Source organism: Euphorbia lathyris, chromosome 4, assembly GCF_963576675.1.
Source record: "Euphorbia lathyris chromosome 4, ddEupLath1.1, whole genome shotgun sequence".
In the NCBI taxonomy this organism is placed as follows: Eukaryota; Viridiplantae; Streptophyta; class Magnoliopsida; order Malpighiales; family Euphorbiaceae; genus Euphorbia; species Euphorbia lathyris.
This window is the reverse complement of record NC_088913.1, coordinates 16982909-17036060: the sequence shown is the minus strand read 5'-3', so window position 1 is coordinate 17036060 and position 53152 is coordinate 16982909. Positions and strand designations below refer to the sequence as shown.

Here is a 53152-nt window from a genome sequence, read left to right as displayed (position 1 = left end):
TTTTTCTAATATCCTTAATTTCTGTATAACTCTCTAAAAAGTCATGTAATATGAAATGGAGGGAACATAATTTTAAAGGTTATATTGTAATAATTCAATTTATTTGAAGAATAATCAAATAACTCCTAAATAAACAATAAAGGAAAAAAAATATGACTTAAAAATTGATCCAACCCCCCAAAAAAATCAATTTAAAATACACCTAAAGTTAAAGAATCTATTAGTGATTTCATTGATGAAATTCAGAAAAGATGAGTAGTTCTTTATTATGAAATTTAGTTAGTTATTTCAGTTAATTAGTTTGATGACTTTATTATGAAATTTAATTAGTTTGATGACTTTTATCAGTTAATTAGTTTAATAAAGTATCACTAATTTTTATTAAATAAAGTACTTCTTATTCGTTGTCAAAAAAGTACTTCTTATTCTGATATTAATGTTCTCATTGATGAAATTCAAGAATTAGTAGCTTTTAATTCTGAAATTTAGTTAGTTATTTCAGTTAGTTTAATGGAATTATATTTAGTTTTTATTAAATAAAGTAGTTCTTGTTTTTTTTATCAAGCAGTAGCACTTCTTTTTTTTTTTTTTTTTTCAGGAAAATGAAAAATAAAAACAAACAAATAAAACCTTAACCCGGGATCAGCCTCGGGAAGCTTACCCCCACCACATCCTCCAAAAGGAGCGAAGAAAGAAACTCGGGAGGAGAAGAGTAAGTTGTAATCTCCAACAAACCTTCATGGCCTGCCGCCGCCAGACGATCCGCCACCCGGTTCTGCTCTCTAAAAACATGGCAGGAATTAATGGAAACAAAGGAAGGACAGAGCCTTTTGATACCTTTGATTAAATTTTGGCTATTTAAGTCGTACCACTTTTTATTATTAATATAAATGCAATATAATTTTATGATATTTAGGTATAAATTCTTGCACAAAAGTAGCCTAATATGAACTTGGGGTTTAACCAACTGATTATTTTATAACGATTTGTTTTTAAATTATACATGTCTATCTATAAAAAAAATTCATATAGAGGAATTTTCACATGCACTTTAATGAACAAGTGAATTTGCTCATTCACCGTTAGATATAGGAAGACTTTAACAAAAAAAATAAAATTTTAATTTTATTGTTAAAGTTAAGACTACATTAGAAATAATTCAATTTATATAATGAAAGATCATATAACTCGTAAATAGAAAAAAGAAAGGAAACAAAATATATGTGAATATTTAAGATTATACTAGTAATAATTGAATTTATAAATCCTCTTTTTATGTACCTATAGAGCATTCATTAAAGTAAAATTTATAAGGTCTTGCTTATATTGTTGTAAATGCTAAATTTTAATGGTTATCTAACTTTTTATTATTATCTAGAGTAAATTTCATCAATGTGTACAACCTTTATCCGTTTCACACTTTGATGTACAACTTTTGTTTTGTCACACTAAAATGTACCACCTTATAGGTGACCTCCCACTATGGTGTATAACAGGTAAAAATGATCGGTCAACCCAAAGTCAACGCGCCACAATGATTTGTTTTTAAATTATACACGTCTGTCTATAAAAAAAATTCATATATATTTGTAATGCTCTCAATGGCAGAAAAACTTTAACAAAAAAATAAAATTTTAATTTTATTATTAAAGTTAAGATTATATTAGTAATAATTCAATTTATATAATGAAAGATCATATAACTCGTAAACAGAAAAAAAAAAAAAAAAAGGAAACAAAATATATGTGAATATTTAAGATTATACTAGTAATAATTGAATTTATAAATCCTCTTTTTATGTACATATAGAGCATTCATAAAAGTAAAATTTATATAAGGTCTTGCTTATAATTTCAAAACAAAAATTACTTTTTTTTTTTTTCATCTCTTATCATTGTCAATGCTAAATTTTAATGGTCATCTAACTTTTTATTATTATCTAGTGATGTTTTCCTTATAGAAATTTACTTCCTAACCTTTCTTTTTATTCCACATTAAGTGGAAGCTGGAAGCATGCCTTTAGAATCCTGAGACAGTTATTGGCATACGTATGTTTATTTAGACAGTTCCCAAATAAACTTCCTTCGCTGCTATGTCATGTCACCTTTATTCTTTGTGGGTTTGATCAACTTAGGCCCAAATGCTAGATTCGGACCTCAGGTTGCCAGATAAACGTTTCTGGCCCATACACATATCACCGTATCTGTATCATCCAGTACATTTATAATTTAATTATTCCATCTGTTCCATAATATTTATTTTTTAAAGTTAAGGCACAAGAATTAAGAATGTAATTAATTTTAACTAAAAGGACTTTGTTATATTTTTATTAATTGCACCCACTAATTAATTTCTATCTATTCTCAAAATAAAAAGACAACTTAAATAAGGGTATATTTGGTAAAAATCAATTAATGTGTGTGGATTGAATCAAAACCACATGTATTATGAAAAAAAAATCTCTAAAAAGACAAATATTATGAAACAGATAGAGTATTTATTACCATTATAAAAAGTTCAGTTAATTGTAAATTTATTATTTTTTTTTAAAAAAATGTACACGGAAAAATACTTTACAACCTTTTCTCTTTTATATGTAAATAACAATGTTTTGAAAACCGGACCGGACGTTGAACCGGTGAGACAACTAGTTCAAGGTTCAATAGGTTCAACCGGATAAAAAAATAAATAATATATATATATATATATATATATAATAAAATGATGTTTCATTGAACATAAAATTAAAAATTTCATACATATAATAAACAATTCTTAAGTTAACATATTAATTAAAAATTAAAAATTCAGACAGATAATATAAAAATTCACAAATCGGTAACCAATCCTTAATTTAACAGATTAATTAAAAATTCACACATCTAAAATCAAACTCATAGTTTAACATAATATTAAGATTAAAATTAAATTAATTAAGACCAATTATTAAAAATGTTGTTCTCTACCTAATTTTTAAATTTTTTCCTTAATTCAATATGTTTTTCAAAAAATGGTAAAAAACCAGGGTCAATCCGGTTCACTGGTTCAATACCAGTTCACGGTTCAACCCCGGTTTGATACGGTTTAACATAGTTGAACCTGTATAGCTAAAACCGGACCGGACACTTGACTGGTTCACGGTTCGACCGGCCGGTCCGGTCCGGTTTTCAAAACACTGGTAAATAACACTCAAACAGTTATATTTTCAGAAAATTACCGAATGTTAATGTTACATTCTAATTTTAAATTTAGACTTGGACATAATTATTAATTCAAAATGAGTCATGTTTAAACTATTTATTTATTATTTTTATTATTTTATATATTGGGTTTGATCTAAAAGCTCGATCGTTGAACTACTCTTTAAAAGTTAACCTGAACTAGGATGGATTTATATGTTGTTTGTAACTTTGTACTAGTAATAGTAATATAGTAAATATTTTAGATAGAAATGGTCTTTGAAAGTCCAATATATAACACTTAAATCGCAAGCAAACCAACTTGTTTAAATTTTCTATTACATACGGATAAGTTTGATATTATTTGAAAAAATTAAAAGTAAATTTGTAATATTTAGTACGTTAAAGATAAACTTGCACTTTCTAGAAAATGATAAAACAAGTTTGGACCTTATCCATATTATATTAATAACAGATATAGTATAAGCATTTAATTTGTTTTTCTGTTGCTCACATAGTATGCGTTGAAAATATGGCTTAGTCAAATAGTCTTCCCATTACGAATATGAGTCGGATCAGGGTTACGTAGGTAATTAGGGTTAAGATCCAATTTCTATAGATTATGCGCTAGAAGAGATAACTCGAAAACCCGTAATTATATATGTATTCATATATATTTGTATGAATCCACTAACATTGGTACCAGAGCCATTTGGTTGTGCTTTCTATTATTCTCTGATCCACGGATATGAAGAAAAACTTAGCTTTTTCATGTTATAAGTAATATGTGTATTAAATTTATGCATATTTGCATGATTATATATTTTCACGACTATTTCAGATATGTTTTTTTTTATGAAAATGACACTAGAATGCATAACAACCTGTAATTTGCATATTATGATTCAAAATTCATTAAATTCTAATATCAAAAGAGGGGTGTGACTCTCAAACTTTAGTTTATCTTCATCGATTGATAAACGAAATTAGCCAACAAAAGTGAGTAGAGACAAAAAGAAAAAACTTTATATTTAAAAACATTTTAGTGCCAATTGAGGTCGAGAAGGTGGCGGGTGAAATACACATATGTCACCTAGGATAGTGACACACGATGACAACATAAAGCCACCTGTCACGTAATGAATCATCATTGTGTGACATGTGGCTCATTAGTGGATGAATCACTTAACGCTGTGGCGTGCATGCTTTACACGCGATAGTGGCTAGGGAGAACCAACATCGTCCTCCATTTCTTGTGCATCATGTAGCATGTGTGGGATCAACACACTAAGTGCGTGGAAAGTGCATGTTGGCACGTGAAAGGTCTATCTAGCGTCATTTTGATCCTTTTTTTGTAGTTCCCGTTTTTGCAATTTTTGTGATTATTTAAGCACCGAAGTTGATAGTCAAGAGCATTTTCACCCCTGATGTTGATATTTAAAAGCCATTTTATCTTTAATATTAGCAAGTTGGATAATCTTCAGTTATCATTAAGAAATTTTTCTTCTCGGTCATGAATTTTATTATCTTCACTGCAGATGTGCGTTATATAATTACTCATGAATAAACATGTTCATGAACTCAATGACTCGCTTACCCCACCCAAGCCAGCTTCTTATAGGTTGAGTATGGACATATATATTCAAGAATTGGCCAAGTTCGAACCCGCTCAAATCCACACATAGAATGAGTTGGGTTTGGAATTTATGTCAAAAAGCTGAGCTCAACCCGGCCCTATCCAATTTTATATTATATACATTTTATATTTATTCATTACCTTTATTTGATTTTTATTATTTTATTATATAAAACTATTTATTGAGCCTTATTGAATCATTAACTAAAAAAAATTAAATGCAGAATATGTATTGCACGCGTCTTGAAAAAAGTAAAACGATTAAAGTCGACATATTTGACAAGTTTTATAATTATGCAAGTAAAATCTAGGAAAAAAAATCTGATGTCTCAAATTGCATATCCCCTTACCTATCTCCCTTTTAATTTTTGATATGTGTCAGTGGTATTCCTTATCAGTTTAATAATTTGTAACCTTGGTTAACCACAAGTTAACTCTAATTTAGTTAGTCTTTCACGTTTTTCTCTCTAATGGATCTTTACGGCGTCATTCTCTCTCATTCCATGAACATCACCATCGAATTGATTTTTTACATTGGGTTCGTCAGAAAATCTCTTTTCCTTTACATCAGGTTCATCAGAAAATCTCTCTTCCATTAATTGCTCTCTCTCTTCTAATTTTATTTCTCTTCCTATTATAAAACATTGGAATTTAATTCTGTATTTATTCTAATTTCATTCTCTGGTTTTTCTAATTTTCTTGCTCATGGAAGTGAAAGTTATGTGTCATTGCTCTGGATTGGTGACCCGAATTGTAGGTTGCAAAATCTGATGACAGGAACATTTTTGGTGGAATAGAATGAACTTGTGTTTGATTACCAAGAGGAACCCTTGCGATCCGTTTGGCAGAATTGGGTACAGTTTTTTTTTTCCTCTTTGTGGACTTGATAGCCTAGGTCCTTAATTGTTTGCATGCGTTTGTGTTTTGGTAATTAATTGTATTTGTGTTTGTGTTTTTGGTTATTCATCAAACAAAAAAAATTGTAGCACTTGAAATCTACTGTAATTTTATAAGCACAAGCTAAGAAGTTGGAAGAAACACCAACATTAACAATAATAAAATTAGAAGAGAAAGAAATTGTAATTGGAAGAAAAATAAATTCAAAGAGGAAGAAGTCTCTTAATACAAAGACAGAAGTTGAAAAACCAAGACGTGAAGAGAGAAGATGAAGCTTAAGCATCGGTTAGTGTTAACTCATGGTTAAAAATTGTTAAGCTAACTAGGAGTACCATGACACATGTCAACAATTAAAAGGGAGATAGGTAAGGCGATAGACAATCTGGGATAGCAGATTTTTTCTTAAAAATCTATTCTCTGAATTATGTACTAATATTTTATGGCGCATGAAACATATCTTCCGCATGCAGCTGATTTTAAGGAACCAATTAAAGTTTTTGAACAAGTTTAGAAGTCAAATGATATATTAAGCCTTGTTTTAATAAAGTTAGTTTCTTTAAAATAAATGCCTAATATATAAATAATCCCCTGAACTTGTTCAAATATTGCAACTGTCCCGAACTTTTAATTGTAACAACTTATCCCTCAAACTTGTCCAATTGTAAAACATAACCCCTCAAACTTATCCAATTGTAAAACATAACCCCTCAAACTTATCCAATTGTAAAACATACCCTCAAATTGCTGATATGGACTGCAATTGAAGAAACATGTGAAATACAAAAGGTACAACGCTCGTCGAGTGTGATAATTAGATCTTTGGAGTGATACAAATCCGGGGAAACATTTTTACGGTTGCTAAAAAAATTACCAATTTGGGATTATGTTTTACAATTAGATAAATTTAAGGGGTAAGTTGTTACAATTGAAAGTTTGAGGGAGCATTTGGAACATTTGGACAAATTCAGGGGTTATGTATATTAGGCGTAAAAAAAAAAAATCTAATTTTGTATTGGGGATTGACGCAAGTTGGACTTCATGTTTAAAGATCCTTAAATACTAGTAGTAGTAAATATTTAAAATAAGTAAATGTTCTTCAAAAAGTAATTAAATGTAAATTTTTTTTTTTTTTTTTGCTAAAATTAAATGTAAAATTTGTTACACAAGACTACAAAAGTTTATGAGCGTCACATTTAATTCGTACTCAGGATAACGTCATATGTACGGATCAAGTTCATGCGTGGAGACAAATTCGTAATTTTACACTGGCAGCTAGAATTTGTTCTAATTATTATGATAGAAAACGACAAAAGCGAAAAAAAATGCAAGCATTTAATTTTTTATTATGATAAATTTGATATAAATATATACATAGTAATGATAACTATATTTTATCATTTTTTTTTATTATTTATAAAATTTGCGCATAATGCGCTTACATTCAAAAAAAAATCCATTCGGATGTGATTCGAATTCATTACCTCCTTAGTTATAGATAAGCTTTCAAAATAATATATATTGTATATAGGTGGATTAGGCTAAATTTAAGCTTTCTAATCCAATTTATATTTGGATTTAGATTGGATCGAGCCAAAAATCAAATATGTATGTCCAAACTCTATCTATAAAATACGAGATTGGATGGGTAGGGTGGCACAACGAGTTCATAAACAAGTCTAGTTTCGTTATTCCCATGATAGACTTCAAGTGATATTATCCACTTGATTTTTTTTATATTGACTATTGGCTTTTTAAAGTAATATACATTTGTGTCTAAATTCACTTTTGTACTGTCATATGAATTTTAGAGGACTAACAATATACTTTAGGCAAGTTTAAAGAGATAACGAGACATTCTATAAATTTAGAAGGCCGACCAATTTTTTTTAAGTTGAGAAACTTGTAATATATTCCTTCTAAAATATACATTATTTGTAAATGTGCTTATTTCTGTTTTTGTTTTTCCTACTAATTACTCTTTTAATAGAAGATTGAGGGGGTGTTTGTTTAACCTTTAAAAAGCTGCTATTTGTTGTTCGGCTTCAAAAAAGTAATAAAATTGTGTTTGGTAAAAAATTACAAACAACAATGAGTTGCTGTTTCGGAACCCAACAGCTCCTGTTTCCACCAGCAGCAATTCCAAGCTTTTCAACCAATTTGTTTTTTTTTACAAATATATCATAGTGGGCTGCTATATACCGCAATATTTTTTCCACCTACCGCACTTTTTTGACAATTTTACCCTCCTCATAATTTAAACTCAAAAAATCAAAAATCTCAAATCCTCTCAAATCCTCTCTAACTTTCAATAAGTAATTGACTCATCATTAGCTATAATTTATTTATTTTGTTGATTGAATAATGCGTGGTTTTCAATTTATGGTTTTTCTTTTTATATATAAAAATTGCATTGGTTCTCAATTAACCTTAATACATAAATAACCAACAAATATATAAATATTTTCACAAACATATATAATGTCACCATCTCTCACTGACAAATTCTAATTAATTAATCATATGATTCTGTCTGAATTTGTGTGTTTTACTTATATATTCTATTATTAATCTATACATTTAATTGCAACCATTTCGTAGATTATTTTTACTAATTTTAGAATTATATTTATATATTTATTTGTTAATTAATTTAAATTTATCCATATTCATCATTTTATATATTAATCATAACAGCTCACCACAAATTTACCAAACACTAAATTTATCCATATTCATCATTTTACATATTTATCATTTTACATATTCATCGTAACAGCTCATCATAAATTTATCCATATTCATCATTTTACATATTAATCTAACAGCAATCGGTAACAGCAAACATCAAACATCAAATAGCAACAGCAAAAAGCAATCAGCAACAGCTGAACCAAACAGACCTTGAATATTAAGAAATAAATGTATATAATTGATATTAATTAATTGATTGATTATGTTAGTGTAAGGGGTAGTTTGGTAACCTTTAGCCTATCTTGAAGTTTTAATCTCTTTATGCCGACAAAAAAACATAGGCTTCATGTATATTTACATTCTTAAATCTAACATGTTTTGCCTATTGTACCTTTAAACTTTTAAAATAACATATCGTACACTTATAGTTGGTTCTAAAAACCCATCACGCACCTATATAATTGGTTTTAAAAACCTATCACATACCTATATAGTTGGTTTATTCGGACCTCCTGTACACAAAATCATTGATCTGTCATCTTTGACAGATGAAGCGGCATACAGAACGAACTCACACATTTTTCTTTTTTCCTATAGCACACTTGCCATCTCAACTATCAAATATGACATATCAACGATTTTGTGTGCAGGAGATTCGAATGAGCCAACTACAGGTGTGTGTGATAGGCTTTTAAACCCAACTATAGGTGTATGATAGTAGGGATGACAACGGGTAGAGTACCCGCGAGTAGTGTCAATCCCGAACCCTTACCCGTTTATTTTTTAATTACCCGTACTCTTCCCATTACCCTAACGGATATATGTTTTGTATCCCATACCCGTCCCATTTAATTCACGGGTACCCGCGGATAGCCTTACCCGTTAAAAATCAATAAATAAAACAAAAAATATTATAAATTTAACAATAAGTTTAATAAATCATCCATCTAAAAATTAAACAAATTGAAACTTAATCCATAAAAATAAAGTAGTTTAGTGGTATGACTTAATGGTGGAAAAATAAAAAGTTAGTGTTCAAATCTCACATCTTACATCTAAAATACATTAATATTTTTTAATATATACAAAAGTTATGACGGGTAACGGGTATCGGGTACCCTGGGGATCTTCCCATACCCGTCCCATTATCCTAACGGGTAATGGTTTTGATCCCATACCCGTTTCATACCCTTTTATACAGGATACGGGTAGTCCTATTAGGGTCGGGTAGTGCTGGGTACCCACGGGTATAGTACCCGTTGCCATCCCTATTTGATAGGTTTTTAAGGTTGTAAATATACGTTAAGCCTATTTGGTTTTAAAAACCTATCACAATCATAAAGTTGGCTCATTTAAATCTCATGCACATAATATCGTTGATCTATTATTTTTAACATATGAGGTGACATATAGAACGAACAAATACGCTTTTCTTTTTTCTATAGCATGCTTGTGGGTCAAAAACGGAAGAGATACTTATTAACATGTCTATCATAAAAAAAAAAATTCTTTTTTCTCTGGAAATCGTGGAATATTCTTTAAATACTGGATTAAAATATTACAAAATTAATAATAATAGAAATAATTACTAAATTTAAAAAATAAATAAATAAAGTACTCCATTCTCAGTGGGATATATTGCTGTGAGTCACAATTTCAACAGTTCAAACAATCCGTACTCGGATAACGTCCAATGTGTACGGATCAAGTGGATACGTGGAGAGAAAGTTGTAATTTTACATTCTCAGTCATAGAAACTTTGTCTTTCTTCTTATTCTTGTTGAAATATCCTTTATAAATCTGCAGTTGCTCCAGCTTTCTTTTTATTCGGATGGTAGTTGCTCTTTGATCTCCTATTTACCTTTTCATTTTGAAAAACAAAGTTTAAAGTATTTAGTTAGACACCTACAGTTTGCCTTTTATAATCGAAAAGTAGCATTTTATAAAAGTAGGAATCCTGCTTTTTAGAACAGAAGTCTTTTCAAACAGCAAACAACAAAAAGTAACAGTATACAGCAAACAACAAATAAAACAAACCTACCATTCATCTTTCTTTCCATCCAGATTTCAGATTTCAGATTCAATAATGGCTCCTAAGCTCCATGTTCTGTTGTTCCCATACATGGCTCATGGGCACATGATTCCTATGATAGACATTGCTAACGTTTTTGCCTCAAGAAACCTCAAAACCACCATAGTTACCACTCCTCACAACGAGCCTTTTGTTTCCCGGAAAATCCAGAAATCCCAATTTCAAACTGAAATTGATATTCAATTGCTTCAATTTCCGACTGCCGAGGCCGGATTACCAGAAGGCTGCGAGCATCTCGATGTCATCCTTGAGAGAAAGTTAGTGTTGCAGGTACGTATTATCTTTTCTTTTCTTTTCCTTTGTTTCTTTTTCATCTTTCGATCAATCTGACATTTACTTAACTTTTTCTACAATATTGCTTCATTTTCAACAGTTAGGCTGGGGCGTTTTCGACAAATTTAACTTCGGTACAACCTTGCTTCAACATCCTCTGGAGAAGCTTCTGGAACAACTCCGTCCAGATCTTGTCGTCGCGGATCAGTTTTTTCCTTGGCTACTGATTCCGCTTCCAAATTCGGGATTCCAAGGGTTGTTTTCCATGGAAATGGTCTCTTGGCTATGTGTGCTCGGTTTTCCGTTGAGCAGAACATTTACTCGAAGCGTCCCAATGTTACCTCCGATCCGACGCCGTTTATTATCCCTGATCTCCCAGGTGAAATAACGATAACGGGGAAGCAATTGCCGGCTTATCTTTTCCAAGCGAGACAGTGAAACTGTTTCAGGGAGGCAGAAAAGCAGAGACGACGAGTTTCGGAGAAATAGTCAATAGTTTCTACGAGCTCGAACCTGCTTATGCTGATCATTACAGAAAGATTTTAGGAACGAGAGCTTGGATTATCGGTCCGGTTTCACTCGGCAACAGAGATGTTGAAGAGAAATCCATCGACGAACATGAATGCTTGATGAAATGGCTGAACTCTAAGAAACCGAATCTGTTGTTTATTTATCCTTTGGTACATTATCTTATATGAGTGCAGATCAGATGAAGGAGATTGCAATCGGACTTGAATCCTCCCGGAAGGACTTTATCTGGTCGGTGATAAGAGAATCGGATCAGGAAAAAGATTGGTTGCCTGAGGGATTTGAAGAGAGAATAGAAGGAAAAGGACTGATAATTCGACACTAGAAGCAATTTCTGCTGGATTACCAATGGTGACTTGGCCTTTTGGTGCTGAGCAATTTTACAATGAAAAGTTGTTAACTGAAATTCTGAAGATTGGTGTATCTGTTGGTGTTGAACAATGGAGTAAGATTGGAGGAGATAGCATCAAGAGTGAGACAGTGAAAATGGCGGTGAATAAGATAATGGAAGGTGAAGAAGCTGATGAAATGAGGAAGAAAGTGAAGCAACATGGGGATATGGCTAAGAAGGCTGTTGAAGAGGGTGGATCATCTTATTCCTCTTAGTGATCTCATTGATGAACTTCAGAAAAACAAGAATTAGTAGTTTTTTATTATGAAATTTGGTTAGTTATTTCATCTAATTAGTATGATGACTTTTATCAGTTAATTAGTTTAATGAAGTATCAGTAGTGTTTGTTTATGAAATTTAGTTAGTTATATCAGTTTAGAACTAGGTCTTGATGAACTTTTATGAGTTAGTTTAATGAAGTATCAGTAGCACTTTTTATTTTATTATAAATTTTTATTTTATTATAAATGCAATTTAAGTTAACGATATTTAGGAATAAATCCTTGCACAAAAATATAACGATAGTTCAACCAACTGGTAAATTACACCCATGGCCACTGAACTTTACCTATTTTCACATTATGGCGATTGAACTTCATTTCTTTCCGGTATGATCACTGAATTTTATAATTTTTATCACCGGTGGTCACTCAACGCCTCAAAATGACCGTTGGTGGCTAAAAACAAAAAATCCAAAGCGTTAATAATATTTTAAGGAACTTCAATTCTTGAAATTTTTTGTTTTAAGGTCATTTAGGTGTTGTTTGGTTATGAGAGAGAAAATAAATTTTTAGAGAGAGAAAGCTCCAAAAAATGTGATTTTTGAAAATAAAAAATGTAGGTTCATGGTAAGTGTCGTTCTGAATAACTTTAATTCTTGAATATTTTTATTTTGATGTCGTTAACAATCGTTAACATCCATTTTGAGAAGTTAGTTAAAATTGAGTGTCACCGGTGTTAAAAATTGTAAAGTTCAGTGGTCATACTGGGAAGAAATAAAGTTCAGTGGCCATAATGTGAAAATGGATAAAGTTCAGTGGTCATGGGTGTAATTTACCTAATAAATAATATATAACTATAAGGATCAAAAGTGAAATTAATTCAAAGATTAAAAAGATGAAACTAAATAAATATATGGAACAAAAAAAATCAAAAACAAATGAAATTTTATAAGGAGATGATGTTCAAATTAGTGAAAACGAGACGAAAAAGAATGATTGAATTGATAAAACAAACACTAAGAAAATGAATCAGACCTCTTCATTTTCTTACCCTTTTCTGAAATCTCCAAAACTAACGTGTTTTCGGAATCTTAAAGATGCTATCTTCACTTTAGTACATATTCAAGTTCAGGGTTCCTTCAATGCATATAAGTGTGGAGTTATTTTCTCTTCCTTCTCTTAAATCCAACCTTTTCCGAACGTAGCTTTGATAATTTTCGGTTTCGTTTTAAATTATAAAAACTAAGGTTTTTTTTTTTGTCTGATAAATGAAACTTTGTAGGAATTATTCATTAGTCCATCGATTCTTGTTAGTGGGAATATTGTCAATGTCTCTACTTCTTTCAGTAACATAATTTAATTGCAATTTAGTCGTTCTTTCAAAACATCGTTTAAAGAAGTTCAAGGATTTCTAGAGACTAACTAGAGATGGCAAAAGTACGTACAACTCCATTACACGACATGAAATCAACATGCAATTTTAGCGTTTGGTTTAGTTTAACAGGTAATGTGTCATTTTTGGGTTGACACGAAACTGCCATGTAAATTTTTGAGTTGGATTAGGGTTGACGTTTGAATCCGAAAACGACACGAAATGACACGAATATTGAAAATTATTGTTATATTTTCTCGTGTTTTTTATGTCATTTTATTAATAAAGATAATAAAATTATAACTATTACTTACAAATATTAATTCGAACCTCCTAAATTGTTATAAACACATTACATGACCCTCTGACATGATATTAACCAACTTTTCAATGGTTATTGTTAACATACTAATTTAAAAACGACACAAAATATTTAAAAATAGTATCATATCTTCTTATATTTTTACTAGTTATCATTAATATATATGTATAACAAAATTACATGTAACCCGAAAACATGAAACAGAATCGACACTAATCCAAACAGGTTAAAACAATTGTGACACGAAAGTTTTTGGGTTGGGTTTGGGTTTTCTCTTTTTGACACGAACCTGAAAAGACACGACATGAACACGACTCGAACCCGATAATTGTCAGGTCTACGGCTAAACTGACTTCCTATGTTGCACGAAAACTTTTCGTCACTAGTCTTTTCGCATTTCGTACCCCTTTATGCATTTCGTACACGTATCAGTTTATGTGCAACATAGAGTTCAAAAAATCCATATTTTTTAGAGAACGCGTTTAGGCAAATATTGTCCAAAAATTGAAGCTTAATAACTTTGGCAATTCCAAACTATTGTCCAGAAATCAAGGTAGAGGTTCTTCAAATCCGACTACGCTTAGTATGGAATTACCAAAGTTATTAAGCTTCGGTTTTTTTGGACAATATTTGCCTAAATTAAGCGTTTATTTATGGTTTCTTATACCACGGGTACCTATTTGCAAAAATATCCAAACCCCAAAAATATCCAAATCACATGTACCTATTTGTAAAAATATCCAAACCACAGGTACCTATTTGTAAAAACACGCAAACCACAACAATTTATTTGAAATTAACTCTTATTCACTAAGTTACCCCCGACCATGTCAACATATAAATGGTGTCTTCTCTGTTTCCGCGTTTTTGAAAAACGGAGCATACCACATGTATTTATTTGCTCGAAATCAAACGATAGGTATTTATTTACCAAAACTTGAAACCACAGGGGTTATATCTGAAATTAACCCTTAATTTAAAACATGTCCATATTAGGCATTTTAAATCCGAATAGCAACAGTTCAATATAATTTTACCAATCACTAATAATTAAACAGCTAATAGTAACATCTTACTGTAACTGCAAACAACTAACAGTAACCGGAACAATTATTAGCTAACAGCTGAACCAAACAGACCCTAAGTTAATAAATGCTTGAGAGAGAAAACGTTAAGTATTGAAACAATGATGGAGTTTTCTAATGTTCAATCTTGTAGATATTTTTTTAAAAGTGAATTTATATGTAAATTTTCCCATAATAAAATCCTCATTAACTAGGGAAAATTTTAGGGTTTTTCTAAAGTAATATCATATTCTTTGTTACTTAATTTCAGTATGAATAAGTTCAGTTCAATTAAGTAGCATTCAGTTTAATTCAGTTCAACTCATATCAGTTTAGTTCAGTAATTTATCATTATTTATTATAATTATAATTATTAATTATTACTATTATTGTTACAACCATTATTATTTTTATAAGCTTTTTATTTTAATTATTGCTATTTTAAAGGATTATATTATTATATCAGTTTCAGTATAATTCAGTTCACTTCAATTCAGTTTAGTAGCATTAAGTTCACTTCAGTTCGGGTTTTTTTCAGTAAAAAAGAACAGAGCCTAATACTCCCGACAAATGAATCACGATACATGTATATATAGAGGGTGTTTGTTTCAGCTTTTCGGAGCGTTTCACTCCAAACCGCAGGAAATATAGCGTTTGGTTAGGTTTATATAACCACAGTGTTTATCATTTTCTCTGGAAACTGCAGCGTTTTGGAGCGTTTCATGAAAAGCTCCTATTTGGAGCTTTTCATAAATAGTTTGCAGTTAGTTGTTATTGACAGAATTATTCTTCCTATTTACACAAAATATATTTATTCTTTAACATTATTTATATTTCTCATAATTACTGAGAAACAAGATTTTGTTGCGCTAAATAAATTTTTTATTTTTCATATAGATTATTTTTTATTAATTTGTGTAACACATGTTTTATTTTATAATAGGATAAGGTGTAAAACCCCAATATTGTCTTTTGTACAAGTTGGACAAAAAAATTCTCATATTTCATCGAATTTATAAATATTAATTTTCAATTTTATTATTAAATCACAAAAAAAAATATGAAATATCTTTTTTAGAATTACTCGTATGTGCAATTGGTGTATAATAAGAAATAAAATATCTATGTTTTCTAATAATATCTGAAATAGACTCAACTTACCAATGTTAGATGTAAAATTGCTCTTAACTGCCAGCGTTATGGGTAAAATCGCACCATTTTAGACATTAAGAGTAAAATTATTTCTAGTTTGTAAACGTTATGTGCATTTTTTCACATTTTTCCTTTCATAATTTCATCCTTTCATAATTTCATCATTGATTAATTTAAAACATGTACATTTTAGACATTTTAAATCCGAACAGCAACAGTTCAATATAATTTTACCAAACACTAGTAATTAAACAGCTAATAACAAACAGCTAACAGCTAACAGCAACCGCAACAGCTAACAGCTAACAGCTGAACCAAACAGGCTCATAGTTTTTTCCACCAATCATGTCCATGTAGTAGGATTCAAAATAATTGTCATTGTTCGAAAATATTACTCATAGAGTACTGTAAAATTTCTCCATCAACTAGTGTGTTTCATATACCTAATGAATTGTGATTCGACAAATTGTGTGTATACAGCTTAATTTTTGTGGAATATGGACCAACATCTTAAGTTGTATACTTCATGATAAATCAACACTGAAAGTATAATATATTTTTTATACTCAGAACTTTATCACGTTTACATTTGATATCTAAAATCTATTTTTACACTGAAAATTTATATTCTGCGCAGCCACATAACGATTTGGCAAAAATAAATTTTGGATATGTTTTATTTATATATATACTATTTTAGATAAAAAATAATGAAATTTAGAATTTTAATTTTACTAAATGTTTTTAAATTTTTTTTTACTTAACACACATTATTAAATGTTTCAAATATATTCCAATAAAAAATAAACAAAATATTTTATTAAAAAATTGAACCTATTATTATTATGATATTGTCTATCATCAAAAAATATTTCTTTTCCTCTGAAAATCCTGGAATATCAAAATTAAAATATTATAAAAATAATAATAAAAGAAATTGCTAAATTTTAAAAATAATTAAATCTAATGTAAATCCTAAAATATGAGTGGGATATATTGCTGTGCGTGGAGAGGAAGTTGTAACTAAATCACAATATCATCCGTACTCGGATAACGTCAAATATGTACGGATCAAGTGTGCTGCTTGGAGACAAAGTTGTAATTTTACATTCCCATAGAAACTTTCTCTTCTTCACTTTATAAATCTGCAGTTGTTCCAGCTTTCTTTCTATTCAGATTTCAGATTCAACCATGGATAATCAATCAGCTCCTAAACTCCATGTTCTCTTGTTCCCATACATGGCTCATGGCCACATGATTCCTATGATAGACATTGCTTTGCTTTTTGCTTCAAGAAACCTCAAAACCACCATTGTTACCACTCCTCTCAATCAGCCTCTTGTTTCCCGGCAAATCAAGAATTCCAAATTTCAAACTCAAATTGATATTCAATTGCTTCAATTTCCGACGGCCGAGTCCGGATTACCGGAAGGCTGCGAGCATCTCGATTTCATCCTTGAGAAAAAGTTAGCCAGCTGGGAGATTTTCGACAGATTCAACTTCGCTACGACCTTTTTTAAACATCCTTTGGAGAAGCTTCTGGAAAAACTCCGTCCAGATCTTGTAGTCGCCGATCATTTCTTTCATTGGGCTACTGATTCCGCTTCCAAATTCGGTATTCCAAGGGTTGTTTTCCATGGTAATGGTTTTTTTGCTATGTGTGCTGCTATTTCTGTTGAGCAGAACATTTACGCGAAGCATCTGAATGTTGACTCAGATCCGACGCCGTTTGTCATCCCTGATCTTCCCGATGAAATAACGATCACCGGGAAGCAATTGCCAGCTAATCGTGGTGAAAGCGAGACTGTGAAACTATTTATAGCATGCAGAGAAGTAGAACGGAGGAGTTTCGGAGTAATCGTGAATAGCTTTTACGAGCTTGAACCGGCTTATGCTGATCATTACAGAAACTTTTTAGAAAGGAGAGCTTGGAGTATCGGTCCGGTTTCACTTTGCAACAGAGATGTTGAAGAGAAATCAGAGGATGAACATGAATCCTTGAAATGGCTGAATTCAAAGAAACCGAATTCTGTTGTTTATTTATCATTTGGTACATTATCTTATTTGAGTGCAGATCAGATGAAGGAGATTGCAATCGGACTCGAATCCTCCGGGAAGGACTTTATCTGGTCGGTGATAAGAGAATCAGATCATGAAAAAGATTGGTTGCCTGCGGGATTTGAAGAGAGAATGGAAGGAAAAGGACTGATAATTCGAGGATGGGTACCGCAAGTTGCGATACTTGAACATGAAGCAGTTGGAGGATTTGTGAGTCATTGCGGGTGGAATTCGACATTGGAAGCAATAGCTGCTGGATTGCCAATTGTGACTTGGCCCTTTGGTGCTGAACAATTTTACAATGAGAAATTGTTGACTGAAATTCTGAAAATTGGTGTATCCGTTGGTGTTGAAGAATGGACAAAGATGGGAGGAGATAGCATCAAGAGTGAGACTGTGAAAATGGCGGTGAATAAGATAATGGAAGGTGAAGAAGCTGAAAAAATGAGGAAGAAAGTGAAGGAACTTGGAGAAATGGCTAAGAAGGCTGTTAAAGAAGGTGGATCATCTTATTCTGCTCTGAATGCTCTCATTGATGAAGTTCAGAAAAGCAAGAATTAGTAGGTTTTAATTATGAAATTTGGTTAGTTATTTCAGTTTAGAGTTCTTGATGACTTTTATCAGTAGTTTTTATTATTAAATAAAGCAGTTCTTGTTTTATATCAAGTGGTACTTTTTATTATAATTATAATGCAATTGAAGTTTAAGTTTATGATATTTATTTAGTTCAGGTTAGAGGTTATGGCTTTTATCAGTTTAGTTTAATGAATTATCAGCAGTTTTTATCAGTAAAATAGTTATATAAATGCAATTTAAGTTTAGGATTAGGCTAATTTAAGTTTAGGATTAGGCTATAGTTATTTTGTTTTTACGAAGTAAGTCTTACTTTGTTTTTACTATCATTGGATGAATTTACTTTGTTAAAGTCCACCATCATCTAATGGTGAAAAAACAAAATACGTTTTGCTTTGTCAAAAACAAAGTAACCATAGAAGGCATCGTTTATTGTTAGAGAGATAAGGAGATTTAAGAGAGTAAAATATCATAAAACTGAATTACTTTATTAATGGAAGAAAGATGGGTATTTATACAATCAGAAAAACTAAAAGTGTTAAAATTAACCGCCGTTTTCTGTGGGGGAATTCTGGGGATAGTAAGAAGATTCATCTGGTCCCGTGGAAGGAGGTTTGTAAGCCTATAGATAGAGGGGGTCTAGGGATTAGACAGGCTAAAGATAATAATAAGGTTCTTTTGATGAAGCTTCTTTGGAGAATGTGGTAAAATCCTTCGGCGCTTTGGGTTCGCTTACTCGGTGGAAAATATAGAAAAGATAAGATTTTTGGAGGGCCCAAAGATAGAGTGGTTAGTTGTTCCTTCCTCTGAAAAGGCCTGAGTTCTATTTTCTCAGAATTTTGTACTGGGATCGGTTGGGATGTGGGAAATGGTAAGACGATCAGCTTTTGGCATGATAAGTGGATTGGTGACAAGCCTCTGTTAGAGGTTTGTAACTCTCTTCCGCCTGTTAGTTTTTACAACTGGAAGATTGCGGATGTGGTTGATTCAGAAGGTGATTGGATTTGGCCTAAATTTGAGGCTTTCTTTAGCTTGGAGACTCTCCTTAGAATTAGAGGAGTTAAAATTAGTAACATGGATGAGGATATGGATAATTTTTGTTGGTCTTCTACAAACAGCGGTGCTTATACTTGTAAGTCAGCCTTTGAAGCTTTTAGCAACGGTGATGAGGAGCCTCATTCTGCTATTTGGAAGTTGATTTGGTCTTTAAAAGTTCCGTACAGAGTTAGAAGTTTCTTATGGCTTGGGATCAAGAACAGGCTTCTTACTAATTCAGATAGGAAAAGACGCCATTTGGTGGAGTCAGGAGATTGTAGCAGATGTAGAGGGCATGAAGAAACTATTTGTCATGCTCTGAGGGACTGTGAGAGAAGTAAAGGTATTTGGAGTAAAATTCTCCCCAGTAATATGATTGATATGTTCTTCTCTTATTCTAATCTGGATTGGTTTGAGGATGGGGTCAGTGGGAAATTGCTTTCTAATCTTGACCATGGAGAAATCTTCTTTTCAATTGTCTGTCACCAAATCTGGGATTGGAGGAATAAGGAGATTTTTGAATCAGTTTCTATTAATATCCCTGACTTGGTGGACTTTTTTGCTAAAAAGGTCTACCAGGTTGTTAATAGTTTTTTGGAAGATTCTTTTGATCGTTATATTCAGAGGAAGTCTCTTCACTTTCTTTGCTGGAGAAGACCTCAAGAAGAGGTGATAAAGCTCAACACGGATGGATCTTGTCTTACTAATGGTAAGATTGCTGCTAGTGGAGTCTTGAGAGATGATGGGGGTGCTTGGATTTCTGGGTTCTCGCATAATCTTAGCATAGGGTCCTCCTTCTTAGCCGAGTTGTGGGGTATTTATTCTGGTCTTGCACTGGCCAGCAATATGGGGATTGTTAATCTGAGTGTTGAATCTGATAATCATGAAGCTATCAGGTTAATTTCCAGCAATTTAGCTATTGGGATGAAAGGCAAAAATATTATTAAAGGGATCAAGAGGCTCTGCCATTCCTTTGCTTCTATCACTTTCTGTCATATCTTTAGAGAGCAGAACAGGGTGGCGGATCGTCTGGCGGCTGCAGGTCATGAAGGAAGTTGGGGAGTCACTAATTATCCTGTTCCTCCGGCCTTTCTCTCCTCAATCCTTCTGGAGGATGTGGTGGGAGTTAGCTTTTCCAGACTAATTCCGAGTTAGGTTTTGCTTTGTTTGTTTTTTATTTTTCTTATTCCTACCAAAAAAAAAGAAAAACTAAAAGTGTTACCCCCCTTCAAGCTGAAGTACTCATCGATAAGAAATCAATCTTAGTCATGATACAATGGTGCAATTATACTCCTAATGTTGGCAGCCAAAAGGAATTTTATCTCTTACATTGACAAGTTGAGTCAATTTGAGAAATAATTTATTAAATTGTCTTTTTGATCATGAATATTGTCATCTACATTTCACATGTGCACCATTTTACCATTTTATCATCGTTAGTAAGAGATCACAAACATATAATTAGACGTGAATTTTTTTTTAAGAAAAAAAAATATATTGTCTTTTGTACGAGTTGACCAAAAAAATTCAACTATTTCGTCGAATTTATAAATATCAATTTTATTATTAAATCACAAAAAAATATGACATCTCTTTTTTAGAACTACTAGTATGTGCAATTGGTGTAGAATATAAAATCAAATATCTATATATTCTAATAATATATAAAATCGACCCAACTTGCAAATGTTATGGGGTAAAATTGCTCTTAGCTGTCAGCGTTATGAAATTGTATAATTTTAGACGTTAAAGAGTAAAATTATTCCTAGTTGTTAAAGTTATGGACATTTTTTCACATTTTTCCTTTTATAATTTCATCGTTGATTAATTTAAAACATGTCCATTTTAGACATTTTAAATCCGAACAGCAATAGCTCAATATAATTTTACCAAAGACTAGTAATTAAACAGTTAATAACAAACAACTAACATCAACATCTAACAGCTTACTGCAACTGCAAACAGCTAACAGCAACCACAACAACTATTAGCTAACAGCTGAACCAAACAGGCCCTAAAGACTGACCATTAGATCACTTAAACAAGTTTCCACTTAAATAGTTGAAATTAATTCAATACCTCAATTCCTTATAGTAATAATAAATTATTTCATTGAAATTCTTTCGAAGTTGAACTTGAATTTTCTTTGATAGTAATATTCAAGCTGGTTGGACTATTTGTTATTTGTTGTTCTTACTTGTTAGTTGATGTTTCTGTTTGATGTTTGCTGTTTCGGTTTGCCTTTTGAAAAACTGCTTTTCCAAAAACAGAGACTTTATGCTTTTATTAAAAAAAACAGTTTTCAGCTGTAAAAGACAAAGAACATTTGTCTAACCAAATACCTAGAACTCTGCCTTTTTAAATGAAAATGCAAACATGAGGTAAAAAGTAGGTAACCAAACACCCCTTTAATCTTAACCTTAATTACAAAATTAATAGGGGTAAGGTGTAAAAATACCCCTAACGTTTTGGGTCATGAGCAATTTTACCCCTAACGTCTAAAATGGTGCAATATTACCCCTAATGTTGGAAGCCAGGATCAAGTTTACCCCTAACGTTGATAAATTAGATCAATTTCAGACACTATTATAAAACACAGATATTCTTGTTTCTTATTCTACACCAATTGTATAACAAATCGTTTAAAAAAAGGATTTCATATTTTTTATAATTTAATAATAGAGCTGGAGATTAATATTTATAAATTCGGTGAATTTTTTGAATTTTTTTTGTTTAGTTCGTACAAAAAGACAATATATTTATTTATTTTTTTCACATCCCAACATATGCTTGCGATTTGTTACTGATAAAATGACACACATATGAAGTGTAAATGAGATAATTCATGACCGATAACACAGTTTGATCAGTTATTTTTCAAATTGAACCAATTTATCAACGTTAGGGGTAAAATTGCTCATGACTTCCAACATTATGGGTAAAATTGCATTATTTTAGACGTTAGGGGTAAAATTGGTCATAGCTCCAAACGTTAGGGGTATTTTTGCACCTTAACCCAAATTAATAAATAAAATTAAATGTCAAATAAATCCTAAATTATATTGCTCATTGCTATGAGTACGATAGAATTTGTTGCCCTACACTACAAACAGTCCGTACTCGGATAACGTCAAATGTGTACGGATCAAAAAGTGCATGCGTGGAGAGAAAGTTGTAATTTTACATTCCCACATAAACTTTGTCTTCTTCTTATTCTTGATGCATACGAAATAATTATCCTTTATAAATCTGCAGTTGTTCCAGCTTTCTTTTATTCAGATTTCAGATTCAATAATGACTACTCAATCAGCTCCTCAGCTCCATGTTCTCTTGTTCCCATACATGGCTCATGGCCACATGATTCCTATGATAGACATTGCTATGCTTTTTGCTTCAAGAAACCTCAAAACCACCATTGTTACCACTCCTCACAATCAGCCTTTTGTTTCCCGGAAAATCCAGAAATCTCAATTTCAAACTGAAATTGATATTCAATTGCTTCAATTTCCGACTGCTGAGGCCGGATTACCAGAAGGCTGCGAGCATCTCGATCTCATCCTTGAGAGGAAGTTAGTGTTGCAGGTACGTATTATCTTTTCTTATTGATTTTTTTCTTTTCATCTTTCGATCAACCTGAAATTGAACTTTTGTACAATGCTTCATTTTGCACAGTTAGGATGGGGCGTTTTCGACAAATTTAACTTCGCTATGTCCTTGTTTCAAAATCCTCTGGAGAAGCTTCTCGAACAACTCCGTCCAGATCTTGTCGTCGCCGATCAGTTTTTTCCCTGGGCTACTGATTCCGCTTCCAAATTCGGGATTCCAAGGGTTGTTTTCCATGGAAATGGTTTGTTTGCCATGTGTGCTGCGATTTCTGTTCAGCAGAACATTTACGGTAAGCGTCCTAATGTTAACACCGATCCGAAGCCGTTTACCATCCCTGATCTTCCTGATGAAATAACGATAACCGGTAAGCAATTACCGGCTCATCATCCTGAAAGCCAGTTCGCGAAAATACTTAGAGGATGTAGAAAAGCAGAACTGACGAGTTTCGGAGTAATCGTGAATAGCTTTTACGAGCTCGAACCTGTTTATGCTGATCATTACAGAAACTTTTTAGGAAGGAGAGCTTGGATTATCGGTCCGGTTTCACTCTGCAACAGAGATGCTGAAGAGAAATCGATCCACGAACATGAATGCTTGAGGAAATGGCTGAACTCGAAGAAACCGAATTCTGTTGTTTATTTATCCTTTGGTACATTATCTTATTTGAGTGCAGATCAGATGAAGGAGATTGCAATCGGACTGGAATCCTCCGGGAAGGACTTTGTCTGGTCGGTGATAAGAGAATCACATGAAAAAGACTGGTTGCCTGAGGGATTTGAAGAGAGAACACAAGGAAAAGGACTGATAATTCGGGGATGGGCACCGCAAATTGCTATACTCGAACATGAAGCAGTTGGAGGATTTGTGAGTCATTGCGGATGGAATTCTACACTGGAAGCAATATCTGCTGGATTACCAATGGTGACTTGGCCTTTTGGTGCTGAGCAATTTTACAATGAGAAATTGTTGACTGAAATTCTGAAGATTGGTGTATCTGTTGGTGTTGAACAATGGAGTAAGATTGGAGGAGATAGCATCAAGAGTGAGACAGTGAAAATGGCGGTGAATAAGATAATGGAAGGTGAAGAAGCTGATGCAATGAGGAAGAAAGTGAAAGAACTTGGAGAAATGGCTAAGAAGGCTGTTGAAGAAGGTGGATCATCTTATTGTGCTCTTAATGCTCTCATTGATGAAATTCAGAAAAGCAAGAATTAGTAGTTTTTGATTCTGAAATTTGGTGAGTTAGTTCAGATTAGAGTTCTTGAGTCCGTTTGATGAGCTAGGACTTGAAGACTTTTATCAGTTAGGTAATGAATAATCAGTAGTTTTTATCAATAAAATAGTTCCTTGTTTTGAATTCTAAAAAAAAAAAATAGTTCTTGTTTTTGACTATCAAGTAGTACTTTTTATTTTATTATAAATGCAATCTAAGTTAATGATATTTAGCAATAAATCATTGCACAAAAATTAGCCTAATATAAACTTGGGGTTTAACCAACTGATTAATTTACAATGATTTGTTTTAAAGATTTGTTTTAAAATTATACACATTTGTCTATAACAAAAATGTCTATATATAAATGTAGGTGCCTTTTATGTTTATTTGTTTTTGACAAAGTAAGCTTTACTTTGTTTTTTCTACCATTAGATGAGTTTACTTTGTCGAAGTTCATCATTATCCAATGGTGGAAAAAATAAAGTAAAGCTTACTTTGTCAAAAACAAAGTAAGCATAGCCTTTATAAATGTAATGCTCATTAGCAAAAAAAACTTTAACAAAAAATAAAAATTTTATTTTACTGTTAAATTTAAAATTATTTTAGTAATAAATCAATTTATATGATGAATAATCAAATAACTCGTAAATAAAAAGGAAAGGAAAAAATATATGTGAATCAACTTAAAAATTGATCCAACACAATAAAAAAAAACCAATCCAATTCATTTATATTAAACTTTAATTCATGGATGGGTTAGATTGACGATGATTAGTTACTTAATAGTACAAATTAAATATTTATAAGGGTTTAATACTAAAAAAAAAATATTCTACTTAGGTCACTAATTTAACAATATTAGAATTTATTATTTTTCTAAATCAATAACTGAATTTAACAAAACTATAAATAAAAGTATGAAATTCTTATATATTTTAAAGAAAAAATATGATAAAACTAGAAATAAAAGTATAAAATACCGATATGTTTAGAAATATGTATATATGAGTTAGTTAAATGTACATGGGCTGGTCAGACCGGGTCTATCCGGACCTGAATTTTTTTCTTAACTCAAGTACAATCCAACGCATCTCACTATTAATTTATACAAATTTAGACTTAGAAAATCAAATATAATGTAGTATCTATATTTGAACAATTTAATAAAGAGAAAATTACATAAAAAAAAAATTAGATTTTAACTTTTATTTACATTTATCAAAATATTTTTCCAGTATTTTATCATCATATAATTTTAATTCCTAACATATCGTAACATTACAGGTCTCCTCCCACATTATTGGAAGTTTCAACTACCCTAACATTTAGGAAGTCAAACAATCCCAATAAACCACAATCATTCAATTTCTTAACTTTTCTTCCATTTCTCAAATTCACCTGCAAATTCTCCTAATCAGAAATTTAATTGCAATTAATTTTCCTAATCAGAAAAATTTAATCAAAAGGAGAAAAAAAATGGCAGCAGAATTATCTTCCAGGGCCTTAGTAACATTCCTTCAAGAAATGGTTGTAGATGGCACAACATTAAGGGAAGATAAACCTGTTTTATTACAGATTAGAAGCATAATCCCTGTATTAAGAGAAGGTGATCTTTGGCCTAATCAAGGTTTTTTCTTAAGAGTTTCTGATTTATCTCATGCCCTTTATGTCTCCTTACCACAAGAAGATGATGACATGGTTTTATATGACAAATTACACATTGGCCAGTTCCTTTTTGTTGATAAATTAGAAGCCGCGTATCCCGTTCCGTTGCTCAAAGGAATTCGGCCTCTCCCGGGCAGGCATCCCTGTCTCGGTAACCCGAAAGACCTTATCCCTTTACATGTTCTAGAAAAATTCCTTGGTGTTTCCAAGTTGGATTCATCATTTGATCAGGATGATGTTGTCAAGAAACCGGTACAAGACCCTGAATCGGAAGAAAGGCGAACGGGACGTCATTGTTTCAGCGGAATTAGCTCGAACGAGGAAAGTTCCGACGGAATTGGAGAAGTGAGTTTGGTTAAAGAAGAAAATGTTAGTGTGATTAATGAGAAGCATTGCGAAAAGCCTCCGTTAAGTCCGGGGATAGGGAGGTCTAGAAGCCTGACTTCGGCTGATCAAGATAGTACCGAAAAGGTAACGAAGAAACAACTGGAGAAGTCCGGATTTTCGAGAGGGGGCTTGGATGATAAACCGAGTAGACGATCATCGATGCATAGGCCTCGAAAGGGCGAAGATGTCGAGAGTACGATGAGTTATAGGTCGAAAAGGAATGACGGTGAGAGTTATTATAAAGGGTTGCGAAAATGTAAGCCGAGATATGGGAAGAATTGTGACAGTAAAAGCTCGATTTCGACGGCAGCGACATCAACAATGTTTAAAAGAAAAAGCTGGACAGGAAAGGAAGCTCCTACAAGGATTGTTGATATTGCAGAAAGTCCTGTGGTCAAGCTTGAGGTGAAAACTCCGACCGTCACATATGTTTGCGTAATGTTTCAATATATATAAGATTACAAAAGTTCATTTTATCTCGATAAAATAACACATCTTTGATATCGTATGGATAATATCAAGGGCGGAAGGTAAGGGGGTCACAGAAGGTCCGTCGGCCATTTGGTTCTCAGGATAAAATGAAAAAAATTATAATTACTGACAGAAAGTTCCGTCGAAAGATATACATTTCTGTTGTTACCGACGGAATCTGAACGGAATCTGCCGTTGGTGATGCTTAGTCCCATAAAAGATATATATTTCTTAACAAATTTTGATCGATTGACCCCGAAGTATTTGGTTCAGTTTCATCACTGGATAAAGTCACATTGGTTTTCCCGTGACACTGTCACTGGAATTGTTGTCGTGGACGTTTATTCAAGTCATCTATTACGTTTAAGCATCACGTGAATTAACAAAAACAACGTGGCATACAATTTTTCGTTTATCCCTCTATGATTTTTTCAATAGTGGGACTTTTAAATGGAGCGTCCACGTAAATAATGACTTGGATAAGCGTCTATGTCAGCAATTTTGGTGATAGTGTAGTCGGAAAACATTCATTGTGACAACGATATGAGTACAATTAAAGATATATTAATTTACGGAGATGAAATAAACTTCTATGAACATTGCTCAAACATATGTAACCATTTGTGTGATTTACTCACAGAATTTACAGTTCAGATTCAAGTTTTCTCACCTTGATTTAACATTTCGATCTTTTCGTCTGCAGATTCCGCAGCCTGATTCGCCTAGGAACAATAGTTCGGATGATAATTCGAGTACTATAACGAAAAGAACAGTGACTAGTATAGCTATAAAATCATCAAAAACTCCAAGAGAAAATAGCATCTCTGAATCTGAGAAACTAATAAGTGAAGATTCCATCAATGAAGAAGTGAGTTGCAGTTCAATTAATGACATTCATATTTCCTGGGATTTGCTTCCTTCATCCTTGGTTAAACTAGGCCAGGTAAATTAATTTCTCGCTAATTCTTCATTCTTGTATTTTTAAAAATTTGAATAATTGTCGTATAAGTGTTCAATCCGACACACACTACTAGAAAATTGTCAAACTCTGACGGAAAATGCCGTCACAGGTTGCCTCATTCCGTCGGTAAATCATTTTCCCGACGGAATTTAGGCGGAATGAAAACGCGGTTTAATTGGTCGATGCAGATTTCACATACGATTTTTATGACGGGATTGCCTGACGGACTGGAAGAACCTGTACTTGAAGCTTGTATAAACATTCGCCTACTCTACGTTGTGTTGAAATTTGATTAATAAATGGATTGTCGGAGATTCAAAATTTAGACTTTAAGACGCTCCGATGCTATGTTAAAGAACTATTGATGAAAAGTTTAAATTGATAAGGCTCAAAATAATAGTTTTTAGTAAATTTGCAAGGGGTCATGGAGGGTTGGTTGCCCTGATTCAGGGAGAAATAAAGAAAAACTAAATTAGCTACAGAATTTTTCGTCGCTAAATAGAAAGTTTATATCCATAATTACAGTATATGATATCCATGAAGTAGTTTAAAAGGTTAATTGCATATAGATGCCCTATGGTTTCGCTGATTTGCAGATGGGTACTTCTGGTATTTTGTTTTTTTTTTTTTTTACAAACACAATCGTGTGGTTTGTAAAATTTTGCATTTCGGTTTACTTTGTCAGAATTTGACCGATAACGACTTCGAAATGAAAATTTTTCAAGAGTTAAATGATATTTTAAGAAACTTTAATTCTTCAACTTTTTAGGTTTGAAGTTATTTAGGTGTTGTTTTTTACGAGAGAGAAAACTAAAAAAATGATGATTTTGAAAAATAAAAAATATAGTTCCATAGTAAATATAAATACTAAACAACTTTAATTCTTGAACATTTTCATTTTGAGGTCGTTATTGGTCAAATTTGGCAAAGTAAAAAAAATGCAACATTTTGCAACTACAAGGGTTGCGTTTGTAAAGAAGAGACTACATGTACTCATCTGCAAATTCGTATAACCACAAGGCATCTGCTTGCAATTAACCCTAGTTCAAATTGATAAGGCTCAAATAATAGTTTTATTATCTCTAACCATGGTTGAATTTGCAAGGGGTCATGGAGGGTTCGTTACCCCCGATTTAGAGAGAAACTATGTTGCACGGAAGCGAAACGGGAAATGAAATGGCAATAGAAACATACAGGAAATGCTATTTCTAAGAAAAATTAGCTAGGAAACGGTAATGGAAATGGAAAATAAATGGAAACGGACACGAAACGTGGAAATGCTAATAAAAAGAGCTTCCGTTCAACATAGGAGAGAAATAAGGAAAAACTATAATGACTACAGAAAGTTTCGTCGCTAAATAGAAAATTTATATCCATAATTACAGTATATTCAGAATTTATAACATATTTGGTATTACTGTTAGTGAAGGAATGTGGACAAAAATAATGGTCTCTGATTCTTAGGCCCAAAAATCTGTAAATTTTAACATATTTTCGTCTATCGCACCCGATCCGCCACTTTCTGTAACACTTCTCCTATATAAATTTGTGTTGCAGGAAGTGTTGCAAATTAGAGACACTGCTTGTCTTGTTGCTGTGGAGGCTCTATTAGAAGCATCAGCTGCTGAAAGATTGCTCAAATGCCTAAGGTCTGCAGTTTTATATAATGTTTACAATCATCATTCAGTTCTTGATTTCAGCTCTATCAGAAAACGATACTGATTTCGATTCGATCCCATCCGAATTGAAACAAATTGCAGATCTTGAAATGTTTTTTTCTTTCTTTTCTCCAGCATTTACTCTGAAGTTCAATCTGCCAAGCAAGCTGAAGAACATCACCAATCAGTAGACAAGTTTCTGAGCCTTGAACATGACTTGTCTCAGACAAAACCAATCTTTCAAAAACCTGAAACTGATAATCCAACTCAAGAATCACAAATTGCAATTGACAGAAAGAAAAATGCATCAGAATGGATCAAAACCGCCCTGGAATCCGATCTTAAACCATTTTCCACGGACTATACCTGTGAAACGAAGAATTCAACCGATGAAAAGACCATATCGAAACCTGCATTCACTCCGAGGAAGCAGAAAATTACGAAGATGGAACCTGAAGCAGGAAAAGATTGGGTGATGGGAAGTGGATTGAAAAAATCAGAAGAATTGGGGAATTGTTTGAGTAATGAGAGTAATAAATGGTTTCTGAAATATGTTGACGAGTATTTAGATTGTGTTAGCTGCAAAACTGATGATTCCTGTTCTTCAGAACCTGATATTCAGGAACCTGAAATGATGTTCAGGATTAAGAAAGTTAGTGATTGGTTGGATATCAGATGTAAAGCTAAGAACATGGAGGATTCTGAAATGGAAGCTTGTAGGCAAGTTAGGAGCAAAATCTATGGAATTTTGTTGACACATGTGGAAAGAACTGCTAGAAATGCAGTAGCCGACGCATAGAGGATCGGCGAACGGAACATTACGTGCCCCCAGTTCAGATACATCCTGTTTAAAGTGAATTTTGCGTATTAATTTGGTCATTATAATGGCAAATTGGTGCGTAAATGACCCCTGTAAGTATGTCATTTGATATTTTTGACACAAGTTAATTTATGATGGAAAAAAACATGCTTTAAAGTACCGTTATGAATTTCAGAATAAATCTATATCGGAGACAAGGATCAAGACTCATACCATGTCAGGATTATTATATTAATGTCGTGTTAATAGCGATCTATACATAACGTCAAATTATTGAAATTTGAGGTGTTTTTGTTGATACGTGATATTAACGGAGTTGACATGGCGTCTTTTAAAGAGTTGAATGTGATTTAAGTTTATTGTGATATGATGTCAGATTAGTTTTTTTTTTTGGTACATAATTGGATAAAATTTCATAATAGTGACTTTAGTGTGAAAAAAATAAAGATTTGGTGATTTTTGTAATACAAATTGAAGTTTAGTAATCATAGTAAAATAATAAGTGAAGTTTGAATAGTTGTGATTGCATTTTACCTTAAATAACATATTGAGACTCTTGTTAATTTGCAGATTGTAATGAACTTTATTTTTATTGCATTTGCATTATAATTTAGGGTAAATTTCAAATAAAACTCATGTGGTTTCACTAAGTTTCAGATAAAGGACTGTGGTTTACTTTTTGTCAAAACGAGGATTGAGGTTTCGCACTTGAATTAATACTGTTACAACCATCTTTTACGACCTGAAAATGAAAATTTTCAAGAATTAAAGTTGTTCAATGTCATATTTTCTATGGAACTACATTTTCGATTTTCGAAAATCATCTTTTTTGGAACTTTCTCTCTCTTTACCAAACATCATCTAAATAATCTCAAAATAAAAAAGTTGAAGAATTAAAGTTGCTTAGAATATTAGTAGTTCTTAAGATATGTCATTCTTGAAGTCGTCAACGGTGATTTTAATAGTATCAATTGAAAAAGTCCTTATTTTGCTAAAGTTGAAAACCTCAATCCTCGTTTTGACAAAAAAGTAAACCACATTCCTTTATCCGAAAATTAGTGAAACCACAAGGGTTTTATTTGAAATTTACCCTATAATTTATGGAATGTAGTTTAATTGTAAAATTGCTCCATTATGATTTATTCTGATTTAATTTACATGTATATAGATATATATGTAAAAAGAAACGCTTAATACATCATTTGCCCTCAAAAAGTTTGATTGGCTGGTCTCCTGAACTTTCAAAATGTCCATCAGTTCCCTCAACTTACATAAAATGTTCAGTTAGTCCCGCGAACTTGCGTAAAATGCAATCAATTGATCACTCGATTGTAAAAAAAGTAAGTTAAATGCAGAAGATGTATCGCACACGTCTTAGAATGTTACATAATTCACACAATAGATTAAAAATTAAGTTCTTACTTGCTCAACTATAAAACTTGTCTTCTCTAATAATAGAACTGCATACCCCGACCTTGGTCATTTTACTTTTCTCAAGACGCGTGCACTACATCTTCCACATTTAACTTATTTTTTTTCAATCGAGTGATCAATTGATTACATTTTACGCAAGTTCAGGGGCTAACTGAATATTTTATACAAGTTGAGGGAGCTACATGGATACTTTAAAAGTTCGGTAGACAATCAAACTTTTTGGACAAATTCATAGGACAAACGATGTATTAAGCCAAAAAGAAAAAATATGGTTAAGAAAAAACATGACCCGACTATATGGATATCATTTAAATATGATGTGTTAAATAGGGAAAATTATTAGAAGCACCCGATTCTCCATATCAAATGGATGACCTCTCATACATATTTTGTCATGTGTAACATGGACCCACACGTATTATAATAGGTCTCACTATTTTAATTATTAAGTAGAATTAGAGTACACGTGTCTAAATGTGAATTGGAACTCCTACAAGTGATATGGAAAACCAAATGCTTAATATGAGAACTCGTCAAATAGAGAAAAAAAATTAGCATAATTATAACTATGAGCATGCCATTGTCATTCAAAATTCAGAGAACATAAAACAAACCTGTTATTTAAATTCAGCATGTTTGATATAAATTGAATCTGTTTTATCATTATTTGATGTAATGAAATGCTTCAGGAAGTTAAGGTGAAAGTACCATTTTATATCTGCAATTTGAAAAACAGTATTCCCTCCTATGACATTTTAGAAAGCTGGAAGAATTCCTAAATAAATGGTGTACTAGACAATATTGATACGGATTAATATCGAAAATGAGAGGTTTTGATCTTAACCACACAAAGAGTTTATTCTCTAGCTAAATTAGAAGGAGTTAATCTGAAGCTTTACGGACTAAATCCGTAGGAATAATGAAATCCCCCTTGAAGGTATGAAAACCTTAACAAACTTCAATATGAAGATAATAGTTTGATTTTCTTTTATAAAAGTTGAGGAATTATAGCATCTCAAGACCTAATTGGCAAATTACAGAAAATGGTAAATGTGTCAATAAAGGATAAAAACTTAAAGGATAAAATAGGGTTGACTAAAAGTACCAGCCATGACACTGTGAACATTACCATGCAGGCGGCGTGTCAGGATTGTCCCCTTAGAGATCGAGTCATTTTGATTTCCTTGGAGAGCAAATAAACCGAAGATGCACAACACCAGATAAGACCGAAGCAATTACACATAGGGTACCGAAGAGACTCCCCTAAGTTGACCGAATCAACTTCAAAGAAGAGGAACCGAACTAATCCTGATGAGCAGTTACTTCTCTGTTCGTGTAACGCCCGTAAAAATTTATATAAATAATTAATAATTTTTCATATGCTCTCATTTTTATAGTAAAAAAAAACTATGATATTTTATTTTTTATTATTAGTATTGCTTTTTAAATGGTGCATTTTCTTAAAATAATAAGAACAATATAAAAAAAACGTATTTTCTTTTATTTAATTTGTGTTTTCTTTTATTTAATTTGTGTTTAAAAATGTAGGTAAATAAAGATAATAAAGAATTAGTTATAAATATCTTATCCATATATTGAGTTGGTTTTAAACTCTTCCATCACCAATATTCTTCACTTGAATTTCGTTATTGCATTTATAAATTTGGTGTTTCATTATTTTATTTTAAAAAGGAAAACCTATTAGTGCTAAATTCTATTATTTTGGCACAAGGATTATGTTTCAGAACATTTCAATCGGCAAAAACCCTATTTTTTTCTTCTCCTCCCTCAACTTAAGCCCCCGACTATATCAAAAAAAAATTGTTAGGGTTTGATCATTCAACTTTCAAGGTCGGGGATGAAACAGAAAATAGACTACCGAAAATCGTATGGTTAGATTTTGATGTTAGAGGTAAGCAGTTAATTATAAACCGGGTATTTGTTACGACAGGGTATCTCAGGATATGATTTTATTGGCCAAGCAACCATTGGGTATTACTAAACTAAAGTAAGCAGGGCCCTTTGAATAAATTAATAATAATATTTATTTATTGGATGCTTTGCTTGATAACCAATAATGATTGAATGTATGTAAACTGAATTATATGCGTGTGTGGTTGTGCTATGTATTTAATTGGCTATCTTACTGGGCCTCCCAAGCTCACCCCCACTCTCCATCAGTTTTCTTTTCAGGTTAATGTCATTAAATACTAGCGACGCTTGTATGGATCGGCCAGTATGTAGAGTCGTCATTATTGGGTTTATATTACTAATAGTCTAGCTTGTGGGCACTTTTGATAAATTTTAAACGTTTGGTTTCGTTTATTTGAACCTATTGGAGTGCATTTTTTTTTCAAAAAATTTGTGCACAATGCACTTACATTAAAGAAAAAAGAAAAATCCCCACTAGACCCAGATGTGATTCGAACCCATGACCTCTCAAGGCATAGGTAAGCTCTCAACCACTAAGCTAAGAGCTTCATCACAAAAAAGAAAGTGTTTTATTGGAGTGCATTTATAAACGTAATGAAACTGTTTTTTTTTTTTTTTGTTTTTTTTTTGTTTTTTTTTTGTTAATGGAATTTACTATTGTTCTAGAATTTGACGGTTTTTAAAAAGGGGTGTTACAGTTCGGACTTGAATATTCTGAAGGATGTCCTCATCCAATATTCTCTAATTAGGTATTTTTTGCCCCTATTTATTCCATCCTTAATTGAACGAATACCACAACTTACAATGAGAAAAACGTAGATTCCAAAGGAGAAGAAAATGGAAATCACACAAGCTTTCAGAGACCAACAAAAAGATGAAGAGTTTGGGATGGAATTCCGCTATAAATTAAAGAAGAAGAAATTAACGCATTAGAGAATAAATTCTATTTTTGGAGCCAGAAGAAGAAATTAAAGAATTAGAGATTATATTGAAGCAAATGGAAACCGTGGAAGTTCATAATGAGGAAGACGAAGAAGAAGAAAGAGTCACAAGGTATTAGATTTTGATTTGAATTTACCACTATGGTCACATATCTATTCAATTTCATTCCCTCCATACCTACATAAATGACATTCTAGCCTTCAACCAAAAAAAAAAAATTGACATTCTAGCCTAATTTACACAAAATAAAGAAAAATCATTTTAACATGTAAAATACATTTATACCCCTTATCATAGCCTAATTTCTCTTTCTTCTCTCTTCTCTCTTCTCTCTTCTCTTTCCTCTTTTTCTCAATAAAATAAGTCATAAAAATCATCTTCTCAGTTGATTTTTCTTTCTGGTTTTCAACAATTTATTTTTAAAAAATAGAATTACTTCTTCAACTTCCTCTAAATCTCTAATCATCAATTAAAAGGGAATCAAATTCTTCTATTCAATTTGATTCCCTTATTTTTCTTACTCTTTGAGTAATACGCAACAAAAGAGAAGAAAACGGAATTTTAAAAATTAATGGGATAAGGTGTAAAAATACTTCTAACGTTTACATTCAGGAACAATTTTACCTTTAACGTCTAAAATGATGCAATTTTACCCCTAACATTGACGGTTAAGAGCAATTTTACCCCTAACATTGTCAAGTTTGGTCAATTTTAGAAATAATTCATCAAACTTTCTTCTCGGTCATGAATCTTGTCATCTACACTTCACATTTGAGTCATTTTATCACTCATTGGTGACAGATCATCAACATATGATTTGACGTGAAAAAAATTAAAAAATATACTATCTATTTTACGAGTTGGACAAAAAAAAATTAAAATATTTCGCCGAATTAATAAATATTAACCTCAAATTCTATTTAAATCACAGAAAATATGAAATCTTTTTTTTAACGAACTGATATGCAATTGGTACAAAATAATGAACAAAATATATGTGTTTTACAATAATATCTGAAATTAACCCAATTTATCAACATTAGGGGTAAAATTGTTCTTGGTTGCCAACGTTAGAGATAAAATTACACCATTTTAGACGTTAGAAGTAAAATTGCTCCTGACTGTAAACGTTAAGGGTATTTTTACACTTTATCCCAAAATTAATTATTTAAGAATTTAAAAATTGTGCATTTTCCCTTTATTACTGGGATGCGTCCTTACATATGATTAGACATGTCCATGGGCCGGGCTGGGCCGGGCTCGGGCCGGGCCAGTCGGGTTTTTAAGTAAAAATGCTCAGCCCAAGCCCAGCCCAGCCCACAATTAATTTAGGCGGGCTCGGGCCGGGCTGGGATCAGGCTTAAAAATCAAATCCCGAGCCCAACCCATATAAGCCCACCTAAATATATATATATAATTGTTAATTATAAAAAAATAAATATTATACTTAAAAATAAATATTTAATATATAAATATATATTTATTAATTAATATTAATAAGCGGGCCGGGCTGGGCCGGCCTGTGTTATTTTTATTAATCCCAAGCCCGCCCAAAAAATAGGCGGGCTTTGGCGGACCTGGGCCGGGCTGGGCCGATGAACAATTTTTATTGTCCAAGCCCGGTCCAAGGGACACGGGCCTGGGCGGACCGGACGGATACTCGGTCCCGTGGACAGGTCTACATATTATAGAAACAATTTTAAATTATAAAAACTTAGACAAAATGAGAATTTTTTTTCCCAAGTAATGATAATTCTAATATTTTAATTCCCTGTAACTAACCCTTAAAAAAACACTTTTAATAAAGAGAAATTTATCTTTAAAAAAAATAAAGAGAAATTTACAATGGAAATCATCATTTTTAATATATTTTAAAGATTAAAATTTATAAATTGTGAGTTTAGGATATATTTTTTAAGATTACAATTTATAAATTGGAAACTAAAATTTATAAATAAAAGTATAAAATCATATTTATTTTATAAAATATAAAAATAATCACATATTAAAAATTAAATTTATTAAATTTTGTGATATAATGTATTGTAATTTTTGTACTTAATATAAATTTTTCATACTATTGGCATTTAGATAAGAAGCCCAAAAGAAAATATCATACCCATGATTGAATGTTATTATGGGCCACAATCAAATGCCCATCAACAAAAGGATGAGGAAATTACACAGAAAATCAGTTTTAGATTTTATTTTACAATTATATATCCTCTATTTTTTAATATTATCATAGGTATTTATTTTAATTGAATAAAATCATATTCAATTCAAATATTTTTAATTTTGTCAAATTAGCAGTTATCTGATATTAAATCATTAATTATTTACTCCAATATCCATTATTCAAACCTAGCAGTTATTGATATTAAATCATTAATTATTTACTTCAATATCCATTATTCAAACCTATATTCACGTTTACTCCAAATCCCATTACTCAAACCTATATTCACGTTTCCACTATCCTATTACAGTTTTGATTTTTTTGATCTTTTTCTTTTTGTGTTCTTTATCCTTCTTTTTGTTGTTCATGAATTTGAAAAACAACTGTCTTCTTCTTCCAATACCTTCTGAGTTTTTTAGATTATTGCTTTGTTTGTATGAATTTCAGAAGCATTTCTAATTCAGCCAGGTATGTTTCATTATCCTTTGTATTTTTTGCGATTGCTTCACTTTTTTCCCAATTCCTAATATCCTTCTTGCTGGCCTGGTTCTCAAATTTCTTTTCTCTCCATCTTTCTGATTCCTAATATCCTTCTTGCTAGTCTGGTTCTGAAATTTCTTCTCTCTCTATCCTTATGATTCCTAATTCCTTAGGAATTTCCTGATATTCCTAATATCATTTTCCTAACATACTTTTGTCTCTCTAGCTGGATTTTTTTAATACAACCAATTGATGAAGCTGATTTTGAGCAAACCATTTCTTTTTAAGAATGAATTGCTTTTGATTACACCATAACTCTGTAGATTACGAAAATTAAAAGCTATGAGGCACATTCTTAATAGATAGTGCATAAGTCTGTAGATTTCAGAAATTAAAAGTTAATATGCTGTCTAAATAATATTTTTTTTTCTACAGGTATGGTGAAAAGAATAAATAATTTGCTGCATAATTCTCCAAAATCTAATAAATTGGGTAGAATGAAACAGAAAAGAATATCAGGTGCCTTTCTCAAAATACCGAAATCTAACGCTACTCCGAAATCCAAAATGAAAAGCAGAGATAGTAAGGATAACAACGGGTCTCCTAATATAGTGCAAGTGAATGAGCGTAAGAAATGGTGCCCAAGGAAAAAAGAAGAATTGAGGGTTAGAAAGTTAATTTATTTAAATTAAATATCAACGTACTTAAATATTTATTTCTCCATAACATTTTTTTGGATGATTACAGGAATGGGATTACCTTATTAAGCCTGAGCATTTCTATTCATGTTGCTTGTCAACAACCATAACCGTTGATGCTATTCTTCATATTAAACAATCTTTATCTTCATCTCAATTAGCTTTGTTTGGAAAAACTAGTTTCGGCCATTTTTTAAAATTAGATAACATTGTTGTTCAACCTCAAATTTTGCATGCTTTACTATTGCGTGAGGTAAATCAAGAAAATGATCATGAAATGTGGTTTAATGTGTGTGGGATTAGGTTAAAATTTGGAATTGAAGAGTTTGCATTAGTGACAGGTTTACAATGTATTGGACTAGTTGAAAATTTTAATGCATCTAATGAATCATTGACCTTAAAAAAAATATTTTGGGGGTTTAGAAAAGGTTACCAAGCTTTCAATTTTTGAGTGTTTCAAAAATAAGCGTTGGGATTGTGATGAAGATGCAGTGAAACTGGCGTTCTTATATTTGTTACACCACTATTTGTTATCAAACCTACCAAACCAATGCATTCCTGATTTGCATTTTCAAATTGTCGATGGTCCTTATTTCAATGTTTTTCCATGGGGGAAAATTGCATTTGATTACACATTTAAGTCATTGAAAGAGAAATACACTGGTAAGTCCCACCGAGGTGGTTATGTCCATTCTGGTTTTCCAACAAAATGTAGCATACTAGGATGTCCAATAGCATTCCAGGTATGGTTTTATGAATGCTGTGGTTCAATAGATGGTAAATTCGCCAAAAGGATTGGAAGGGCAGTCCCTCGAATATTGAACTGGTCTTCTATTGGAAAACCGCACATGAAAGATTTGCAAAAAGAAATATTCAGCCTTCCTTCTCATTTAGTAAGTAGTTTTTGTATTAATTAGTCTAATTTGTTATATATGAAATTAAATTATTTTGACACTTTTTTGTTTCTAATGAATTCTAGTTAAAAGTGAGGAATATAACAGCTACGGTGGCGGAGAAGGAGTTGCTTCATTTACAAGGGCTATTCAAAAAAGGGAAGGAAATAGCAGATGGTTTTGAAAATGGCCTATTTGATGAGAATCACAACTATCAATTAGAATTTATGGCAAGTAATGATAGTTATCCGTTTGAATCAAGTAGTGAAGGAGAGTTCTCGCGGTCAAATGAGGACGAAAAGGATGATCAATTCACCTTGTTGAATGAACGTATAACGGATATTGCAAATGAAGTAAAAGGGTTGGGGATACATATAGCTTCTTTACAAGCCCACTTTTACGGATATATGGCAGAGATCAGAAATGAGCTAAGGAACTTAGGAAAAGCTTGTGCAGCAGATGATATTAACAAGGTATCTGAACTGTATTCCCTTTAATCAAATTTAAGTGTTGTTTTGTATTTGCTGTATTTAAAAAACTAAAACCTATAATAATAGGTATAACCATATATATGCTTTTTTTAATTTAATTTTGGCTTTTTTTTTGTGAAAAAATAATACAAATCATTTTATTATTAAAAAAAATGATAGATTTGCATTTGCAATTTTATGTTATTTTATAACTGGTGTAATTATAAAACTTGTGTAGGTCATGATTCATGAAGTATGCTTTGTTATCTATTTCATATAGAATATAGTGATAATGATTTATTAAAAAAGGTTGCTGAATAAATACTTTCATCTGACCAAAAATATTTCTTGTGAAGAACATTAGTACTAAACTATCACTAAAAGAAATAACTTGCCATAAAACCAATTAAATTGTAGTATATTTATGTATATTTAGAAACCACACGACATAGTAACACAAAAATAAGAGTTTGAAGAAAAATTGGTGGGTCCATTCAAATCACAAGAACATAAACCATGATGTTGCATCTTTTAGCTAAAAAGCAATTACAATTTATAATTAAATAGTTATAACCTAATTTATTATTTAATGGGGCAATACAAAATCCTACAATATAAATGGAATACAAGTAGGACATAAAATACAATCAGATTGTATTCAAATTGATAACCATTTTGATCTTTAAAATGATAGGATTACCCATATATTTATTTTTATTCTGAGCTTTAATATTTTGTCAACTTAGATTCCTGACATAAATCACACAAATATTAGTTTTTTCTATGTCTTGGTCGTTACTGTTTTTCCGAGTTAAGTATAAAGTCAATACAATCTGTTTCTTTTTTTTCTGCAGAATTTACCAATAAAAATAGTAAATTATAATGCGCTGCTCACTTTAATCTCACTCATTTCATTTTTTTTATTTGACATGTAGTCATTACCAAACCATCAAGTTGAAGAATCTAGTACTGATAAATCAAGTGATGCCTATCCTGTTGATGAAAAGGTAAAGTCATTATCCTTTTTCTAATATGGTTAATAGTAGGTTCTGAAACTAGTTTTCGTAATGTACACATACCATTTGTAACAGACAACATATTCGAAAAAACCCAGTTGTTAAATAAAGCTTCCAAACTCACATGTCAAGAATTAATCTAACAATTATCTTTTTATTAATACTATTTTGTTATGTTTTATAAGGAACCTCTTACAAAAGAAGTTGCTCCTTCAAAGAAGATTGTAGGTAAAATGACCTTGTCTGCTAACAAAAGTATAGCACAAACCATCAATACAGAATCATTGGGTCATGATTTTGATGGTAATGAGGTAAAATTTCTAATACTTCAGAAATTTATAAATGTGATGAAACGCGTGTGTTTTTAAATGTTTTATTTGTTTACGTCTTAACAGTTATTGTATGAATATCCCATAATTCTCTCTTTTTTTTTAATAAACTTCTTTCATTTCATGAAAAAAGTACTTAATCATGCTAAAGCTTATTTCTCTAAAATCATGGCATAGGATAATAACATAACAGTGAAGAATAGGATATATGACAACCAACAAGGGTGTTCAACTGGAAAATCAAGGTCACGTCCCAAAGGTGAAAATGGGAATCCAAAATCATCATTTCTAATTGACTTTGCTGGATGTGGATTGGTTGATAGGATTGATGGCATGTCAAATGAGAATAATGATGAGGTATCATATTTAATTGTATTTTCGTTAATTTTTTTTAAAACAACTCATCAACTAAATATACCTTACATGAATACATTTTCAAACAGGAGTCTTTTGGTAAAATCTTAGATGAAATGAATCCAAGTCAGCTGGATGCTATAGAAGGTTCAGCATACAAGACCATTGAATTAGAGAGAAAAAATGTGGGTTTTGTGAAATTAATACATTAATATATTTTTACAGTAACTGTTATATATTGACATTTTTCCTTTTTATTATAGGATAACCTAAGGAGAGCTAATGCCTCAGTTAATATCACAAAAGATGATGCTCCTTCATTCGATATTGGTCTTACTCCATGTGTTAATAAATCAGATGCTTTACCAGTATCAGTCATTCACACATCCAATTTACCTAATTATGGATTTCAACAGAATACTGAAAAGTCTATATCAAAATCAAATTCAGTGAAGGAAATGTGTCCGTTTTCCCTAATTGTTGATTTTGATGATGAAGATCCTCAAAATGATATATTTGAAAGGTGGTTGCTTCAAGGAGTTAACAAATGGAGAAAGTAAGTCATTTAATGTCTATAATAAAATTCAGTTTTCATCCAAAAATTATACTAACATTCTATTCTTTAATTTGAACATGATAGGGGGAAGATTTACATCAAAGATCATGATATGATAGGGACATCTTTGGATTTTTCTGTTGATTTAATTCAGGAGAAGATTTGGTTATATGATTTGCGCACCATTGGTCGCTGTATCACAGAAACGGTATGTAAATGTTGAATTTGTTTAATCCTTCATTTTGATAATGCTTTTTTTTATTATTCTTTTGGTTAATCCTTTAATAATTTCAATAAATCATACACAAATGATTTGTATTTTTCACTATATAATCAATTTTTATTCAATTTTTCAAATGTTTTTTTCTTGCAGCATGTCAATGTGATATTCTATTACTTGCGAAAGAAAATTATGTATGGTAAATGCTGCGTATTAAGGTGCACAACAACCAATCCATATTTTGATGACCATATTCAGTCTCTATATGGCCAATACATATCTAGTGGTCGTGATGACTTCATACTAAAAAAAGATCAAGATATTTTCCCTTTAATTCTTGGTTATTTCATGGATTGTTCCACATCATGGATAAATGTTGATCATGTTCTCTTTCCGATATTCTTGGGGAAAAAACGAAATCATTGGATATTAGCTAGACTGTCTTTTCTAGATAGGAAGATATATTTATATAATTCGTTGAGGTCTCCTTTGGTGTCTCGTGAAGCTAGATCAATCTTATCAGCATATTGTGAATTACTACCTTTTTTTATTGAGTTGTCTGGATTTTATTCAATTCGGACGGACATTGATCAAAACTCTCATCCATACGCTGGGACAAGTACACGAGAGCCATATATTGTTGAGGAGATGCAAAACCTACCACAACTAGATAACAAGTACGTTTTTATTTTGATTTTAAGTATGATATATGTTTTTATTTTTTAAAATGGTAATTTAATTTGCAGAACCCAAAGTAACATTTCATTTATGTGCAAATTATACAGAGAAAGCGGGATTCTCATGTGCGCATTTCTAGAGCTTTTCATTGAAAATAAGCAGATATCTAGCAACATTTCTGTTGATTTTCAACGTAAAAGATATACAATGTTGTTGTATCAGCATGGACTTATGAAGGCTAATGATTGCATAGACAGCGATATTGAGTTGAGTAATTCAAGCTAATTAAGTTTACTGTTTGTTAGATCAGCTATGATGTTAGAGAGATTGTTGAAGTTACAATTTGCATTTTCTAGGAAATTATAATCATAACATTTACCAATGAATATATTTCCTTTTGTTTGTATTTATTTTTATGAATTCTGTTTGTAGAATACATTTTAATAGTTTGTATTACTCTCTTTTTCATAATCAGATGTTTTTGAATTTTTATCAAAACAAAATACTTGTTACTGATTATTCATATACTATCTAATAGTTATAGTATCCAAAATGGCGAGTAAATAGTTATACTATTATTCAGATACTATTTACTGAATATTCAGACACTATTTAACAGTTACACTATTCAGTTTCTGCTATATTTTTTATCATATTTAATTTTATCATTAAGTGATAATACACAATTGGTTTCTACTTAAATTTATGGAGGATACAATCTTTTCTAACTATAAACATGTTTTTAGCACTATTTTACAGCATATACATTAAGACAAACTATAAATGCGGTGATCTGACACACATGTAAGGAATTAAATATGAAAAAATATAGCAGCTTTAAATCAGTTGTGGCTTGATTATAAAAATTAGTGTTAAGGTGCAAAAATACCATAACATTTTGGTTCAGGAATAATTTTACTCCTAACGTTTAAAATAGCGCAATTTTACTCCTAACGTTTAAAATGGTGCAATTTTACCCCTACCATTTTGAATTAGGAGCAATTTTACCCATAACGTCTATAATGGTGCAATTTTACCCCTAACGTCTAAAATGGTGCAATTTTACCCCTAACGTTTTCAATTAGGAGCAATTTTACTCCTAACGCCTAAAGTGGTGCAATTTTACTCCTAACGTCTAAAATGGTGCAGTTTTACCCCTAACGTTTTCAATTAGGAACAATTTTACTCCTAACGTCTAAAATGGTGCAATTTTACTCCTAACGTCTAAAATGGTGCAATTTTACGTCTAACGTCTATAAAGGTACAATTTTACCCCTAACGTTTTCAATTAGGAGCAATTTTACTCCTAACGTCTAAAATGGTGCAATTTTACTCCTAACGCCTAAAATGGTGCAATTTTACCCCTAACGTTTTCAATTAGGAGCAATTTTACTCCTAACATCTAAAATGGTGCAATTTTACTCCTAACGTCTAAAATGGTGCAATTTTACCCCTAACGTTTTGAATTAGGAGCAATTCTACCCCTAACGTCTAAAATGGTGCAATTTTACCCCTAACGTTTTCAATTAGGAGCAATTTTACTCCTAACGTCTAAAATGGTGCAATTTTACCCCTAACATTTTCAATTAGGAGCAATTTTACTCCTAACGTCTAAAATGGTGCAATTTTACTCCTAACGTTTAAAATGGTGCAATTTTACCCCTAATGTTTTGAATTAGGAGCAATTTTACCCCTAACGTCTAAAATGATGCAATTTTACTTCTAACGTCTACAATGGTGCAATTTTACCCCTAATGTTTTCAATCAGGAGCAATTTTACCCTAACGTTTTGAACCAGGATCAAAAATACCCCTAATGTTTTGGCTTTAATAATGGTCAATCAAAGACAAAATTTAAAATGCTAAAATCTAACACTCTGCACATGACAAATAAATATGATATTCTAAAGACAAAATAAAAGTTTTGTGCACTAAAATTGCTACATTATATTAAACATGAGTAATTGAAAAATCTGTAGTCATTCATTATACAATTTGTTTTCTTCTATAAATTGGGACAAATATTAAAACTTTTCTTGCTACTGCTGCTACTCAAACTTCTTCTTTTTCTGCTGGTAAATCATCATTACCAAACTCTCCTACATTTCCTTACAAACAGATACCCAATTAGTTCAGGCTGCTACTTGAACTTCTTCTACAGATCAAACATTTTAAAAAACTAAATAATCAAGAATTCCAATTTTCGTTATTAACACATTTGCAAAAGGCATATAACTCTATCCTTTTCATATACCTGTTTGTTTTTAAAATCTAAATAAATGTGGACACAATCATTTAGTGATCAATTATAGACCATGGGTTAGATTGTTATCACTGACATTGTATGACAAAATTACCACATCCTCCTAGAAAATCAGAAAAATATAGCAAAATATATTTAAATTTATGCTAACACAATACACAGTTACTTGCATGTCTGCACTTTTCAAACGGTCTTATTACTGTGCATCCATAATTTTCCTGCACACCAATGCAATACATACAACTATGACTACAAGCAAAAGAATTTTCAAAGCTAATAATTAGCATTTTAAAAGGCAAATAATGCACAGAGCCTCTAGGAAACAAACAGGAATAACAAAGAAGCATTTACCGTTTTAATTCCGCAGTTCAGAGTCGTTTCTGTTTGCTAAAATTCAAGAAACATCAACCAAATGTCATATCAACTCAATGTAGGACATTTAATTATGGATTTGTGTTTAAATGTGTGACTTTCACCAAGCAGTTCAATCTATTCAAATTCTAAAATTCAATATTCTTAATACAATAAATTTTTCACAATGAAACTAGAAATATCCAATAACACACTTCACAACTACAAATAAAATGCTCAATAATGATACTTCAAATATTTTGGTTTGAATTAACTCCATTGTTGCATGACTTCCTATTATGCCCTTTTTTTCCACACCTAGAACATCGATTTTGTGCCTTTGATTCCCAAACTGATCTATACCGCCTTTTTTTGGGTCTTCCGGCTTTGTTTCTGCAATGTGGAGGATGCATAATGATATCTTTCACATTCATTGGAATATCCCATGTATTTTGCTTTGGTATTGGAAAAATGTTGCATTCATATGTTGATATCATTGCTTCTTTGGTGAAATATTCTGAACAAAATAGATACGGATCCAAATGTTTTTTACTGGTTATTGCTAACGCATGAGCACATGGAATTTCATCTATTTGAAATTGGTTGCATGTGCATTTTCTAGCCGACATATCAACAACAAAGTCATCTTTACCAACACTGACTTTAAACACTTCATGATTCGATTCCTTCACCTATGTAGTACATTAAAAAAAAGGTATGTAAAAGCATGCGAAAGAATAACTGTAATAAAGGCATGTTTGTTAATTATATTAACAATACAAATGCGTATATCTTCATTTAAAGAAATTACTAATGTTTAATGATAGCTCTAATCTAATTAAATAAAAACACTTAATTATCCACATACCTGATATTTTTCTGCATCAATGTAATTTTTCTTCAGTTTCTCTTCATGCCTCCGTGTTAACTTCGTGAATGTAGATTCTGCAACCAATCTATTTTTAACAAACCATTCTTGTGTTAAATCTCTCAGTTGTTCTATTAAAGCGGTGATGGGCAATTCACGAGTTGCTTTGTTCACTGCATTCATTGATTCTGCTATATTTGAAGTCATATTGTAGCTCCTATTTGCAAATTGATAGCATCTCGCCCATTTTTTGAATCCAATATTTGATAAATAAGCTCTTATTTCTTTGTCAACACGGTCCAATTGAATCATATTCAATTCAAACTCCACATTTGTGTAGGACTTTGCAGCTCGCTCGAAAAACATACCTACTTTTTTGGGGTCTTTTCGGAATCGAGACTTCAAGTTACACCGCAAATGATACGTGCAAGCATAATGGTCTACCTCTGGGTAGATTTTACCCAATCCCTTTGCAATACTTTCATGACGATCTGATACAAAGGAAATTCCATTCCTTGTCCCATATGATTCTCTAAATTTTTTGAAGAACCATTCCCAAGAAGAATCATTTTCTGAATCAACCACACAAAATGCTAATGGGAAAATTGCTCCTACATATAAATGATTACATTTTTATGAGTGGGATTTGATGCAATCTTATTTATGAAACTAACACTCATTACAAATTACAATACAGCTTCTTTTACTATTAAAAAAATATTAAAGATTGACATAACATTTTTTTAGCATGTAAATAAGTAAATGGTAATTACCAAAAACAAACAACTTAATTATAATTTGTAATATCTAAAGTAAGTGAAACAGACATGTCAGAGGACTCTTAAAAATATCATTATTCAGATTATTATTGACTTTAAAAAATCACATCAAATAAGTATGTTTATATAAATATATAAAGAGAGAGATATGTAATTATTACCTGAGGCATCTTGAGTGCAAGCTGTTATTAATGTACCCCCATGAGCTGATTTTAAGAAAGTGCCATCAACAACTACGGTTGGCCAACAGTACCTCCAACCTTTAATTGTTGCACTAAAAGCAATAAAAACATATAAGAATGCATTTGATGCATCTCTTATGAATTCAATAATAGTCCCTGGGTTTGTTTGTTCTAGCATATGTAGGTAGCTTGGTAGTAATTGGTATGAATCCTTCGATTTGCCACGAATTAATTCAAGTGCCTTTTCTTTCGAATTCCAAGCCTTTTGATAGTTTATATTTACCCCATAACCAAGTCTCATATCTTCAATTATATCTCCAGGTTTATACTGAGACTTCGCTTCCACATATTTCATTTTTATCACTTCACCAATAAATTTCCTAGTAGCTTGCCTCTTCCCCGAAAATCTAATATCTAAAGAACAAGAGTGGTTGTTCACAAATCTCTTAATCTGAAATGCACTTGAATTTCCACACCTACTTGCTCGAAATATCCAACAACAACTTGGATCAATACATTTTACAAAATAATGTTGTTGACTTGATCTCTCAGTTCTAAATTGAAAGCGTTCTTCAATTGCATAAAAGCTTAATGCACTTTGTTTGTAATGTTGCTTTGTCAATAAAAATATTTCCCTCCTGAAAGTTTTTGAACCTATTGTCTGAAATTAGTGATGAATCTCCTTCTATCTCTTTCCCGTCTTCAATTCTAATTGGATTATCTAGCTCCTCCAAAATTGATTGAGTTAATTGATGGACATAATCAATCATATCTAGAGGAGCTTCTTGAGCTTGAACAATCTGTAAATTAGAATCTTCTACATTTTCAATGCTTAGAGGTTGATATGTGCTCAGTTCCAAGTTTATCTTTTCCTCCATACTAATACATAAAGGATAGTTCATCACATTTTCCACTCCGGTTCTCATTTGCATATAGAATGAAAAATTCATGTCATTTGAAATATTCATTGGGGCAAGGCCTTCTTTTAACTGTATAAATGGTTAAATAATATAAATTTAATAAACTAGTCTCATATATATATATATATATATATATGATTATGCTTGACGAAATTAATACATAAAAATTTAAAAACAAAATGCATATGATTTACCTGGAATTGAATCTTCATTGTAGTTGTGTCTTTGTTAACCTTCAACTGATTCGATAAAACATCGTACATCATTCCGAAAGAACTATTTTCTGGCAACACAACTCCATCTGTTTCGAAATTTTGAAATTTGAAATCTGGCGACCAAAATCCATTGAAATGGAGGAGTAATGGACATGCTACCATTATTTAACCTTCCAGAACAAATTCAACAAAATATTTAGTGCTAAAATTTTAAAAACATTGTAATGTTCAGTACCAAAAACTAAATAATGTTCTGATATTAAATCTCATAATATTTTCAAAATGCTACTCAGTAAGTATGTATGTATAGAATAAAATATTGATAGTGCAACTTACCGGGTTTGACTTGTTTGTTGTATGTTTTAAGATTGAAAAAAAGATTTTACAAATTCCCCAAACACTACAATAAAAAAAAGACTTGTAACAAAGAATATTATAATAAAAATGTAGAAACAACGAATTAGAACATGATAAGAAATAGTTTATACTAAGTAAATCTAAATATACATTACAAAAAAACTAAAAAGTTATCAGGTGTGTTAATTAACACAGAAAATCAACTTTTTAATTTAATTACATTAAACTATCTTTTTCTTTGTCTATTATCATAAGGCATGCATTTTTCAAGTTAAAAGAATTCAAATGGTTAGTTTGAATAATACTTTCATTATATATTAATTGTTAGAAAGTACTCCAATTGCTTTTCTGGTATAATATTTATTTCATAATTTTTTTACCAGCTTCCAGATATTGGAACTCTTCACATGTTTGATATACTGGAATTATGTTTTTGAAAATTTGAAGGTCGAGGATGAAGTCCCAAGACTGAAAGAGCTCAAATCAGCCAAAGTGAAAGAGCTTGTTCTAAAGAAGAGTTTGGAACTAGAAGAAATATACAAAAGTGCACACATTGTACCAGCATCTACTGTTGTGAACTATTTCAGTTGAATTTCAATCTTTAGTGAGTCTTTATTTAATATTAAATGAATAAGTATTATGACAATTCAAATCCTAGAACATAAAAGACACTGCTGAAATAAAGTTCTTACTCAAATTGGCATTTCACTATGGAAATGGAAAAACATCAGAAAAGGTATTATGTTTTTTTAAAAAAGATACTCATTAAAATAAAAAAACTACAGTATGAAAATATCTGTTTAATTCATATTTCAAAAATCATGTCGAAAAAAAAATTGATACTGCAATTAAAGGAATTTTAAGAAATAAAGCTACAGGTTCAAGAAATATTACTGCATTGGATTTTTCACTATCAAATCACATCCGAAAAAACAGAAAAATTAAGGAGTTCTTAATAAACAAAATTAACGACCAAAGTAATCGAAAAATCCAACCAAAATCAATATGAAAAAGATGTTTTCCAAGAAAGAAGGTTGTTTTAAAACAAAAAAGAATTAGAAAGTACCTCAGTGAAAACACATATGGTCAGCCATGGAGAAATTGGAAGAATAAAAGCATCTTTTTTTTCATAACAGGATTCTCAGAATGAATTAGGAAACTGAAGATGAATATCAGCTTGCTTGTTCACTCATTTAATGATATGGATACTCCCATTGATGTTGTTGTAATTGAAGATGAAAATCAGTTTTGTTTTCAACTTTTTTTTTCCCACGCAGAGCACTGAAGCATCGTGCAGTTTTTTGGGATAAAATATGATTATTTTTATTATTTTAATTTTGAAATTATTATTTAATATTAATTTAAAAAACTACCCCTACTTTAATGGGTTGTGTCTTTTGATGCTAAAAGCAGTTTAGAGTTTTAAAGTTTGACACAATTGTAATTTTATAGATAAGTATAAGACATCTGTAATAAATCAATTAATTCTTGACATCCATGTAACTTACCCTAAAATTATTACATAAAAAGAGAGAGTAATAAGGAATTAATTGGACCATTTTGACTTTTTGCATTATCATAAATCATTATATTCTTGTTTTCCACATTTCAAAAATATAAAGTTAATAAGCTATATAAAAAAAAATATTAGTATAAATTACATCCATAGCCACTGAACTTACTAATTTTCACATTATGGTCACTCAACTTCAAAATATAATATAAAAGTCACGGAATTTTACATTTTGATACACCCGTGGCAATTCAACACCTTAAAATGACAGTTGACGGCCTCAAAATAAAAAAATTAAGAATTAATGATATTGTAAATAATTTTAATTCTTGAAAATTTTCGTTCCGATATCATTTAGATATTATTTGGTTGAGATAAAATGACTTTTTAGAGAGACAAAGCTCTACAAATTGTGATTCTAGAAAATACAAATTGTGGTTTCATAGTAAATATTGTTTTGAACAACTTTAATTATTGAATATTCTCATTTTGAGTTTGCTAACGGTTATTTTGAAGTTTGAGGGGCCATGGATGTAACAAAGTTCAGTGATTTTATGTTATATTTTAAAGTTCAATTATCATACTGTAAAAATTAGTAAAGTTCTGGAGTCATGAGTGTTAATTTACCCAAATATACTATCTAAACTCAAAAATCTATATAAATAACTACAATTAAGACGTCAATATAAAAATAAATTTTTTTGACTAGTCGGTTTGTAAAGGTAATTCATGTGGTATAATAGCAATGGTATCAGTACCGGATAGGACATCAAATCGGATTGGTGACTGAGTCACGGGTCACTTGATCGGACCGGATGGTTCGGAGTCGAACCGGATGATATAATAAATAAATAAATAATATTTATATATGTTAAATATATATAATTAATTTAAAATTATTTTTATAAATTATTTTTATCCAAAACAAATTATAAAGAACTTTTGGTTTATTATTTTTTATCAACTTGAGATTTAAATATATAGCGGATAAATAGAATTCAGAATAACTTGAAATAAGTAAACACATTCTATGACATGCGATTTTTTTAATGGTATATTATAAACTCAAAAAGGACAAGTGATGAATGAGAAATTGACGCTTAAAGTGAACCACTTGAAATGTTTTAGAAGAAGATAAAAATAAACTAAGCATTCTTATCCACATCGGAAAGAAATGAGAATATTAACTAATTTATAAGTAAATGACATTCACAAACCTTTAAGTAATTTACTAGGGGAAAGACTCTCTCACGCGCAGGGGTGTAGTCGATCCACCATCGGATTAGGGGCACACCCGCACGACGTGGGCAGCGCGAATACAACACCGAAATGAGCTGTCTTAGCCTTGTCTTTTTTTTTTAAATAATAGCTCAATGTGAACCGGGTATACCGGAAGAATAGTCACGATAATAATTTTTAACAGAATGACTAAATATATAAAATATAAAATCAGTTTATAAACTTTTAAATCAAGACCGTCTTTGCAAAACAAGATTTTTCTTGTACTTTTTCTGATAAATAATAATAAAAAATTTAAAAATCTATTAAAATCACAAAGTTTATTCCAAATATATATAACTATGTTTTTTCTATCGGCAACAAACAATTGAAAGGTAGCACTTTTAGTAGGGCAAAACTTTTATGTTTATAATTCAAATAAAATCTTCTTTAAATTATTAATCATTAAACTACTTCAAAGAAATCATTATTGAATATCAATTATTGGGGTTCAACAAAAAAAAATCATCTAAATTATGTCGCAACCCTCTCGACCGCAACACCTCCCTCACGATAAATCCCCTCCGCTGGTGCCGCCAATCCTCCCTAATGCTGGAATTCCCCTCTGTCTGACTCCTCCATTCTCATTCGCTCCTTCAAGGAGATGCTCACAGATGTCCCTATGAAAGAACCATGTCGGATTTTGAAGGATTTACGCGTTTATGGTCAGGATACAATTGAGCATGTGAATGACGATCCCTTATTCCCAGATATCATTATTGCACCGGAATTAGTTGATGAGTGGTCCCAAGTCTGGTCTAACGCCTTGATTGTTAAGATATTGGGTCGCAACATGGGTTACATCGCGCTTTGAAACCGGACAACTGAAATTTGGAACACCGAATAGGGGGGTTCACAATGATTGATCTCGGGCACGGGTTTCACTTGGTGAATTTTGATAATGTTTCTAATAGGGACCATGTCATTCAAGATGGTTTGTGGTTGGTAAAAGGGCACTATTTAACGGTTCGCACATGGTCACCCTCGTTTGTTCCCTCGACTGCTTCACTGGAATCGACTTTATTTTGGGCTAGATTTCTAGAATTTCCTCTATAATACTATCAGGAAGACACTCTCATGTTAATTGGGAACTCGTTTGGGAAAGCCATCAAGGCGGAAAAGAATACAACAGGGATAGCCTGGGGGACATTTACTCGGGTGTGTGTGGAAGTGGACCTTAGTAAACCTCTTATTGCTCAATTCTGACTGAATGGGAACACTTATCATATTGAATACGAAGGATTATACATTGTATGTACTCATTATGGTCGGTATGGGCATGGAAAGGAGGCATGCACAAACTCAAGTGTACTGCAAAGTGTCATAAGTGTGGGGACTGAAGCGTTGGGAAATAAACAGGGCAATGATACTAGTATGCTTGAGTAGGTGAGTCCGGATGCGAATCCATAAGGCCCTAGTGCTGCAGTTCATGATAATATTGAATATGCCATGAGTAATGCCACAGATAATGCGTATGGTGAATGGTTGTGTGTGCCTAAGCGAAACTATTCACCGCAGGCTAAGAAATATGAGTTAAGGGCTGCCACTCTTGGGCCTCAGCAGAAGCAAAATAGTCCGACTGGTGCATCTTCGCAGTTAAAGTAGTCATGACCTGGGGATCGAGAGGGATATCTAGCATGGCAAATCGCGCTAACTTATCTTCAGGTTTCACTTACACAGTGTCAACGTCAGTGGGTATGGCTACGGTGAAGTGCATGGTTCCAGTGGGGGCTAAGGCCTCTAGTTCTCGGAATGTGTTCGGTAGTTTGATTGACAATGGTACTGATGCATCTATGGATGTGGATATAGCGACTAAAGCTAAGGAAAATGATATGGTTTATACAGATGCACCTGGCATAAATAAGTGCAACCGTTTGGGACTGCCCACGCTTGAACTGTTCTCAAACCGAGATTAATACGTTGCATGTTGGGGTAGGACAATCGCCTGTTTTGGAACTCTAGGCTTGTTGCTTGGGGC

At 31.7% G+C, this 53152-nt stretch overlaps 2 protein-coding genes and 1 pseudogene across 3 annotated transcripts; all 3 read left to right on the top strand.

Moving 5' to 3' along the window:
• The first annotated feature begins 10489 nt into the window (after positions 1 to 10489).
• Positions 10490 to 11902, top strand: LOC136227067 (scopoletin glucosyltransferase-like; annotated as a pseudogene).
• A 4965-nt stretch (positions 11903 to 16867) lies between these two features.
• LOC136226719 (probable UDP-glucosyl transferase 73B6) lies at positions 16868 to 18566 on the top strand. Of its 2 annotated transcripts, XM_066015360.1 has the most exons (2): positions 16868 to 17457; positions 17536 to 18566. In XM_066015360.1, exons 1-2 carry the CDS (start codon positions 17010 to 17012, stop codon positions 18435 to 18437), a joined length of 1350 nt encoding a protein of 449 aa, XP_065871432.1. In that variant the 5' UTR covers positions 16868 to 17009; the 3' UTR covers positions 18438 to 18566. The 2 variants fall into 2 exon arrangements, with proteins under 2 accessions (XP_065871432.1, XP_065871431.1); XM_066015359.1 differs by having other exon boundaries at positions 16870 to 18566.
• Positions 18567 to 22776: 4210 nt separating this feature from the next.
• On the top strand, positions 22777 to 24486 carry LOC136226779 (probable UDP-glucosyl transferase 73B6). The gene is made up of 2 exons (XM_066015431.1): positions 22777 to 23066; positions 23157 to 24486. Exons 1-2 carry the CDS (start codon positions 22779 to 22781, stop codon positions 24303 to 24305), a joined length of 1437 nt encoding a protein of 478 aa, XP_065871503.1. The 5' UTR covers positions 22777 to 22778; the 3' UTR covers positions 24306 to 24486.
• Positions 24487 to 53152: the final 28666 nt, after the last annotated feature.

Excerpts from the sequence above, each read along its gene's own strand:
- LOC136226719 (XM_066015359.1), top strand. The coding sequence starts at position 17,010 with ATGGATAATCAATCAGCTCCTAAACTCCATGTTCTCTTGTTCCCATAC.
- LOC136226779 (XM_066015431.1), top strand. The coding sequence starts at position 22,779 with ATGACTACTCAATCAGCTCCTCAGCTCCATGTTCTCTTGTTCCCATAC. Across the intron at positions 23,067-23,156 it reads AGAGGAAGTTAGTGTTGCAG|TTAGGATGGGGCGTTTTCGA; the intron begins GTACGTATTATC and ends CATTTTGCACAG.